This window comes from Arachis hypogaea, chromosome 18 (assembly GCF_003086295.3).
Source record: "Arachis hypogaea cultivar Tifrunner chromosome 18, arahy.Tifrunner.gnm2.J5K5, whole genome shotgun sequence".
Taxonomy (NCBI): domain Eukaryota; kingdom Viridiplantae; phylum Streptophyta; class Magnoliopsida; order Fabales; family Fabaceae; genus Arachis; species Arachis hypogaea.
In genome coordinates this window covers 50,652,571-50,724,659 of record NC_092053.1, presented here as the reverse complement: position 1 = coordinate 50,724,659, position 72,089 = coordinate 50,652,571, and the positions used below count along the sequence as shown (strand labels likewise).

The following is a 72,089-nucleotide window of genomic DNA, read 5'->3' as shown; positions in this document are numbered from 1 at the left end:
ATTATTTGAACGTCATGTTCCAAATGTGAACGTTGCTCCTTGTGCTTCCTTGGCTCGTTGGTGGCTCTCTCTCTTCGAAAACGTTCACTCTAGTGAACGTCACATTCATTTTTCCAAACGCTGCTTGCTTGGTGCGTGCCTTTCCTCTTCGAGCAACATAAAGTTCACAAAAGTGAACGTGGCGTTCAAACTTTTGAACGCTGCTCCTTGGCATGCGCCTTGGTGCGCGAGTTCCCTTCATGGGTGCTCTCCTTTGATGAGTGCTCCATTTACAATTTTGAGAGCTACCTAGTGCGTGCTTCCTTTCCCTTGGCTTGGCCAGCGTTGCCTTAGTGAACTTCACGTTCACTTCCTTGAATTTTCATGCGCCAACGTTAGCCTCCAAGTTAGGGGTCTAACGTTGGCGCAAACGTTGGATGGCCAGGGAGGAATTCATGTGCCAACGTTAGCCTCCAAGTTAGGGGGCTAACGTTGGCGCAAACGTTGGATGGCCACGGAGGAATTCATGTGCCAACGTTAGCCTCCAAGTTAGGGGTCTAACTTTGAGGCTAACTTTTCACCCAAAAGATTTTGCTTCCTGGTTCAACTTATTCCATTGTCCTCTCTTTACTCCTAGCCATTCCTTCTTGCTTCACCCTTTCTCCAAGCCTTCTTCACCTATCATTAATCAACCAAACACATCAAAGCTATGCTCAAAATCATGAGATATTCATTCTCTCATAATATGTGACAATTTTAGCATAAAACCTCATGAAATAGCATGAATTCATACATGGTTGATTAAATCAAAGGAAGCATGAGAATCTACCCACTTGGCTTGCTTATGGCTAAAGAAAGTGCATAAAACCTATTGAAAACAAAGGAAAAAGGCATAGAAAAACATGACATGATGACATGTCATCACAACACCAAACTTAAACCTTGCTTGTCCCCAAGCAAGAAAAGAATCATGCAATAAAGATTGACAATCCAAGGTAAGAAGAATATCAACTCAATGTTCATGGTAAGCTAGTTTTCTAAGCATGCTACAATCACAAAAGAAATGTAAATGATTGATGCTTCCATCTAGCTCAATTTATGAAATCTTTCTTTTATATTTCTTCCTTGAAACAAGCTTTTGATTTTTTTTATTTAGCTTCTCCTTTTGGGTGCTTTGCCCCATGAGTTGATAACAAAGCTACGACTTCTAAATGCTTTGTTTTCAAGTATTACCACTTGATACATAAGCACCACAAGCATTTGATTAGAGGACTTCATTAAGCTCATTTTTCTTTTCTTTTCTTAACTCTCTAATCATTGATGCTCAGAGCCTTGAGCTTTGAGGGAGTGCTTTTGCACTTTGAGCCTAGCCTTGACTTCTAAGTGTTTTGTTTTCAAGCATTTGGCTTGATACATAAACACCACAAGCACTTAACAAATAAATTGCCATTGGTACTCAGAGCCTTCAGCTTTCTCATTCTTTCCCTTTTTCTTTTCTTGCTTTATTTTGCATTTGCTTTCAAGGTTTTCATGCTTTTAAAAGATTTCACAAAACGTGCTAGATGAAAACTTCAATTAAATAAAATCTAATGCAATTAAGCAACAATCAAACATACTAGCTTCCCAATACTTTTATGCACATGCTAAAATCTTCTTTAATGCCTTGTTTGTTTATGATCATGATACTTTGTTGCTTTTGAATTCACAAAACTCAAGTTGGTAATCATAATGACATAGCACCATGTTGCAATTTAGAAATCAAACTATGCCTTTTCATACACACATGCATACAGAGAAGGTACAGACAATCATGCAGTTTATAGTGCTTGAAACAAATGAGAGGAAAAGGAACTTTACAACCTTGTAGTTCATCTTCTCTATTGTTGTCATTTTCCTCCCATTCTCTTCCTTCCCATACCAAACTCAGAATGCTCGTTCATCCTCAAGAAACTATTAGAACCGTGGCTATGGGGCTAAGATGGATCATGAATGTCTTACACAAGGAATGTTAGTAGTACATGTGTTTCAAGCAAGAAAAATTAAAGATAATAATCAAGGCACAAGAGACAGAGACATTGTGATTGCATACTTAAGAAGGTGAGCATAATACTTTGCATAGAAGATAAGTGGCACACCAAACTTAGTGTGACACTTTCACTTGGAATTAATGCAAGTATCTTGTAAGAATTGGAACTAAATTTTGTTGCATAGCAACACCAAACTTAGAATGCAACCATATGTCAATTTATTTGAACTAAAACTAAACAAAAGAAACTGTTATATGTTAAATACAATCACCAAATGAAGAGTCTGTTATGAATAAGGATGTCTTGGTGATGTATTAACAAAAACAGTTAATGAAGGAAAGCATTAAAAACAAGTAAATAAATGAAACAAAGAGAAAACAAAAATTATCCAACTAAGAAGAAAAATAACACTGTAAAAGGCAATATGATTATACAGACAAGAGATGTTGCTGGATTGATTTGCATAGAAAAATAGGTGGCACACCAAACTTAGAATCTTGGTGTGTCACTTTCATGTAAAATTGATGCAATCATCCATGAAGATGGAAAACAGTTTGTTGCAGGGCAACACCAAACTTATAATGTGATCATATGCCAATTTATTGAAATTTAAACAAAGCAAGGAGAAGATATGTACCTACTGTCTACCTGTTCTTTACTTTCTTCCTCTTCTTCCAATTTGTTAAGAGAAATGACTTCAAAGAAGGAGAAGTTTCAGCTACTGTCCCTTGCCTTGGCTTTTCCTCAGCAAGCTTCCTTTTGCAAATGGCTTGATTGATCTTGCTTACTGGATTAGGGACAGGATTGGTGCTTTTGTTAGTTGCCTTCACTTCTTTGAATCCAAGTCTTGGTTGCTGTGTGATTATTGGAGTTTTGCATTCATCCAGAGTTTTTTGTATTTGTGGTTCTATGAACTCCTCCTTTATGTACTTCTCTGCCTCACTTGAGTTTGGAATGACTTCTTCACTTTCTTGTTCCTCCACTTCCTCTTTTACACCCAACATTTGTTTTAATAGCTCTATCATGGGGGAGGTTTGTGAAAGTTGTGAGTCTTCATGTTCTCTTGTCATCTCAAGTGTAGTTTCAGGTTCAACCACCTCATTCTTCATTGAAAGTTCACTTGATGCAGTGGCCTCCTTATCTTGCTCTTCCACTTTATCCTTCACATCCATCAATTGGTCTTCATTTTCCTTGCTTAGTAGTTCTAAGCGTTTATCTGTGTCCTCCAATTGCTTATCTGTCTCTTGAGAAAGGATTTCTAGTTCCCTCCGGGATTGTTGATATTCCTCCGCCATTCTGTTGAACCTAGACTCAAATTCTGAAAACCATGAGTGGTTCATGGAAGTTTGTATGGGTGGTGAGTTTTGAAAGGGGCTTTCGGTTGAAGTATGGTCAAGTGATGATATCTCTGGATGAATATCATATGGAGCACTAGAATTCCCTTCCCAGCCACTATTAGAATCATGACTTGCATTATTTTGTGGTGGAGAGAAATATCCCATATGATTTTCTTTCTCATCTTGTGGTTCTGAAGCATAGCTCCATGAATTGGAGTGCCCAGAATTTGAGGTTTCTTGGTGATATCCCCAGCCATCATTAGAGATTGGTGATGGTGGGTGATATCCCATAGAATTTGTTTGATCATAAGATGAGTTGAACTCCATTTGAGTTTTGTAAAACACACAACCAAGGAAAATTGAAATTACTCATATCAGAGATGAGAATTTCTTAGTGAGGCAAAAACTCAAACACCTTGGTTTCACTTTGAAACAGAAAACAAAAATAAAGAAAATGCTTGATCTAGACTTCTCACCCACATAATCATTGTTGATCTAATCAATCCCCGGCAACGGCGCCAAAAACTTGATGAGTATTTTGGTGAAAAATAATTTTCTCCCAAAACACACAAATCTAACCGGCAAGTGCACCGGGTCGCATCAAGTAATAATAACTCACGGGAGTGAGGTCGATCCCACAGGGATTGATGGGTCAAGCAATTTTAGTGGGTGATTAGTTTAGTCAAGCTAACATTGAGTGATTTGAGTGACCATTGAAGCCAACAGAATGTAAATGACAAGGAAAATTAAAGTGCAGAAAGTAAATTGCATTGAAACTTAAAGAGCAAGAAATGTAAATTGCATGAAAGTAAAGGGAATTGGGTGCAGGGAAATTAAATGAAAGCAGTAAATCAAAGCTTTGAACAATTGCAAGAGAAATTAAAGAAAAGTAAATTGCAGAAGCCAAGAGAAGGTGAAGTAGTAAACAGGAATGGAAATTCAATTGTGCAGAGAAAGTAAACAAGAAAATTTTCAAGGTGAGATTGAAACAGAATTTCTTCAATTCTCAACCTAAGATTCAAAACGAAATTGAAAACTAAGAGAGAGCTCTCAAATCTTAATGCTCCCTCGTGGAGCCAGCCTCCTCACAAATATGAAAATGATGCCTTATATAGGCTTTACAAAATGGAAATGAAAATGAAATTAAAAACAAATTACAATTAAATGAAATTCCTATTTTATCTATTTCTTGTGCCTTTGAGTGATGATCATTTGGGCCCTTGCTCTTGATGGAATTGGGTTGATAAAGGCCTTGGTTGATTGCTCTTGGAGTTTGAAGAGGAACCAAATTGAACCGGGTTGAGTTTGCAAAAGTTGGACCAAAAGTTGGAGCTAAAGTTAGGGGTCTAACTTTGGCTCCAACTTTTCATAGCAGCCCACAAAACTTGCTGGTATGAACGTTGGTGCCAACGTTAGGGGTCTAACTTTGACCCTAACGTTGGCCTCCCTTATGCACATTTATGGCGCCAACTTTGTCCTCTTGTCATGTTGCCAATTTTATGCCCAATATAGACTATCATATATGGTTGGAAAGCTCTGAATGTCAGCTTTCTAACCCACTTGGAATCACTTCAATTGGACAACTCTTCATAACTTGAGTTGTAGATGTCCAATTGAAGTGATTCTAAGTGGGTTAGAAAGCTGACATTCAGAGCTTTCCAACCATATATGATAGTCTATATTGGGCATAAAATTGGCAACATGACAAGAGGACAAAGTTGGCGCCATAAATGTGCATAAGGGAGGCCAACGTTAGGGTCAAAGTTAGACCCCTAACGTTGGCACCAACGTTCATACCAGCAAGTTTTGTGGGCTGCTATGAAAAGTTGGAGCCAAAGTTAGACCCCTAACTTTAGCTCCAACTTTTGGTCCAACTTTTGCAAACTCAACCCGGTTCAATTCGGTTCCTCTTCAAACTCCAAGAGCAATCAACCAAGGCCTTTATCAACCCAATTCCATCAAGAGCAAGGGCCCAAATGATCATCACTCAAACGCACAAGAAATAGATAAAATAGGAATTTCATTTAATTGTAATTTGTTTTTAATTTCATTTTCATTTCCATTTTGTAAAGCCTATATAAGGCATCATTTTCATATTTGTGAGGAGGCTGGCTCCACGAGGGAGCATTAGGATTTGAGAGCTCTCTCTTAGTTTTCAATTTCGTTTTGAATCTTAGGTTGAGAATTGAAGAAATTCTGTTTCAATCTCACCTTGAAAATTTTCTTGTTTACTTTCTCTGCACAATTGAATTTCCATTCCTGTTTACTACTTCACCTTCTCTTGGCTTCTGCAATTTACTTTTCTTTAATTTCTCTTGCAATTGTTCAAAGCTTTGATTTACTGCTTTCATTTAATTTCCCTGCACCCAATTCCCTTTACTTTCATGCAATTTACATTTCTTGCTCTTTAAGTTTCAATGCAATTTACTTTCTGCACTTTAATTTTCCTTGTCATTTACATTCTGTTGGCTTCAATGGTCACTCAAATCACTCAATGTTAGCTTGACTAAACTAATCACCCACTAAAATTGCTTGACCCATCAATCCCTGTGGGATCGACCTCACTCCCGTGAGTTATTATTACTTGATGCGACCCGGTGTACTTGCCGGTTAGATTTGTGTGTTTTGGGAGAAAATTATTTTTCCTCCAAAATACTCATCAAGTTTTTGGTGCCGTTGCCGGGGATTGATTAGATCAACAATGATTATGTGGGTGAGAAGTCTAGATCAAGCATTTTCTTTATTTTTGTTTTCTGTTTCAAAGTGAAACCAAGGTGTTTGAGTTTTTGCCTCACTAAGAAATTCTCATCTCTGATATGAGTAATTTCAATTTTCCTTGGTTGTGTGTTTTACAAAAATCAAATGGAGTTCAACTCATCTTATGATCAAACAAATTCTATGGGATATCAACCACCATCACCAATCTCTGATGATGGCTGGGGATATCACCAAGAAACTTCAAATTCTGGGCACTCCAATTCATGGAGCTATGCTTCAGAACCACAAGATGAGAAAGAAAATCATATGGGATATTTCTCTCCACCACAAAATAATGCAAGTCATGATTCTAATGGTGGCTGGGAAGGGAATTCTAGTGCTCCATATGATATTCATCCAGAGATATCATCACTTGACCATACTTCAACCGAAAGCCCCTTTCAAAACTCACCACCCACACAAACTTCCATGAACCACTCATGGTTTTCAGAATTTGAGTCTAGGTTCAACAGAATGGCGGAGGAATATCAACAATCCCGGAGGGAACTAGAAATCCTTTCTCAGGAGACAGATAAGCAATTGGAGGACACAGATAAACGCTTAGAACTACTAAGCAAGGAAAATGAAGACCAATTGATGGATGTGAAGGATAAAGTGGAAGAGCAAGATAAGGAGGCCACTGCATCAAGTGAACTTTCAATGAAGAATGAGGTGGTTGAACCTGAAACTACACTTGAGATGACAAGAGAACATGAAGACTCACAACTTTCACAAACCCCCCTGGACCAAAACGCCTCAACACTTGAATCCATGATTGAAAGGTATGACGAAGAGATGAAGAAATGTTGGGAAGATAAACAAACCTCCCCCATGATAGAGCTATTAAAACAAATGTTGGGTGTAAAAGAGGAAGTGGAGGAGCAAGAAAGTGAAGAAGTCATTCCAAACTCAAGTGAGGCAGAGAAGTACATAAAGGAAGAGTTCATGGAATCACCAATACAAAAGGCTCTGGATGAATACAAAACTCCAACAATCACACAACCACCAAGACTTGGATTCAAAGAAGTGAAGGCAATTGACAAAAGCACCAAGAAGAGGATTGTGACCAAACTACCAAGGACAACATTCAAGAGGAGGTCAACCACAAGCAATCCAACCCCTGGACCAATTGCAAGCAAGCTCAATCAAATTGGAAGAAGAGGAAGAAAGTAAAGAACAGGTAGACAGTATGTATATTTCTTCTCCTTGCTTTGTTAAATTTCAATAAAATGGCATATGATCACATTCTAAGTTTGGTGTTGCCTTGCAACAAATTGTTTTCAATCCCGTTTGGATGATTGCATCAATTCTACATGAAGTGTCATGCTAAGATTCTAAGTTTGGTGTGACACTTAATTTGCTATGCAATGAATCCAGCAACATCACTTGTCTGCATAATCATATTGCCTTTTACAGTGTTATTTTTTCTTTTTAGTTGGATAATTTTTGTTTTCTCTTTGTTTCATTTATTTACTTGTTTTTAATGCTTTCCTTCAGTAACTGTTTTTGTTAATACATCACCAAGACATCCTTATTCATAACAGACTCATCATTTGGTGATTATATTTAACAAATAACAGTTTCACTTACTTAGTTTTAATTCAAATAAATTGACATACGATTACATTCTAAGTTTGGTGTTGCTATGCAACAAAATTTGGTTCCAATTCTTACAAGATACTTGCATTCATTCCAAATGAAAGTGTCACACTAAGTTTGGTGTGCCACTTATATCTTTATGCAATGTATCATGCACACCTTCTTATCTATGCAATCATAATGTCTCTGTCTCTTATGCCTTGATTACTATCTTTAGTTTTGCTTGTTTGAAACACATGTACTACTAACATTTCATTGTGTGAGACATTCATGATCCATCTTAGCCCCATAGCCATTGTTCTAATTGTTGCTTGAGGATGAGCAAGCATTCTGAGTTTGGCAAGGGAAAGAGGAAGAATAGAGGAAAAAGGACAACAATAATGACGAAAGATTAACTACAAGGTTGTAGAGTTCTTTCTCCTCTCATTTATTTCCAACACTTAAATTGCATGATTGTCTTTATCCTTTCTGTTTACATGTGTGTATGAATAAAGCATAGCTTGAATCTCTAATTTGCAACATGGTGCTGTGTCATTATGATTACCAACTTGAGTTTTGTGAATTCAAAAGAAACAAAGTATCATGATCATAAACAAACAAGGCATTAAAGAAGATTTTAGCATGTGCATAAAAGTATTGGGAAGCTAGTATGTTTGATTGTTGCTTAATTGCATTAGATTTTATTTAATTGAAGTTTTCATCTAGCACGTTTTGTGAAATCTTTTAAAATCATGAAAACCTTGAGAGCAAATGCAAAATAAAGCAAGAAAAGAAAAAGGGAAAAAAATGAGAAAGCTGAAGGCTCTGAGTACCAATGGCAATCTATTTGCTAAGTACTTGTGGTGTTTATGTATCAAGCCAAATGCTTGAAAACAAAACACTTAGAAGTCAAGGTTAGGCTCAAAGTGCAAAAGCACTCCCTCAAAGTTCAAGGCTCTGAGCATCAATGATTAGAGAGTCAAGAAAAGAAAAGAAAAATGAGCTTAATGAAGTTCTCTAATCAAATGCTTGTGGTGCTTATGTATCAAGTGGTAATACTTGAAAACAAAGCATTTAGAAGTCGTAGCTTTGTTATCAACCCATGGGGCAAAGCACCCAAAAGGAGAAGCTAAATAAGAAAATCAAAAGTTTGTTTCAAGGAAGAAATATAAAAGAAAGATTTCATAAATTGAGCTAGATGGAAGCATCAATCATTTACATTTCTATTGTGATTATAGCATGCTTAGAAAACTAGCTTACGATGAACATTGAGTTGCTATCCTTCTTGCCTTGGATTGTCAATCTTTATTGCATGATTCTTTTCTTGCTTGGGGACAAGCAAGGTTTAAGTTTGGTGTTGTGATGACATGTCACCATGTCATGTTTTTCTATGCTTTTTCATTTGTTTTCAATAGGTTTTATGCACTTTCTTGAGCCATAAGCAAGCCAATTGGGTAGATTTTCATGTTTCCTTTGATTTAATCAACCATGTGTGAATTCATGCTATTTCATGAGGTTTTATGCTATAATTATCACATATTATGAAAGAATGAATATCTCATGATTTTGAGCATAGCTTTGATGTGTTTGGTTGATTAATGATAGGTGAAGAAAGCTTGGAGAAAGGTTGAAGCAAGAAGGAATAGCTAGGAGTAAAGAGAGGACAATGGAATAAGTGAAATTGAACCAGGAAGCAAAAAGCTAGACCTAAAGTTAGCATCAAACTTTTGCACAAACTTTTGGTTGAAAAGTTAGCCCCAACGTTAGACCCCTAACTTGGAGGCTAACGTTGGCACATGAAATTCACCCCTGGGCACCAAAAGTTTGCGCCAACGTTAGCCCCCTAACTTTGAGGCTAACGTTGGCATGAAGAGAACCTCCCTGGGCACCAAAAGTTTGCGCCAACGTTAGCCCCCTAACTTGGTGGCTAACGTTGGCACATGAAATTCACAAGGGGAGGAGCAAAAGTTTGCGCCAACGTTAGCCCCCTAACTTTGAGGCTAACATTGGCGCCACACACCACAACAGCTTGAAGGGGGTATACTTCCAACAAGAATAACTTGAGCTACAGAGCTCCAAATGAGGTGATTCAAGAAGCATTGGAAAGTAGGAATCAAGAGCTTTCCAAGCATATATGGCACTGCATGGTGGATACTAAAATTGAGGGAGAAAACTGCCCCGCAATGTGCATAAACGAACATGGTGGCAACCTGCAGTGAGGCCAACTGACCTCTGCACCTTCAACGGAGTATAACTCGAGCTGTAGAGCTCCATATAATGTGCTCTCAACGGCATTGGAAAGTAGACATCCAGGGCTTTCCAACAATGTACAATAGTATGGGGTGGACAACACGTTTGAGCCTCCAGAACTGGCGTTTTCGCCAACATTTGAGGCAAACGTTACCTCAAACGCTGCACACCAAAGCCAGCGACTATGCCCTCTTCAAATGATCATAACTTGAGTTGTAGATGTCCAATTGAAGTGATTCCAAGTGGGTTAGAAAGCTGACATTCAGAGCTTTCCAACCATATATGATAGTATATATTGGGCATAAAATTGGCAACATGACAAGAGGATAAAGTTGGCACCATAAATGTGCATAAGGGAGGCCAACGTTAGGGTCAAAGTTAGACCCCTAACGTTGGCACCAACGTTCATACCAGCAAGTTTTGTGGGCTGCTATGAAAAGTTGGAGCCAAAGTTAGACCCCTAACTTTAGCTCCAACTTTTGGTCCAACTTTTGCAAACTCAACCCGGTTCAATTCGGTTCCTCTTCAAACTCCAAGAGCAATCAACCAAGGCCTTTATCAACCCAATTCCATCAAGAGCAAGGGCCCAAATGATCATCACTCAAACGCACAAGAAATAGATAAAATAGGAATTTCATTTAATTGTAATTTGTTTTTAATTTCATTTTCATTTCCATTTTGTAAAGCCTATATAAGGCATCATTTTCATATTTGTGAGGAGGCTGGCTCCACGAGGGAGCATTAGGATTTGAGAGCTCTCTCTTAGTTTTCAATTTCGTTTTGAATCTTAGGTTGAGAATTGAAGAAATTCTGTTTCAATCTCACCTTGAAAATTTTCTTGTTTACTTTCTCTGCACAATTGAATTTCCATTCCTGTTTACTACTTCACCTTCTCTTGGCTTCTGCAATTTACTTTTCTTTAATTTCTCTTGCAATTGTTCAAAGCTTTGATTTACTGCTTTCATTTAATTTCCCTGCACCCAATTCCCTTTACTTTCATGCAATTTACATTTCTTGCTCTTTAAGTTTCAATGCAATTTACTTTCTGCACTTTAATTTTCCTTGTCATTTACATTCTGTTGGCTTCAATGGTCACTCAAATCACTCAATGTTAGCTTGACTAAACTAATCACCCACTAAAATTGCTTGACCCATCAATCCCTGTGGGATCGACCTCACTCCCGTGAGTTATTATTACTTGATGCGACCCGGTGTACTTGCCGGTTAGATTTGTGTGTTTTGGGAGAAAATTATTTTTCCTCCAAAATACTCATCAAGTTTTTGGCGCCGTTGCCGGGGATTGATTAGATCAACAATGATTATGTGGGTGAGAAGTCTAGATCAAGCATTTTCTTTATTTTTGTTTTCTGTTTCAAAGTGAAACCAAGGTGTTTGAGTTTTTGCCTCACTAAGAAATTCTCATCTCTGATATGAGTAATTTCAATTTTCCTTGGTTGTGTGTTTTACAAAAATCAAATGGAGTTCAACTCATCTTATGATCAAACAAATTCTATGGGATATCAACCACCATCACCAATCTCTGATGATGGCTGGGGATATCACCAAGAAACTTCAAATTCTGGGCACTCCAATTCATGGAGCTATGCTTCAGAACCACAAGATGAGAAAGAAAATCATATGGGATATTTCTCTCCACCACAAAATAATGCAAGTCATGATTCTAATGGTGGCTGGGAAGGGAATTCTAGTGCTCCATATGATATTCATCCAGAGATATCATCACTTGACCATACTTCAACCGAAAGCCCCTTTCAAAACTCACCACCCACACAAACTTCCATGAACCACTCATGGTTTTCAGAATTTGAGTCTAGGTTCAACAGAATGGCGGAGGAATATCAACAATCCCGGAGGGAACTAGAAATCCTTTCTCAGGAGACAGATAAGCAATTGGAGGACACAGATAAACGCTTAGAACTACTAAGCAAGGAAAATGAAGACCAATTGATGGATGTGAAGGATAAAGTGGAAGAGCAAGATAAGGAGGCCACTGCATCAAGTGAACTTTCAATGAAGAATGAGGTGGTTGAACCTGAAACTGCACTTGAGATGACAAGAGAACATGAAGACTCACAACTTTCACAAACCCCCCTGGACCAAAACGCCTCAACACTTGAATCCATGATTGAAAGGTATGACGAAGAGATGAAGAAATGTTGGGAAGATAAACAAACCTCCCCCATGATAGAGCTATTAAAACAAATGTTGGGTGTAAAAGAGGAAGTGGAGGAGCAAGAAAGTGAAGAAGTCATTCCAAACTCAAGTGAGGCAGAGAAGTACATAAAGGAAGAGTTCATGGAATCACCAATACAAAAGGCTCTGGATGAATACAAAACTCCAACAATCACACAACCACCAAGACTTGGATTCAAAGAAGTGAAGGCAATTGACAAAAGCACCAAGAAGAGGATTGTGACCAAACTACCAAGGACAACATTCAAGAGGAGGTCAACCACAAGCAATCCAACCCCTGGACCAATTGCAAGCAAGCTCAATCAAATTGGAAGAAGAGGAAGAAAGTAAAGAACAGGTAGACAGTATGTATATTTCTTCTCCTTGCTTTGTTAAATTTCAATAAAATGGCATATGATCACATTCTAAGTTTGGTGTTGCCTTGCAACAAATTGTTTTCAATCCCGTTTGGATGATTGCATCAATTCTACATGAAGTGTCATGCTAAGATTCTAAGTTTGGTGTGACACTTAATTTGCTATGCAATGAATCCAGCAACATCACTTGTCTGCATAATCATATTGCCTTTTACAGTGTTATTTTTTCTTTTTAGTTGGATAATTTTTGTTTTCTCTTTGTTTCATTTATTTACTTGTTTTTAATGCTTTCCTTCAGTAACTGTTTTTGTTAATACATCACCAAGACATCCTTATTCATAACAGACTCATCATTTGGTGATTATATTTAACAAATAACAGTTTCACTTACTTAGTTTTAATTCAAATAAATTGACATACGATTACATTCTAAGTTTGGTGTTGCTATGCAACAAAATTTGGTTCCAATTCTTACAAGATACTTGCATTCATTCCAAATGAAAGTGTCACACTAAGTTTGGTGTGCCACTTATATCTTTATGCAATGTATCATGCACACCTTCTTATCTATGCAATCATAATGTCTCTGTCTCTTATGCCTTGATTACTATCTTTAGTTTTGCTTGTTTGAAACACATGTACTACTAACATTTCATTGTGTGAGACATTCATGATCCATCTTAGCCCCATAGCCATTGTTCTAATTGTTGCTTGAGGATGAGCAAGCATTCTGAGTTTGGCAAGGGAAAGAGGAAGAATAGAGGAAAAAGGACAACAATAATGACGAAAGATTAACTACAAGGTTGTAGAGTTCTTTCTCCTCTCATTTATTTCCAACACTTAAATTGCATGATTGTCTTTATCCTTTCTGTTTACATGTGTGTATGAATAAAGCATAGCTTGAATCTCTAATTTGCAACATGGTGCTGTGTCATTATGATTACCAACTTGAGTTTTGTGAATTCAAAAGAAACAAAGTATCATGATCATAAACAAACAAGGCATTAAAGAAGATTTTAGCATGTGCATAAAAGTATTGGGAAGCTAGTATGTTTGATTGTTGCTTAATTGCATTAGATTTTATTTAATTGAAGTTTTCATCTAGCACGTTTTGTGAAATCTTTTAAAATCATGAAAACCTTGAGAGCAAATGCAAAATAAAGCAAGAAAAGAAAAAGGGAAAAAAATGAGAAAGCTGAAGGCTCTGAGTACCAATGGCAATCTATTTGCTAAGTACTTGTGGTGTTTATGTATCAAGCCAAATGCTTGAAAACAAAACACTTAGAAGTCAAGGTTAGGCTCAAAGTGCAAAAGCACTCCCTCAAAGTTCAAGGCTCTGAGCATCAATGATTAGAGAGTCAAGAAAAGAAAAGAAAAATGAGCTTAATGAAGTTCTCTAATCAAATGCTTGTGGTGCTTATGTATCAAGTGGTAATACTTGAAAACAAAGCATTTAGAAGTCGTAGCTTTGTTATCAACCCATGGGGCAAAGCACCCAAAAGGAGAAGCTAAATAAGAAAATCAAAAGTTTGTTTCAAGGAAGAAATATAAAAGAAAGATTTCATAAATTGAGCTAGATGGAAGCATCAATCATTTACATTTCTATTGTGATTATAGCATGCTTAGAAAACTAGCTTACCATGAACATTGAGTTGCTATCCTTCTTGCCTTGGATTGTCAATCTTTATTGCATGATTCTTTTCTTGCTTGGGGACAAGCAAGGTTTAAGTTTGGTGTTGTGATGACATGTCACCATGTCATGTTTTTCTATGCTTTTTCATTTGTTTTCAATAGGTTTTATGCACTTTCTTGAGCCATAAGCAAGCCAATTGGGTAGATTTTCATGTTTCCTTTGATTTAATCAACCATGTGTGAATTCATGCTATTTCATGAGGTTTTATGCTATAATTATCACATATTATGAAAGAATGAATATCTCATGATTTTGAGCATAGCTTTGATGTGTTTGGTTGATTAATGATAGGTGAAGAAAGCTTGGAGAAAGGTTGAAGCAAGAAGGAATAGCTAGGAGTAAAGAGAGGACAATGGAATAAGTGAAATTGAACCAGGAAGCAAAAAGCTAGACCTAAAGTTAGCATCAAACTTTTGCACAAACTTTTGGTTGAAAAGTTAGCCCCAACGTTAGACCCCTAACTTGGAGGCTAACGTTGGCACATGAAATTCACCCCTGGGCACCAAAAGTTTGCGCCAACGTTAGCCCCCTAACTTTGAGGCTAACGTTGGCATGAAGAGAACCTCCCTGGGCACCAAAAGTTTGCGCCAACGTTAGCCCCCTAACTTGGTGGCTAACGTTGGCACATGAAATTCACAAGGGGAGGAGCAAAAGTTTGCGCCAACGTTAGCCCCCTAACTTTGAGGCTAACATTGGCGCCACACACCACAACAGCTTGAAGGGGGTATACTTCCAACAAGAATAACTTGAGCTACAGAGCTCCAAATGAGGTGATTCAAGAAGCATTGGAAAGTAGGAATCAAGAGCTTTCCAAGCATATATGGCACTGCATGGTGGATACTAAAATTGAGGGAGAAAACTGCCCCGCAATGTGCATAAACGAACATGGTGGCAACCTGCAGTGAGGCCAACTGACCTCTGCACCTTCAACGGAGTATAACTCGAGCTGTAGAGCTCCATATAATGTGCTCTCAACGGCATTGGAAAGTAGACATCCAGGGCTTTCCAACAATGTACAATAGTATGGGGTGGACAACACGTTTGAGCCTCCAGAACTGGCGTTTTCGCCAACATTTGAGGCAAACGTTACCTCAAACGCTGCACACCAAAGCCAGCGACTATGCCCTCTTCAAATGATCATAACTTGAGTTGTAGATGTCCAATTGAAGTGATTCCAAGTGGGTTAGAAAGCTGACATTCAGAGCTTTCCAACCATATATGATAGTATATATTGGGCATAAAATTGGCAACATGACAAGAGGATAAAGTTGGCACCATAAATGTGCATAAGGGAGGCCAACGTTAGGGTCAAAGTTAGACCCCTAACGTTGGCACCAACGTTCATACCAGCAAGTTTTGTGGGCTGCTATGAAAAGTTGGAGCCAAAGTTAGACCCCTAACTTTAGCTCCAACTTTTGGTCCAACTTTTGCAAACTCAACCCGGTTCAATTCGGTTCCTCTTCAAACTCCAAGAGCAATCAACCAAGGCCTTTATCAACCCAATTCCATCAAGAGCAAGGGCCCAAATGATCATCACTCAAACGCACAAGAAATAGATAAAATAGGAATTTCATTTAATTGTAATTTGTTTTTAATTTCATTTTCATTTCCATTTTGTAAAGCCTATATAAGGCATCATTTTCATATTTGTGAGGAGGCTGGCTCCACGAGGGAGCATTAGGATTTGAGAGCTCTCTCTTAGTTTTCAATTTCGTTTTGAATCTTAGGTTGAGAATTGAAGAAATTCTGTTTCAATCTCACCTTGAAAATTTTCTTGTTTACTTTCTCTGCACAATTGAATTTCCATTCCTGTTTACTACTTCACCTTCTCTTGGCTTCTGCAATTTACTTTTCTTTAATTTCTCTTGCAATTGTTCAAAGCTTTGATTTACTGCTTTCATTTAATTTCCCTGCACCCAATTCCCTTTACTTTCATGCAATTTACATTTCTTGCTCTTTAAGTTTCAATGCAATTTACTCTCTGCACTTTAATTTTCCTTGTCATTTACATTCTGTTGGCTTCAATGGTCACTCAAATCACTCAATGTTAGCTTGACTAAACTAATCACCCACTAAAATTGCTTGACCCATCAATCCCTGTAGGGATCGACCTCACTCCCGTGAGTTATTATTACTTGATGCGACCCGGTGCACTTGCCGGTTAGATTTGTGTGTTTTGGGAGAAAATTATTTTTCACCAAAATACTCATCACTTGCCTAGCGTTGCCTTAATGAACGCCACATTTGGTAATGTAACGCTTTTCTGGTTCTTTCCTTTCTTCATCATTTCTTCACCTACAAGCAACCAAACAACTAATCAAAGTCCCACTAAAATCACTAGATCTTTGCATCATTTATAAAATCAATTAATTCTAGCATAAAACCTATGATTTTGTGTAAAATAAATGATGTTTGATTGATTCAACATAATTATGAAAATCCACTCCAATTACTTACTTATTGTGCAAGAAAGTGCATAAAACCTAATAAAACAAATGAAAAATACTTGTAAAACTAGCATAAGATGACTTGTCATCACAACACCTAACTTAAATCTTGCTTGTCCCCAAGCAAGCACTAAACATGAGAAGAAATGAAATGAAACAGAGAAGCATATATCCTTATTTAGCAGGTAATTGAATTAAGACCATGGGATTTTATGCAGACAAGATGCAGCTCACTTATTCTTTGCTGATAGATAAGAGATGTTTCTTTGAGGATTCACTAGAGTTGCTGTTATAATTCCTTGCTCTTTGATTGATCCCTTTTTTTTTATTTTTTCCTTCTTTCTTTTGCTTAGAAAGCTTATTTCTCAATGATAACTCAGTGTCAAGTGTTGCAGCAGCCTTTTGGCTCAATTTTGCTCAACACTTCTTCACTACACACACTTGGCTCACATTTCCTCTTAGAAACATTGATGCCCAGCACCTCTTTGGGTCATTAAATACTTTGTAACTAGGTTGCTCTTGATAATGGACTTTCGGTTGGTAATCCCAGATTAGTTAATCCAAGTTACCAAGTTTTAAAAGACTCCTCAGAACCTAATTGTCCAAGCATATCCTAGTATAAGAAGCATCACAGACATATGTCCTAAGGTTTAAGCTATTGGTGTCTAGCCTTATTATTTGTTTCTTTCTTTCTTGTTGCCAATCCTTGGCTTTTCTTTTCTTTTTCTTTCTTACTTTTCTTTGTTTTCCAAGGGATGATTATTAATGACAAGTTTTATAACAGTAGCTAAGTTCATACTACAAAGAGCATTCTATTATGTAGCTTTTATTATTGAGCTTTCCATCCAATCAAGCAATTACCACCACAAAACTTCATTCTAATTCCTAACACATGGGATAGTTACTTTCTATTTCAAACATTTTCTCTTACTGATGCAAAAGGGAGACAAGACATGAATTTAAGTAGATGAAGATGAAAGCAAGCATTTACACTAGTGCAGACATCAAAGTTTGCATTATTTGAACTAACATCAAAGTAAACAGCAACTTCTCATTCAGACTATTTCAAAGCAGAATGAATTTTGTGACAATATAACCTCTTAGGAGTGTCTTGTAGCTTTCCTTTTGTCATCATCATCTTTTATTTGTGCATTTCCCTTTATGATGATTCTTTTAAGATGCTGAGTGTCTTTTCTGCACAATTATCAAAAGTTGCTTGTTTTTCCAAGCACTTAGGCAAATGGTTAGCATGAATGAACTATTATAATTTCTTGAACTTACTTTGGTGAGGAAACACCAAACTTAGTCCCTTGCTACTGTTTATGATGCATCAGTTACATGAAACAATGTGCTTTTGCTAAAGGTAATAAAACTAACGACTAGAAGACAGACAATGGTTTAGTGATTTCCCTGATTGCTTGGAGCTAGTAACCATCTATACTGAGGGTTAAAATGTGTTTTTAAATGAGATTTTTGGTGGAACACCAAACTTAGCATCCTTCATTCACCCTTGAATCATTTTAGTGTGCAACACCAAACTTAGCTCCTTGCAATACAGATAAATCTACTTAACCTTTTTATTGAAATAGTTTAGGAGAAGAAAACTACCTTTGGTTGGGTTGCCTCCCAACAAGCGCTTTTTTAATGTCACTAGCTTGACATCATTCATTCTTGCTCAGCTTAATTTCTGAATCTCCTTCTCTTTCTCCCAATGGCCTCCCAAGTAATGCTTTGCCCTGTGACCATTTGCTGTGAAATTATTTTTTGTTGCTTCATCTAGCAATTCAAGGCTTCTATAAGGAAGAACCTTTGTCACCAAGTAGGGACCAGTCCATTTAGACTTGAGTTTTCTAGGGAAAACTTTGAGTCTGGAGTTATACAAGAGTACTTGCTACCCTGGTTTGAACTCCTTCTTTGAGATCCTTTTGTCATGCCATCTCTTAGCTTTTTCCTTATATATCTTAGCATTTTCATAGGCTTCCAGTCTAAACTCATCCAACTCATTTAATTGCAATAACCTCTTCTCTCCTGCTGCTTGAGAATCAAGGTTGAGGAGTTTAGTGGCCTAGAAAGCTTTGTGCTCAAGCTCTACAGGAAGGTGACAAGACTTGCCATACAACAACTGAAAAGGAGACTTTCCAATAGGAGTTTTGAATGCTGTTCTATACGCCCAGAGAGCATCTTCTAATTTTCTGGCCCAATCCTTTCTTGTGTTCCCCACTGTTTTCTCCAAAATCCTCTTCAACTCCCTATTTGCAAGCTCTGCTTGGCCATTGGTTTGTGGGTGATATGGTGTAGCTACTTTATGCATCACCCTATATTTGTGAAGTAGTTTCTCCATATGTTTGTTGCAGAAATGACTACCACCATCACTGACAAGATCCTTAGGCACTCCATATCTAGTAAAAATGTGCTTCTTAAGGAATTGAAGGACAATTTGTGCATCATATGTGGTTGTTGCTATGGCTTCCACCCACTTTGAGACATACTCTACTGCTACAAGTATGTACTTGAAGGAATATGAGGGTAGAAAAAGGGCCCATAAAATCTTTGTCCCAAATATCAAATAGTTCTACCTCCAGGATGTAGTTATGAGGCATCTCATTCCTTCTTGTTAATCCTCCAGCTCTTTGGCACTCATTGCATTGATGAACAAACTCTCTAGCATCCTTGAATATGGTTGGCCAATAAAATCCGCTTTAAAGTACTTTGGCTGCTGTTCTTTCTGGCCCAAAATGTCCACCATAAGTTGAGTGATAAACCACTATTTTATGGTTTATCTTGTGCTCAATTGAGTGGATTTTATCAACTCTTTACCCACTTATTCATACTATTTGCATGGTTTTACATTTGCCTTCCTAATTATGTGCTATGATTGAAAACATGCTTCTTTGATCTTATATTTGCTTATTATTAATCCTCTCTTATCACCATTAGATACCTTGATATGTGTGTTAAGTGATTTCAGAGATTACAGGGCAGGAATGGCTCAGAGGATGGAAAGGAAGCATGCAAAAGTGGAAGAAATACAAGAAGCTGGAGAAATTGCTAAGCTGTCCAGCCTGACCTCTTCGCACTCAAACAGCTATAACTTTAGCTACAGAGGTCCAAATGACGCGGTTCCAGTTGCGTTGGAAAGCTAACATCCGGGGCTTCGATTTGATATATAATATGCTATAGTTCCCTTGACGCTAGGTGACGCGACCGTGTGATCCATGCGGCCGCATCGCAATGACGGAAATCAGCGTGTTTGAATTCTTCTCCAGCGATTTCCGGGCTGTTTTCGACCCAGTTCGCGTCCCAGAAAACACAGATTAGAGGCTATAAAGTGGAGGATTGCATCCATTCATAAGAAGGCTCTCATAATTCACAATTTTAGGAGTAGATGTAGTTTTTAGAGAGAGAGAGGTTCTCTCCTCTCTCTTAGGATTAGGATTTAGGACTTCTCTTAGTTTTAGGAGTGACTCTCAATCCTAGGTTCTTTATTTTTATTTAATTTATGAACTCTTCCATGTTACATATAATTTTCTTAATTAATGTTATTTGAGGTATTTCAATTCATGATTGCTTTCTTTTATTTACATGATTACTGCTTCCCATCTGAAGACATTTTTATTCCAGTAGATTTACTTTTCCCCTTTTGGTTTTGGTTAAGAAATCAGTAACTCAGGAGTTATCCAATTCAACAGCATAATTGTTAATTGTTATCTTGCCAATTGAGTTGAATTTCAATAATCCCAACTTTTTATTAGGAAATAAATAGGATTCGAAGATTAAACTAAATTGTCCCTTGACTTTCCTTTGCTTTAGTAAAGGTTAACTAAGTGGAATTAAGATTCAACTTTCATTGTTGTTGATAAGGATAACTTGGTCTGGACTTCCAATTTCTAATACCTTGCCAAGAGTTTATGTTTATTGTTATTATTTTATTCCCTCTGCCACTGCTTTTCTAACTTTTTACCTTGATCCAAAAACCCCAAAACATACCTTTGCATAACCAATAATAAGAACATACTTCCCTGTAATTCCTTGAGAAGACGACCCGAGGTTTAAATACTCGGTTATCAATTTTAAAGGGGTTTGCTACTTGTGACAACCAAAACGTTTGTAAGAAAGGTTGATTGCTTGGTTTAGTAACTATACTTACAACCAGAGTTTGCTATAACCTCTAAACCATCAATCTTCAGTTCTTCACTGAGCCATGACGGTGCCACAATATGTATCTCATCTCATTTTCAGGGATGCATATTCTAATCATCCCATCTGGACACCTGATAAACCCCGTATTTAGGGTTTATCTTGTATTGATTTTAGGGGGTTTTATGACTTTTTACCCACATTTATTCAACGAAATAGCATGGTTTCATGATTGTCTCCTAATCTGTGCTTAAGTGTGAAAACATGCTTTCTAGGTCTTTAATTAGCTAAATTTAAATCACCTTTGATTCTACTAGATGCCTTGATGTGTGTGTTAGTGATTTTAGGTTGAAAAGGCTAGGAATGGGTCAAAGGAATGGAGAGAAAAGCATGCAAATTGGAGAAATCATAAAAAGCCAAAGATTTGGAGAAAAGTCCATGGATGCGCGCGCACACTATGCCCCTACGCGCAGATTGCAGAATGCTTCAGGGACACGTAACCGTACCGTGTGTGTACGTGCCGAAGGTTGCATGTGATTTTTTAATAGAAAATGTGTCCAGTGATTTCTGAGAAGCTATGGGGCCCAGTTGCAACCAACTTTGGCGCCATAAATGCATAAAAGGACCAAGGATTGAAGGGAATCAAGACTTTTGAATCTTTAGCTCATTTTTACACATGAGGATTAGGATTAGTTAGTTTTAGAGAGAGAAACTCTCTCTTCTGTCTAGGATTAGGATTAGGTTTAGTTCTTAGATCTAGGTTTCAATTCATGCTTTCATCTCCTTTTACTTCTCAATTCTTTGTTGTTGCAATCATCATTCTTCCATTCTTTTGTTGTAATTTCCTTTATGTTGTTCCTATATTTTGTTGTAAATCTACTCTTGTTTCTTCTATTTTCTTTCAATTCAATATGAGGTAATTCACAATAATTATGTTTCCTTTTATTGTTGTTGTTGATTTCTTACATTCAATTGTTGTTAGATTTCATTCTAGTTATCAATTTACTATGCTTTTCTCTTTTGCCTTCCAAGTGTTTGATGAAATTCTTGGTTGAATTTTAGTATATATTTTGTTCCTCTTGGCTTAGGTAGAGTAATTAGTGACTCATGAATTATCTAATTCCTTTGTTGATTGACAATTAGAAGTTGCTAATTAATTTGGATACCACTAAAGCTAGTCTTTCCCTTGGGAGTTGGCTAGGACTTGTGGAATCAAGTTGATTCATCCACTTGACTTTCCTCCAAGGTTAGAGGTTAACTAAGTGGTAGCAATGGACAATTGTGGTCACAATTGAGGAGGATAATGAGGATATGACTTCCAATTCTCGTAACCTTGCCCAGAGTTTTCATAGTTATTAGTTTATTTTTATTGCATTTTACATTTTACATTTCTTGTCTCCTATCTCAAAAACCCCCAAAGATAACTCATAACCAATAATAAGACACTTTATCGCAATTCCTAGGGAGAACGACCCGGGGTTTAAATACTTCGGTTTATAGATTTTAGGGGTTTGTACTTGTGACAACCGAATTTTTGTATGAAAGGATTATTGTTGGTTTAGAAACTATACTTGCAACAAGAATTCATTTGTGAATTCTAAACCATCAAAAATCCGTTCATCAAAATGGCGCCGTTGCCGGGGAGTTGCAATGGTGTTGTGTTATTGGTTGTATATATGTGAATATTGTGAGTACGTTTGCCTTTTGCTTCCTTGTTAGTACTTGCTAATTTTAGGATTTAATTTTCTTGCTTCTTATTTGATTTTTTGTTTTCATTTTCTCTTGCTATCATGAATTCTCATTTTGGCTATGAGTTTAGTTCTAATTGTGTTGTAGGAAATGTGAACATCAATGATGACACTCATTATAGATGGGACCAACAAAGATGGGAGGAGTCTCAAGGAATTGATTATTCTTATTGGCAACAACCTCCGGATACTTATAGGTATAATCACCATCCTAATGCATGTCAATTCAATGGCTATGGTGAATCTTTTTATGAAAATCAATTACCACCATCATAGGCCTATGAATCTTATCCTCAACATGAACCTCAACCATTCTCACAAGCGTTTCATTACCAAACATCTTCCTATCATCCATATCCATCATATGACCAATAACCCATACCATACTCTTATGACCCTTCTGAGAAAGAACCTCTAGAACCACCACAACCCTATCATGATTATTACCAAGAACCACCTCAATACACATCATCTCCATACCGTTACCAAGAAGAATCACCTTCCTACTATGAACCCTTTCTCCAAAATAATGAACCCTCTTATCCACCCCAAGCCCCAATAGATGATTCTCTTACCTTGCTACTTCAAGGACAAGCGGATATGCAAAGGAACACCCTAGATTTTGTGACTAACTTGACCAAGGTAGTGCATACTTTAGCCTACCAATGCTTGAACACTCAAGGTGCTTCCATAGCCACATGTGAAGAGTCAATTGAAGAGCATAGCATGAAGGAGAGATTGAAAACTCCGGTGAGAAATGAAGGATGTTATTTTGTATTGGAGCAACTAGAGAAAGCCATGATTGTTGAAGAAAAGGAAGAAGTGGTTGAAGATTTAGGAGATGTTGAAAGTCCATGGGAATGTAGCATCATGGAGCACTCTTCCAAGGAGCTTGATATGGCTATTGATGAGGGTGTGATAAACCACTATTTTATGGTTTATATTGTGTTTAATTGTGTGGTTTTATCATGATCCTTACCCACTTATTCATTAAATTAGCATGAAATTATAATTCCTTCCTGAATTTATAACATGTTTGAAAACTGCTTCCTAGAGACTTTAATTATGTATTTTTAATTCTCCTTTATTCCATTCGATGCCGTGATCTGTGTGTTGAGTGTTTCAGACTTTATAGGGCATGAATGAGTTGGAGATTGGAAAGGAAGCTAGCAAAAATGGAAGGAACACAAGAATTTGAGGAGATAACCAGCGAGAAGTGACGCGGTCGCATGGCTCACGCGACCGTGCGAAGGAGAGCAAATCGCAGTGACGCGGCCGCATGGCTCACGCGGCCACGCGGATTGGAAAAGCTCAAGTGATGCGGTAGCGTGGACGACACAAACGCGTGGCAAGGAAAAGCGCGAATGACGCGTCCGCATGGATGACGCGATCGCGTGACATGTGCGATCTGCATAATCTGTAGAATTCGCTGGGGGCGAATTTGGACCTTATTTCGACCCAGTTTTTGGCCCGGAACAGCAGACTAGAGCCAGAGAATATGCAGAAACAAAAGACAACATTCATTCTACACAGTTTTCAGTTTTAGATCTAGTTTTACTCCTTTAGGTTTTTCTCTCTAGGTTTCAGAATTTCAATTTTTAATTGGTCTTAGCATTGGAACATTGAGAAGAGTTATTTTCTCATCAAGACTTCGTCATTCTAGTTCGTTCTCTTAACTTGGTTTTATTCTTCCATGTTCTTTGCTTTGTTCAATTTTGTCATTTGAATACTTTCATGATTATTTAATACAAGGATTATTTCTTCCATTTTAATTTATTTTCCATTCCAATAATCATGTCTTCTTTTAATTCTCTTTCATATGTTATGGATTTATTATTTACAATGAGCGAGTAGTTTCTTCACTTGATGGGGAGTTAATTGAAAGGAACTCTTGAGTTGGAAGGATTGAAAGAGAATTTGTAATTGGGTTAACTATTGGATTGCTATCCAGTCACTAACACCAATCCCTTTGAACTAAGTGGGTTGTAACTCGTGAATAGATCTAGCATTCTAACATGTTTGACTTTCCTTTACCTAGTAAAGGATAACTAAACAGAACAACCATTAATTATAAATTAATCTTGAAATCATCCCATCAATAATAGAGATTCCAACTAATCAACTCCCAGTCAAGGCTTTTATTCATATTATTTAAATTTTTTCAGTTTAATTTTCCATCTACTTAACTCAACCTTTTGGAACATCTGATTAATAAAATAGCACACTTTTCTACAACTCGTTAGGAGACGACCTGGGACTCCAACTCCCAGTAATTTTTAAATTTAAACTCTCTATGACATATTTCTAAATTGATAGGCAGATTTTCGGTGAGTTAAGAACTATACTTGCAACGTAACTATTTTAATAATTTTTAATTCACCAACTTCTGTCCCTCATCAATTTTTGGCACCGTTGCTAGGGAGTTGCAATAGAGTGCTAAAGTTATTAATTAGAATTTATTTATTTGCATTTTATTTTATTTTGCTACTATGAGCTGCATGTTTCTTTCGTCAAATGACGCGTTCACTTCCTGATCTGCGCTTGCTAATATTCGATCCTGAAATTGAAAGGACTATTTCACGAATAAGGTGAGAACAGCGTCGGTTAGTCCGCTCTGAGGGCGGATCTGAAAGTGAACTTGAGGAAGAAACCAGCTAGGAAAGTTACCATCCAGGAGGAAGGAGCCCCTGATTTTACAATGCAACCGTTTCAAGCGCATCATCCAGCGGTAGCTACAGATTTTGAAATAAAGACCGCACTGCTAAATTTGATGCCCAAGTTTCATGGCCTACCTGCTCAAGAGCCTATCAAGCACTTGAGAGATTTCCAGGCAGCCTGTTCTACTGTCAGGCGTGATGGTACTGATGAAACTTCAATTTTGCTGAAATCTTTCCCATTTTCTCTCGAGGGAAAAGCAAGAGAGTGGTACTACACTCAACCTCTAGCAAATGTATCCAACTGGGATACACTCAGAAAGGAGTTTTTGGAGAAATTCTTCCATCTGAAGTTATTGATAAACTGAGGAAGGATATTTCCACAATTGTTCAGGATGACAATGAGACTCTCTTTAAATACTGGGAGCGCTTCAATAATCTTCTGGAAGCATGCCCCCACCACATGATTGACAAGATAGTGTTACTTAGCTATATCACACAGGGCATGAGGCCCCAAGATAAGACCACATTGGAAAGTGCCAGCAATGGGTCTATGAAGAAGTACAAGACCACTGATGAGGCTTGGCAATTGATCAGTGATTTAGCTGAATCTACTAGGAACCACAGGCAAAAGTAAGGCCGTTCAAAAGCCGTTGCAGAAGTATCCTCTAACAGAGAGACTGCGGCTCTAGCTCAGAGTATATGTGAGATGACCAACTTGTTGAAGCAGATGCAATTGAATCAACAACAAGCTTAGCAAGCTCAACCTCCCTCGCCACAGTAAAACCAACAATTAGTCCCGCAAAGAATTTATGGAATCTGTGCTGATTATAAGCATTACACTGATGAATGCCCGCAGCTCCAACAAGAAGACAACATGGTGGCATCCACTCATAACTTCTATGACCGCCCCAACCAAGGGTACAATCAAAGTGAAAATAATAACCATGGATGGCAGGACAATTCTTACCAGAATTGGAGGGACAACAATAACAGAGGAGGCCGAGATAATCAGGGAAATCAAAGGTGGAAAAATAACAACAACAGGCAGCAGAATCAACCTTACAAAGCACCTCACCTGAGGCAAAACCAAGGACCACAGAATAATCAACAGCAGACCTCTCAATTTACTCATTCTTCTTTATCTCCTAATGAAGAGCTACTACAATCTTTTGAGCGAAGACAACAGACCATGGAAAATAACATGATGAATAGTATTAATGCCAGTCTGAATGGTCTCACCTCTACTTTGCAAGCTCTTATGTCACAGATTGGATCAACGCAAAATTCCAGTAACCAACCTTCAAGCTCCACTAGAATCCCCTCTCAACCATTACCCAATCCAAAGGGAAGCATTAATGCCATCACCCTAAGGTCTGGAACCACACTGCAGGAGAGGAATCAGGAGGAACCAAGCCCACCAGAACACACCTCAGCTGAAGAGGTAGTAGAAATAGAAGATGTTGAAGAGGAAGAGGACATACAGGACATAGCTGAAGAAGAAATAGCTCAACCACAGGAGGAAGCACCAAAAGGTGCAAACACCACAGAAAACACTACTCCTATTCCATTTCCACAACTTGCAAGGAAGCCCAGGAAGCAGCTGAAACCCGACCCCAAAATGGTAGAAATATTCAAAAAGGTTGAGGTAACTGTTCCTCTTTTTGATGTTATTCAGCAGGTACCTAAATATGCAAAGTTTCTAAAAGACTTATGTATCCATAAAGACAAAATTAATGAATTAGAAACTATTCCTTTAGGTAGTTCTATATCTGCTTTAATGGGAGGATTACCTGAAAAATGTAGTAATCCAGGTCCTTGTATAGTTAGCTGTACTATTGGTGGTGTAGTAATTTATGATTGCATGTGTGATTTAGGAGCATGTGTCAGTATAATGCCTTTGTCTATATATGATATTTTGAGGCTCCCTCCCTTAAAAAGGTCGGCAGCTCGTTTTGTGTTAGCAGATAAAAGCATTATTACAGTGGCTGGAGTTGCTGAAGATGTTTTGGTGAACATTAAAGGGCTTACATTTCCCACTGATTTTTATATCTTGGAGATGCCCCATAATGATTCAGATAAGCCATCATCAATCCTACTTGGAAGACCATTCCTGAAGACATCAAAATTCAAATTGGATGCTTTTTCAGGAATATACTCCTTTGAAATAGATGGCCACATAGTAATCTTCAATCTGAATGGAGTCATTGACAACCCCCAGAAGATTGTTCTATCTTCCAGTGTGATGTCATAGATGAAAGTTTAGCTGAAGTTCACAAGGAAGAGTTTGAAGAGAGGCACACTGGACAAGGTCCAAGTGTGGGGACCCTTTTAACTGACAATGAGGGCACTTCGCCATTTTCACAAGCCCCAGATAATCCAGAGCCTGCTCATGATCAGAAGTTAGAATTGAAACCCCTCCCTCCACATCTCAAATATGCTTATCTCGAAGATGAGCAGAGGTTTCCAGTTATCATTGCAAGGGAACTTACTTCTCAACAAGAAGAGCAGTTACTTGATGTATTGAGGAAGCATAAGAAGGCAATTGAGTGGAGCTTGGCAGACATAGTAGGCATCAACCCTCAAGTATGTGAGCACATAATATTTTTAGAAGAGGGAGCAAGACCTGTCCGTCAACCCCAAAGAAGATTGAATCCCACCATCTTGGAAGTTGTCAAAAAGGAAGTGACCAGACTATTGGAAGCAGGTATCATATATCCCATTTCAGACAGTGAATGGGTAAGCCCAGTACAAGTGGTGCCCAAGAAGTCTGGAGTCACTACAGTGAAGAATGAGCATGGAGAGCTCATAGCAACTAGAGTTCAGAATGCTTGGAGAGTCTGCATTGATTACAGGTGTCTCAACCAAGCTACCCGTAAGGATCACTACCCACTTCCATTCATTGATCAAATGCTGGATCGCCTGTCAGGTAAATCACATTATTTCTTTTTAGATGGTTACACAGGTTATTTCCAGATTCATATAGCTCCTGAGGATCAAGAAAAGACTACTTTTACATGTCCTTTTGGGACTTATGCTTACAAGAGAATGCCCTTTGGCTTGTGCAATGCACCAGCTACTTTCCAAAGGTGCATGATGAGTCTTTTCTCTGATCTTATTGAGGACTGTATGGAAGTTTTTATGGACGATTTTAGCGTTTATGGTGATTCTTTTAGCCTTTGCTTAGATGGATTATCTAGAGTATTAGATAGATGTGTTAATACAAACCTTGTATTAAATTTCAAAAAATGTCACTTTATGGTAAAACAAGGAATTGTATTAGGACATGTGGTATCTAATAATGGCATTTCTGTAGACCCAGCAAAGGTGAATGTTATTTCTAGTTTACCTTACCCCTCTTCTGTGAGGGAAGTCCGTTCGTTCCTTGGCCATGCAGGTTTTTATAGGAGATTTATTAAGGACTTTAGTAAGGTCGCACTTCCCTTATCCAGATTACTGCAGAAGGATATTGAGTTTGAGTTCAGTGAGGATTGCAAACAAGCAATTGATAAGCTGAAGACTACTTTGACTCAAGCTCCAATTGTGAGAAGACCAGACTGGAGCCAGCCATTTGAAATCATGTGCGATGCTTCCAACCATGCAGTAGGAGCAGCGCTGGCTCAGCGTGAAGGTAAGGATCCTTTCATTATTGCTTATGCATCTAAGACTTTAGACAATGCCCAGTCCAACTATACTACTACTGAAAAAGAGCTTTTTGCTATTGTTTTTGCTCTGGATAAATTCCGAGCTTATTTACTTGGTACTAGAGTAGTAGTGTATTCGGACCATACAGCTTTAAAGTATCTATTAGCTAAAAAGGAGTCCAAACCAAGACTTATACGTTGGATACTGCTGTTACAAGAATTTGATTTAGAAATAAAGGATAGGAGTGGTAATCAGAATTTAGTGGCAGACCACTTGAGTCGCCTTGAGGATATTAAGGATGATTCTACTCCTATAGATGATAATTTTTCTTTTGATAACCTGCAAACAATATCTGAGGTAGTCCCTTGGTATGCACCTGTTGCTAATTATTTAGTTAGCCGCACATTTCCTCCAAATTTTTCTAAGCATCAAAGAGACAAGCTGAAAAGCGAGTCTAAATATTATATATGGGATGACCCATATTTATGGAGATGTGGCGCTGATCAAGTAATTAGACGTTGTGTGCCTCAATCAGAATTCCAGTCCATTTTAGAGGCCTGTCACTCATCTGAGAGTGGAGGACATTTTGGCCCTCAAAGAACAGCTAGAAAGATCTTAGACTATGGATTCTGGTGGCCTACTCTTTTTAGAGACGCTGTTGAGTTTTGTAAATCTTGTCTCCCATGCCAGAAATTTGGCAACATATCTAGGAGAGATGAGATGCCTCAACAAATTATGTTTTTCTGTGAAATTTTTAATGTTTGGGGCATTGACTTCATGGGTCCATTTCCAAATTCTAATGGATATTTTTATATATTGTTAGCTGTGGATTATGTTTTCAAATGAGTGGAAGCAATTCCTACCCGCACTGATGATGCTAACACTGTTGTTTCCTTTGTGAAAAACCATATTATATGTCGCTTCGGATCACCACGAGCAATCGTGAGTGATCAAGGCACCCATTTTTGTAACGGGAGACTGACAGGATTAATGAAGAAGCATGGGATAATTCATAAAGTTGCAACAGCTTACCATCCCCAAACTAATGGGCAAGCCGAGGTGTCAAACAGAGAAATTAAGCGTATCTTGCAAAAGATAGTAAAGCCTCATAGAAAAGACTAGAGCACCAGGCTACAAGATGCACTCTGGGCATATAGAACAGCATACAAGACACCCATTGGGATGATTCCTTTCCGCTTGGTTTATGGAAAAGCTTGTCATCTTCCAGTTGAAGTAGAACACAAAGCTTTTTAGGCAGTTAAGGAGTGCAACATGGGAATTGAGAAAGCCAGAGCTGAAAGGAAGTTGCAACTGCAGGAACTGGAGAGCCTTCGCCTAGAAGCTTATGAAAACTCCAGAATATACAAGGAAAAGATGAAGGTTGTACATGATCAAAACATCAAGAAGAAAGAGTTCCAACCTGGGGATTTAGTCGTCCTTTACAAATCTCAACTACGGCTCATGCCAGGTAAGTTGAGATCAAGATGGGAAGGTCCATACAGAGTAGAGAAGGCCGAACCGTACGGAGTTTATCACCTAAGCCATCCTTCAAGCTCTAAACTTATTAAGGTTAATGGACAACGCCTGAAGCTATACCATGGCGAGAAGATGTAGAGAAACAAGGAGCTTGAGATCTTCCTCTTGGAAGATCCCCACATAGCAGAAGATTGAGCTAGTGGAGCATCCAACTTACGGACGTTAAAGCAAAGTGCTAGGTGGGAGACAACCTACCATGGTATGATCGTTCCTTTCTTTATTTTTAGTTTTTCCTATTCAATAACTCTTCTCTTTCTTAGTACTTTTGTGCATCTGCATTTACATGTTTTTATTTTCCAAAAAAAAAAAATTTTCGCTACGCGACGCGATCGCATCAGCGACGCGTCCGTGTCGTAAGGAGAGTAAAGACAAAAATAAAGATGAACAGAAAGTCACGCTGGAGCGTGGCTGGAGGCGTGCCAATGGCACAAATCAACCCACGCGACCGCGTCGCTGACGTGTTCGCATCGCATGGGAATCATGGCCTCCCACGCGACTGCATGCCCCAAGCAGCCGCGTGCCCTGAGTTTTCGACGTAAAAGGGTGCACAATAAAATATTGTGCGAGAGTGATGCTGGGTTGGTGCTGGAAGCACAATTCTTATCACGCGACCGCGTCACCGACGCAGTCGCGTCATCCATTTTCTGACGCACACTCACGTGTTCACGTGACCCACGCGATCGCGCCGTCCCAATTTTGGCAAATAAATTAATTTGAACAGAGAGTTGTGCTGGTGCGAGGCTGCACTCGCGCCAGAAGCATAACATGGGTCACGCGACCGCGTGACCGACGCGATCGCGTCACCATACTTGAAGCGCATCCACGGGAACGCGTGTCCCATGCGGCCGCGTCGCATGCGCCGCACAACTCAACCCAAAATTGCCACATATCTTATCTTTCTCTCCTCCAAATCCTAATTTTTCTTTTCCCTCCTTATTTCTTCCTTCTCCCTTCTTCCTTCTATCTCGCCTATCACTCTCTCTCTCTCTCTCACCTCCATTACCAAGGTTCTATTTTCTTCTTCCTTCTTCTCTTTTCTATCATTCTTATTATTTTATATATTATTTTCTTTTTCTTTTTCTTTTTCTTTTTATTATTCATATTTTCCTTCTTCTTCTTTTCCCTTTTACATGGTATTAGAAATTTATTTGAGCCATTATTCCTCATTATATGCTTATGGATTGTTGCAATTTGTTTGACAATTATTATTTTTAAGGGATTGCTTGCATGTTCACCTTCATACTTTCTATATCTTATTTACCATGCATGCCATGTGTTTGTGAAAAAGCCCATATAGCATTATGCACTTTTCTACATTACTTTACTCTACTATTCAATGCTTGTTTTTCACAAATTTTCTTTACTATTATTTTAACTGAATTTAATTGTCAATACAAACATTTTGGCTTGTTACAACTGATGCTTGGTCAATGCTACTCATGCCCTTTTTCGGCATGCCAATAAACACCTTGCATCTACTTATCTTTCGGTGCACTGACTATTTTTCATTGTTGGATTTTCACATGTACTCGAGAGCCTGTGCTAATGTCATCTACATCCTAATGTGCATCCATCACCACTCTTCCATTCTCTTCCTTGCTATATATCTATTTGAATTTAATTTACTTTCTCCTCTCTTTTTAGGATGGCCACCAAGAAAGGAAAGGAGAAAGCAACTCCTAAACCCCTAGCAAGAAGAGGCACTAAAAGAGCATCAGTGGCAGAGCCGTCTTCAACCGCGGTCAAGCCCTCAACAAAAAGAGTTAAGAGGATAATAAAGGTTGATGACAAAGAAAAAGCCTTTCCAGCAAAGGAAACTGCGCGATTTCCCAATCGCTACTGTGAGCAGATGTTTCCTATCCTGGCAGAAAGGAACTATAACAATGAATACCTTATTGTCCTCCCGTCCAATATTGCTACCTTTGTTGAGCCGCAAATTGAACGAAGACAATGGGGTTTCCTACGGAGATAGCCAAGGCAGGTCAATCTTTCTTGGGTAGTTGAGTTCTACTCTAACTTCTACATGCCAACCCTGCAGTCTGTTTATATCCGGCAAAAGCAAGTCCCCATTACAGAAACGGCTATTCAGCAAGCTCTGAGTCTTCCCCCTATTCCAGAAGGAATGGACGCCTTCCAAGAAGTCGCACTTAAGTGCCAGAGGTACCAATTTGACTGGGACTCCGTTCTCGGAGTTATCGCATTACCTGGCAGCCGTTGGATCTACGGATACCACCATACCCGCCCTAAGGGAATCTTGGCTTCAGCACTTACCTTGGAGGCTCGTGTATGGGCACAGATCATGTCCCATTACGTCTTTCCGAGCACTCATGAGTCCTCCTTCACTGCGGACATGGCTGTTCTACTATGGTGCATCCTTACAGACCAACCCCTGAATCTCTCAAGACATATTCAGAATGCTATGGGACACGTATAAATTGCGGGCAACTTACCTTTCCCTGCCTTGGTCTCAGATCTTGTCTCAGTAGCCGGAGTCTCCTACAGAGCTGGGGACACCAAAGCCGTGCTTCCACGGGATAATCAGTATGTCCCTAACGGGAAATACCTCAGACTTCCAGCAGCCACTACAAATCTTCCTACTGCTCCAGTTGAAGATAATCCTTCTTCAACACCACAAGCACCTACAACTGATGAATTGCTCCAGCAGATAATCACAAGGTTGGATCGGCAAAAACACAAAGCTAAGTTGAGAGAGCGCCGTAACAACCGAAGATTCAAACACCTCAAGGAGCTACTTAGAGGAGATCGCAGAGACTCAGACACCCCGGAATCCACTTCTTTTACTAGCATAGGAAGCCATGATGGTTCCGATTGTGGAGATACTGCTACCAGCCCACCCCTGCTCCTGACAGACGGCACCGAGGACGGTGCAAAGCCTTAAGTGTAGGGAGGTCGGTTAGTACCTGACTTCCGGAGGTAATTTCTCTTCTCTAGCACCAATAATTAGGATATTTTAGTTAGATTTTCTTTCTTCTATAGAGTAGAATAAATTGCATAGGTTAGGATAGTTGCATGCATGTTCTACTTGATTGAAAAGACAATAAGTTTTTTTTAAGACTCTATCTTTGGAACAAAATTTCACTAATTTTTCAAAATTTTTATGATAAATTTGCTTGAGTTGTATTTGGAACATGATATTGAGCTAAAGAACACACAACCTGTGAAAGATTTGAGCCTTTATGTATGGTTACATTATTTAACCATAATTATTTCATCCTTGTGTGTTTACTTCTCTATGATTGTAATCCATATTTTGTTTTATCTTATATGTCCAATATTTATTATATTTGCATGCTTGCACATGATTGAGGCCATTATTTGTTTAAACTCACTTATCCAAATTAAGCCTACCCTTTTCAATTACCTTTGTTAACCACTTTGAGCCTTTAAATCCCATTTGTTCTATATTTTACCACATTACTAACCTTAAGCTGAAAAACAATTGTATATCCCAAATTGAATCTTTGGTTAGCTTAAGATAGAATTGTGTGTGCTAGTTAAGTATGGAAAATTGTGGGAACAAAAGTTGTTAAGGGAACGTGTCATGAGAATTTAATGGAAATTTGGATACCTACTCATGTGAAACTATAAGAATTAAAAATCTATGTGCATTAATAAGCTATATTTATTTTAATGCCAATATATATATATATATATATAAGGGGACAAAATTATCCCAATGTTAAATTCAGAATTCAAAGATCAATGCACATATGATAGAATCAAATACAAAGTTGATACATGAGTATGGATTGAAAAAGAGAATTCTGGGTAGCTAGGTATGAACTTTAAGATTACATTAAAAATATACAAGTTGGGTTGGAGCTTGGGTTAATTAAAGATTCAATTTATTAGCTCACTTGACCAAATGTATACCCCTACCTGTACCTTAGCCCCATTACAACCTTGAAAAGACCTCATGATGTTTGCATTGGTATATTAACTGTTGTTGATTGGTTAGGAGAATAACAAAAGTTAGAAAGCATGATTAGAGAAGGATAGAGTGATTACCCTATACACTAGAGATTAGAGCATACATACATTATCAGTGAGGGTTCAATGCTTGAATTTTCATGTTCCCTGCTTTCATGAGCTATCTTCTTGCACTTTTATCTGTTTTATCGTATAATGATAGAATTAGTGGAATTTGATTTGTAATTGTTTTGAAGAGCTTATTTACTTTTGATCAAGTGGAGCAAGAATCATATAGTTGCATTTATTTATATATATATATATATATAGGCTTGCATTGCATTTCATGAGTTTCTACATGTTCATACTTATTTCCTTATCTCCTTCAATTAAGCATGAGGACATACTAATGTTTAAGTGTGGGGAGGTTAATAAACCACTATTTTATGGTTTATATTGTGTTTAATTGTGTGATTTTATCATGATCCTTACCCACTTATTCATTAAATTAGCATGAAATTATAATTCCTTCCTGAATTTATAACATGTTTGAAAACTGCTTCCTAGAGACTTTAATTATGTATTTTTAATTCTCCTTTATTCCATTTGATGCCGTGATCTGTGTGTTGAGTGTTTCAGACTTTATAGGGCATGAATGAGTTGGAAATAGAAAAGGAAGCTAGCAAAAATGGAAGGAACACAAGAATTTGAGGAGATAACCAGCGAGAAGTGATGCGGTCGCATGGCTCACGCGACCGCGCGAAGGAGAGCAAATCGCAGTAACGCGGCCGCCTGGCACACGCGGCCGCGCGGATTGGAAAAGCTCAAGCGACGCGGTAGTGTGGACGACGCAAATGCGTGGCAAGGAAAAGCGCGAATGACGCGTCCGCATGGATGACACGATCGCGTGATATGTGCGATCTGCATAATCTGCAGAATTCGCTGGGGTGATTTTGGACCTTATTTCGACCTAGTTTTCGGCCCGAAACAGCAGACTAGAGCCAGAGAATATGCAGAAACAAAAGACAACATTCATTCTACACAGTTTTCAGTTTTGGATCTAGTTTTACTCCTTTAAGTTTTTCTCTCTAGGTTTTAGAATTTCAATTTTTAATTGGTCTTAGCATTGGAATATTGAGAAGATTTATTTCCTCATCAAGACTTCGTCATTCTAGTTCGTTCTCTTAACTTGGTTTTATTCTTCCATGTTCTTTGCTTTGTTCAATTTTGTCATTTGAATACTTTCATGATTATTTAATACAAGAATTATTTCTTCCATTTTAATTTATTTTCCATTCCAATAATCATGTCTTCTTTTAATTCTCTTTCATATGTTATGGATTTATTATTTACAATGAGTGAGTAGTTTCTTCACTTGATGGGGAGTTGATTGAAAGGAACTCTTGAGTTGGAAGGATTGAAAGAGAATTTGTAATTGGGTTAACTGTTGGATTGCTATCCAGTCACTAACACCAATCCCTTTGAACTAAGTGGGTTGCAACTCGTGAATAGATCTAGCATTCCAACTTGTTTGACTTTCTTTTACCTAGTGGTATGCGGAATTGTTACTCTGAGGTTGTAAAATTTGTTGTTCATTCTCTCCCTGGCAATGGTGCCAATAACTGGTGCACAATACCATGGTCCAAACATAACTTCACAACTTTGCACAACTAACCAGCAAGTTGATGCCAAGGCATCTTAGGCTAGTTTCACTAGCATTTTTCTGTTAGTTTTAGTTGTTTTATGCATTTTTTGAGCTTAAAGTAACCAAGAATGGTTAAATGAATAACAAAACAATGAACCATCCAAACAGTATGATTTTGATGCAAATTCCATGAGTTTTACTTATATTACTTGAATGCTATGAATGGAAGAATTCTCATGAAATTTTGCAAGACTTTGATGCAATTGTTTGGATGATTTCATGAAAGAAGAGGCTAGGCAAGGAGGCAACAAAATCAATAAAGGAAGCTTGAATATTACATGTGGAGTTTAAGTTCCAGTTTAAGCTTAAACTGGAGCTTAAACGCCAGAATCATGAAGGCTAAGAAATGCTGAAACTGAAGTTTAACCTCCAGTTTAACCTTAAACTGGAGGTTAAACGCCAGAATGAGAATTCCACTCAGGAAGCATTTCCACGTTTAATCTCCAGTTTAACCTTAAACTGGAGGTTAAACGCCAGAAATGGGAAATGCACCAGGGAGCCATTTCCACGTTTAAGCTCCAGTTTAACCTTAAACTGGAGCTTAAACGTGTTCGACCAAGTTTTCTCCTCCAGGGTTGCTTTCTCCATTTCCACGTTTAAGCTCCAGTTTAACCTTAAACTGGAGCTTAAACGTGTTCGATACCTCCAGGGCTACCTTTCTCAGCTTCCACGTTTAAGCTCCAGTTTAACCTTAAACTGGAGCTTAAACGTGTTCGACCTCCCAGATACCTTTCTCTATTTCCACGTTTAAGCTCCAGTTTAACCTTAAACTGGAGCTTAAACGTGTTCGACCTCCAGGATGGCTTTCTCTATTTCCACGTTTAAGCTCCAGTTTAACCTTAAACTGGAGCTTAAACGTGTTCGACCTCCAGGGCTGCCTTTTCTATCTCCACGTTTAAGCTTCAGTTTAACCTTAAACTGAAGCTTAAACGTGTTCGACTAAGTTACCCTCTAGGGCTGCCTTCTTCCATTTCCACGTTTAAGCTTCAGTTTAACCTTAAACTGAAGCTTAAACGTGCTTCCACAAAAGGCATCACTGGAAGTGTCTGGCGTTTAAGCTGCAGTTTAAGCTTAAACTGCAACTTAAGCGCCACTCTTGGAAAAGGTTTCTGGGCCAAAAATATTGCGGTTTAAGTTAGTATTTGAGCACAAACATTAACTTAAACTTACTCTGGTATGAAACCCAATTGAATATCATGGTTTATGGGATTGGGCCTGAAGGATTGATGAGTCTGAAATTTCAATTTATTGAGTCATGTGTCATTATTTGATTATCACTAAGTTGGCTCAATGAATGTTACAGAATTTGGATCAACAGCCTCATCAAGATTATGGATCATAAACCCAAGGCAAAAGGAAAGCAGGGAGAGGCCTCAAAGCCCAAGAAACACAACAGAAGCTCAATATAGAAAGTGTATACATAGGATAGAATTTAAGTTAGGAAGGACTTTTACCTTTTCATTTTGCTAGTTTTCATATCTTTGTAATTGAATTCAGAGCTATGACTCACTAAACCCCCTTTCATTGGGTTAGGGAGCTCTATTGTAATTCAATGAATCAATAATAGTTTATCTTCTTCTTCAATCTTTTCTCTTGAATTTTGTTAGAAAGCTTCTCGATCTAATTCCATTGGGTAGTTGTCTTGGGAAAGAAACTACCCATAATTGGAATCCTTCGGAACCTTGGGAAAGGAATGGAGGATTCATGCTAGAGAAGCTTTCTCACAGTGAATTGGATTGGGGTTTGGATGGATATTGTGACATGTAATCCTACCAAATTGTGGTTCATGAAACTGTGTGGTGTAATCAGTGATCGAGCATCATCTCTTCTTATGAACATTTAAACCAAGGGATTGGGAATTTGTTTGTTTTTAGAGAGAATTGGTGAGCCAAGGGATTGGGATCCAATCATATAAGATTGCCAAGCAAAATTCAATGAACGCATTGGTTGAGGAAGAGATAAACATGTTTTGATTCGGAGATCTCAATATCTCCTATAACCCAATGAATTCCCATTTCTGATTTCCACTTTCTCTTTACATTCTGCAACTCAATTCATGCAATCACCCCCATTCCCTTTTAATTTCAGCAATTTAGCTTCTGCTCTTTAATTCATGCAATTTAAGATTCTGCCATTTCAATTTCTTGTCATTTACGTTTCCCGCCAATTTTACATTCCGCAATTCTCATCTAAATCTTGATTCCGCTCAACTAGAACACACTTCTAATCCAAATTGCTCACTCAACCAATCCTTGTGGGATTCGACCTCACTCTATTGTGAGTTTTTACTTGACGATAACCGGTGCACTTGCCGGAAGGAATTTTGCCGATCGTGCAATTTCCTAAATCGTGGCATAACAAGTTTATGCGCATCAAGTTTATGGCGCCGTTGCCGGGGATTGGTTTTCAATTGACAATTCTCAAAATTGGAAGTTAACTAGATTGAGCACATTTTTTTTTTTGTTTTGATTAATTCAGTACAAGTTACTTGTTGAATTTTAATTTCTGCACTCTGTTATATGCTTTCTTTCTTTATGCTTTTAAATTCAAGCAACTAACTCACTGACTCACTAACTGTTTGAATTAATTCCTCAACTGCTCTAACCATACTCTTCCATTAACCAAGAGTATTTCACTTGTTTGTTGCCTGTGCTGTGTTCTTGTATGACAGGTAGGAGAGGAGAGACATCAACTCCTCCATATACCGAACCAGAGAGGACCCTTCATAGACTTAGAAGGGAAGCAAGAGGGAAGAGAATACTGGGAGAAGAAGAATCTGAAGGAGAATCTGAGGACAATTTTGAGGAAGCTTTAGATCTCAACATGGATAGAGAAATTCACAACCATGAGAGAGCTGATGGAAACAATGCCATTCCTGAGAGGAGGGTTCTTAGTTCATACATAAACCCAACCTCTGGGAATTGTGGTAGCAGCATCCAGAAACCACCCATTCAGGCCAACAATTTTGAGCTCAAACCACAGCTAATATCACTTGTGGAGAATCATTGTTCATTTGGTGGAAGTGCTAATGAAGACCCAAACCAACATCTCACAAAATTCCTGAGAATTTGCGACACTGTGAAGTCCAATGGAGTCCAGGAAGATGCCTATAAATTGCTTTTGTTCCCATTTTCACTTAGGGACAAGGCAGCTAAGTGGCTGGAATCATTCCCAAGGGGGAGCCTAACAACATGGGACGAGGTGGAAAGCAAGTTTTTGGCACGTTTCTACCCCCCACAAAAGGTCAATAGGCTTCGATCTGAGGTTTAGACTTTTAGACAACAAGATGGTGAAACTCTCTACGAGGCATGGGAGAGATTCAAGGATTTGACAAGGAAATGCCCACCAGACATGTTCCATGACTGGGTGCAATTGCATATTTTCTATGATGGACTGTCTTATGAATCAAGGAAGGCTGTAGACCATTCATCAGGAGGTTCATTGAACAGGAAAAAGACTGTGGAAGAAGCCATTGAAGTGATTGAGACAGTGGCTGAGAATGAGTACTACTATGCATCAGAGAGACACAACACTAAGGGAGTCATGGAGCTGAACCATGTTGATACAATTCTAGCACAAAACAAGGTGTTTGCCAAGCAACTAGTAGAGCTCACCAGGAAATTAGAAACAAAACAAGTGGCGGCAATACACACACAAGATCAAGAGGAAGAAAACACTGAAGGAGGTGATCGGGAAGAGGCCAACTATGTGGGAAACCAACAAAGGCAATCATATGATCCACATTCCAATACTTACAACCCAGGATGGAAAAACCACCCAAACTTTGGGTGGGGAAACCAACAAACCCAACCACAAAACCACAAACCTTACAACCACAACCAACATAATGATTCCACATACCAAAAATCTAACCAAAGATCATACCAAGCCACACAAAACACTTACTCTCAACCACCATATCATGGCCAAAATAATCAACCTGCCCAACCTAACCCGAACCAACAATTTCAAGATCAATTAAACAGGATAGAAGGAATGCTTGCAACCATGAGTCAAGACATAACCGAATTGAAAGCTTTTAAGGAAGAAGTAAATTCTAACCTGCAAAACCAAGGAGCTGCCATCCAGAAGCTAGAAAATCAAATTGTGTATTTGTCTAAGCAAACCCCTGGGACAAGCGTTTCTCATGCTGCCAAGGCTATTGCAAGGGAAGAATGTAAGGCCATAACCCTCAGAAGTGGGAAAAATCTAAAGGAGATCTCAAAGGAAACCACAGAGGATGAAGCAAAGGAAAATGTGAGAGATAAGGAACAAGGACAATCTTTTACATCGTCTGCAGCAAAAGAAAAAGAAAAAGAGGTCCTGAAGCCTTATACACCTAAAGCACCATATCCTCAACGTTTGATGAAAAGTGAAAAGGATGGCCAATTCTCCAGGTTCTTGGAGATTTTCAAGAAGCTTCAAATCAACATTCCCTTTGCTGAGGCAATAGAGCAAATGCCACTATATGCAAAATTCTTAAAGGAATTGATGACCAAGAAGAGAAGCTGGAGAAATGAGGAAACTGTGTTGTTAACTGAAGAATGCAGTGCCATCATTCAGCACAAATTGCCTCAGAAATTGAAGGATCCAGGCAGTTTCCAAATCCCCTGCATCATAGGAGAAGTCATGGTGGAGAAGGCCTTGTGTGACTTAGGGGCCAGTATCAATTTGATGTCTCTAACAATGATGAGAAGAATGAAGATTGAGGAAGCCAAACCAACAAGAATGGCCCTCCAATTGGCAGATCGAACTTTTAAATTCCCTCATGTATAGTTGAGGATTTGTTGGTGAAAGTGGGAGATTTTATATTTCCTGCTGATTTTGTGGTGTTAGATATGGAGGAAGAAGCCAAAGCTTCAATAATTCTGGGAAGACCTTTCCTGGCTACTGCTGGAGCCATCATAGATGTACAAAAGGGTGAACTCACTCTTAGACTACATGATGAGAAATTGGTGTTTAACGTATTCAAGACAATGAGCTATCCATCAGAATCACTAAGGGAATGCATGAGGGTGGATGTAGTGGACATTGCAGTACAAGAAACCTTTGAGGAAACAACAAAGGAAGTGGCAGAGGAGGAGTTCACCAAGGACATAGAAGTTAGTGACATCAAGGCTGCTGAAACAACCATGCCAAGCATGCCAGAGATAGTGAAAGAACAGAAGGAAGCACCAAAACCTGAGCTCAAAGCATTGCCCCCTAATCTCAAGTATGCATACTTGGGTAGTGATGAGAGTCATCCTGTTATCATTAGCTCTGCCCTGAGTCAAGAACAGGAAGAAGAATTGATCAAGGTGCTACAAACTCATCAAGATGCCATTGGATGGACCCTAGCTGATTTGAAGGGGATAAGTTCATCCATATGCATGCATAAAATCTTGTTAGAAGAGGATGCTAGACCCTCCATCCAATCTCAGAGACGATTGAATCCCGTCATGAAAGAAGTGGTACAAAAGGAGGTCATGAAGTTATGGCAGGCAGGGGTAATCTACCCCATTTCTGATAGCCCATGGGTTAGTCCCATCCATGTAGTTCCCAAGAAAGGTGGCATAACTGTGGTGCCAAATGAGAGGAACGAACTCATACCCACAAGAACTGTCACTGGGTGGAGGATGTGCATAGACTACAGGAAGCTCAATGAAGCCACCAGAAAAGATCATTTTCCACTCCCATTCATGGATCAGATGCTTGAAAGGCTTGCAGGACATGCTTACTATTGCTTTTTGGATGGATACTCAGGCTATAATCAGATAGTAGTTGATCCTAGAGATCAAGAGAAAACATCATTTGTTTGTCCATATGGAGTTTTTGCTTATAGACGCATGCCCTTTGGATTGTGCAATGCACCTGCCACTTTCCAAAGATGCATGTTGTCCATCTTTTCGGACATGATTGAAAAATTTATTGAGGTCTTCATGGATGATTTTTCTGTGTTTGGAGATTCTTTTCCTAGCTGCCTACACCACCTTGCCTTGGTGCTTAAGAGGTGCCAAGAGACTAACCTAGTATTAAACTGGGAAAAGTGTCATTTCATGGTCACAGAAGGAATAGTCCTTGGCCACAAAATCTCTAATAGAGGCATTGAGGTGGACAGAGCTAAGGTGGAACTCATTGAAAAACTACCTCCACCAAGTAATGTCAAGGCAGTTAGGAGTTTTTTGGGACACGCTGGTTTTTACAGAAGGTTTATTAGAGACTTTTCTAAAATAGCCAAACCTTTGAGTAACTTGCTTGTCTCTGATACACCCTTTGTATTTGATAAAAATTGCATGCTAGCCTATGAACTTTTGAAGCAAAAACATTCCTCTGCACCTATCATTGCCCCACCTGATTGGAACTTACCTTTTGAACTGATGTGTGATGTATCAGACCTTGCTATTGGGGCAGTGTTAGGACAAAGGAAAGACAATTTGGTACATGTAATTTATTATGCCAGTAAAGTCTTGAATGATAACCAAAGGAATTACACAACCACTGAAAAAGAACTCTTGACAATAGTCTTTGCATTTGACAAATTTAGATCCTATCTCATTGGATCTAAAGTCATTGTCTTCACTGATCATTCAGCTTTAAAGTACTTACTTGCTAAACAAGAATCCAAACCAAGACTTATTAGATGGGTTCTTTTGTTGCAGGAATTTGACATTGAAATCAAAGACAAGAAGGGTGTAGAGAACAAGGTGGCAGACCATTTATCAAGGATACCATGTGAAGAAGGAAGCGCACAAAGCACACATATAAATGAGTGCTTTCCTGATGAACAACTCATGGTAATTCACAAAGCACCCTGGTTTGCAGACATAGCAAACTTCAAGGCCACTGGGAGTTTGCCGTTGGAATTTAACAAGCATCAAAGGAAGAAATTGGTAAATGATGCCAAATACTTCATCTGGGACGAACCATACTTGTTCAAAAAATGTTCAGATGGCATACTTAGAAGATGCATATCAGAGGAAGAAGGAAGGGAAGTCTTATGGGACTGCCATGGCTCCACTTATGGAGGACATTTTGCAGGAGAAAGAACAGCAGCTAAGGTGTTGCAGTGTGGTTTTTATTGGCCCACTATCTTCAAAGATGCAAAGGAACTAGTGAAGCACTGCCATGAATGCCAGAAAGCGGGGAACCTGCCAAGAAGAAATGAAATGCCACAACAATTCATTCTGGAACTTGAATTGTTTGATGTATGGGGGATAGATTTCATGGGACCCTTTCCCTCCTCATACTCAAATAATTACATTCTTGTGGCAGTAGACTATGTCTCCAAATGGGTTGAAGCAATAGCAACTCCAACCAATGATAATAAGGTAGTCATGAACTTCCTCAGAAAACACATTTTCTGCCGTTTTGGGGTTCCAAGAGCAATCATCAGTGATGGAGGAAGCCACTTCTGCAACAAACCATTAGAGTCATTGCTTCTAAAATATGGAGTCAAACACAAGGTAGCCACACCATACCATCCACAGACAAGTGGGCAAGCCGAAATATCTAACAGAGAACTCAAAAGAATCCTGGAAAAGACTGTGGGAACTTCAAGGAAGGACTGGTCGATTAAGCTAGATGATGCTCTTTGGGCATATAGGACAGCTTTCAAAACACCAATTGGAATGTCTCCTTTCCAACTAGTATATGGAAAAGCTTGCCATTTGCCACTGGAGTTGGAGCACAAGGCATACTGGGCCTTGAAACTTTTGAACTTGGACAGCAAAGCTGCTGGAGAAAGAAGGATGTTGCAAATCCAAGAGTTGGAAGAATTCAGAGCTGAAGCTTATGAGAATGCCAAAATTTATAAAGAAAGAGCAAAGAAGAAGCATGACAGCAACATAGCCCCAAGGAAATTTGAAGAAGGACAAAAAGTATTGCTTTACAATTCTAGGCTGAAGCTATTTCCAGGGAAGCTAAAATCAAGGTGGTCTGGACCATTCCTTGTCACCAGGGTCTCCCAATATGGACAAGTAGAAATCATGGAAGAAAAGTCACAACGAACCTTCATTGTGAACGGTCAAAGACTCAAACATTACTTGGGAGATGTGGAGGAGAAGGACAAGGTTAAATATCACCTCAACTGAGGAAGTTGACCGTCAAGCTAATGACATTAAAGAAGCGCTTGTTGGGAGGCAACCCAACCTGAGGTAATACCCTTTTGCTGTTTCTTTTATTTGTTTCAATAAAAAGGGTGAAGTAGTTTCTGTGCATTGCAAAGAATTAAGTTTGGTGTTTCACACCAAACAATGAATTCGTGGATCAATAATTCAAAGGGGAATGTGTGACTCTAAGTTTGGTGTTCCACCATAAAGATCAACTGTACACAACAACCTTTGAATTATATGAAAGGAACAACCATTCTAAGCAGTCACAAAAATGCTTAAAACCCTTAGCAGCAACTTCATTCCAAAGAGAATTCAAGGATTCAAAGAACAGAGAAGTAAGTGGGAGACTAAGTTTGGTGTTCACACACCAACTTAAGACTCAGAGACTTACCCACACATAGTTGAGCTAACCACTCAAGTGCTTGAGAAGCAAGCAACTTCATCACTCTTTGCAGGAAAGGAAACAAGGATCTTAAAGCATGAAGCAACAATTAGGAGAAGAAAGAGAAATCAAAGTGTTTCCTGGCAACAAAGAGAAAACAAGAAATTTCACAAGGTGGTGTTGTTCCTTGATAATTCTTTAAAAAGGGCAAACAAAAGCATGCTTGTTCTGGTTTAAACTGTAAATGTTGAATCTTTCTGGAATGTGAAGTCTCTAGTATGTTTGTCTGTTTATTGCTTTGAATAAAGTGAATGCCTTGATGTTTGGATATAACTTCACCTTCTTAATCAAATGCTTGCCATGCTTGTTCTGTTTCCAAAAATAAAAGAAAGGTTTGAACAAAAGTAACTTGGCTCAATTAGTGACAAATCAAGTAGAATTAAGTGGTGGTATGCATGCTTGATTGTTTAAGTCAGATCACTGGAAATAGAGTGTAGAATTATCATTTTTTGTGTAGAAATTGAAAACTGTCTATGGATCTTGATGAATAAATGTCTTTGGCCATGAAAAAGAAAGAAAAAGAAGAAGAAAAAGCCACTGAAAAAGGGCAACCAAAAAGCAAAAAAATTGAGAAAATAAGCTAGGCACCAATGGTTTGAACTTCTGAGACAAATGCCTGTGGTGTTTATGTATTAAGGATATGCTTGGATGAATAGGTTCTGAGGAGTGTTTCAACACTTGGTAACTTGGGTTAACTAACCCGGGATTATCAACCAAAAGTCCATTATCAAGAGCAACCTAAATACAAAACATTTAGTCACACAAAGAGGTGCTGGGCACCAATGTCTCAAGAAGAAATGTGAACTAAAATGCCTAAAGTGGATATGTGTAGTGCACTGATAAGAAAAAGAAAATGCCAAAGGCTTGTGCAACACATGACACTAAGCAAACAAGGAGCAAAGGAGCTCTAAGAAAAAGAAAAGAAAAACAAAGAAGAGAAAAGTGCCAAGGACATAAGAATAACAAGAGGCCATAGCAGTGTTTGATGGATGCAATGAAAAAGTGATAATCTTACCTGATAAGAATGAAAAAGTGATGCTGCAACTTTCTGCATAAAACCCTTCTGATGAACTTCAAATGCTTGCTAATATAGCCAATGTAATTGCTTTCTGTTTCATACTTTCTTCTCAAATAACTCAGGACTTGCTTAGGGACAAGCAAGTATTAAGTTTGGTGTTGTGATGCCAAGGCATCTTAGGCTAGTTTCACTAGCATTTTTCTGTTAGTTTTAGTTGTTTTATGCATTTTCTTGAGCTTAAAGTAACCAAGAATGGTTAAATGAATAACAAAACAATGAACCATCCAAACAGTATGATTTTGATGCAAATTCCATGAGTTTTAGTTATATTACTTGAATGCTATGAATGGAAGAATTCTCATGAAATTTTGCAAGACTTTGATGCAATTGTTTGGATGATTTCAGGAAAGAAGAGGCTAGGCAAGGAAGCAACAAAATCAATAAAGGAAGCTTGAATATTACATGTGGAGTTTAAGTTCCAGTTTAAGCTTAAACTGGAGCTTAAACGCCAGAATCATGAAGGCTAAGAAATGCTGAAACTGAAGTTTAACCTCCAGTTTAACCTTAAACTGGAGGTTAAACGCCAGAATGAGAATTCCACTCAGGAAGCATTTCCACGTTTAACCTCCAGTTTAACCTTAAACTGGAGGTTAAACGCCAGAAATGGGAAATGCACCAGGGAGCCATTTCCACGTTTAAGCTCCAGTTTAACCTTAAACTGGAGCTTAAACGTGTTCGACCAAGTTTTCTCCTCCAGGGTTGCTTTCTCCATTTCCACGTTTAAGCTCCAGTTTAACCTTAAACTGGAGCTTAAACGTGTTCAATACCTCCAGGGCTACCTTTCTCAGCTTCCACGTTTAAGCTCCAGTTTAACCTTAAACTGGAGCTTAAACGTGTTCGACCTCCCAGATACCTTTCTCTATTTCCACGTTTAAGCTCCAGTTTAACCTTAAACTGGAGCTTAAACGTGTTCGACCTCCAGGATGGCTTTCTCTATTTCCACGTTTAAGCTCCAGTTTAACCTTAAACTGGAGCTTAAACGTGTTCGACCTCCAGGGCTGCCTTTTCTATCTCCACGTTTAAGCTTCAGTTTAACCTTAAACTGAAGCTTAAACGTGTTCGACTAAGTTACCCTCCAGGGCTGCCTTCTTCCATTTCCACGTTTAAGCTTCAGTTTAACCTTAAACTGAAGCTTAAACGTGCTTCCACAAAAGGCATCACTGGAAGTGTCTGGCGTTTAAGCTGCAGTTTAAGCTTAAACTGCAACTTAAACGCCACTCTTGGAAAAGGTTTCTGGGCCAAAAATATTGCGGTTTAAGTTAGTATTTGAGCACAAACATTAACTTAAACTTACTCTGGTATGAAACCCAATTGAATATCATGGTTTATGGGATTGGGCCTGAAGGATTGATGAGTCTGAAATTTCAATTTATTGAGTCATGTGTCATTATTTGATTATCACTAAGTTGGCTCAATGAATGTTACAGAATTTGGATCAACAGCCTCATCAAGATTATGGATCATAAACCCAAGGCAAAAGGAAAGCAGGGAGAGGCCTCAAAGCCCAAGAAACACAACAGAAGCTCAATATAGAAAGTGTATAAATAGGATAGAATTTAAGTTAGGAAGGACTTTTACCTTTTCATTTTGCTAGTTTTCATATCTTTGTAATTGAATTCAGAGCTATCACTCACTAAACCCCCTTTCATTGGGTTAGGGAGCTCTATTGTAATTCAATGAATCAATAATAGTTTATCTTCTTCTTCAATCTTTTCTCTTGAATTTTGTTAGAAAGCTTCTCGATCTAATTCCATTGGGTAGTTGTCTTGGGAAAGAAACTACCCATAATTGGAATCCTTCGGAACCTTGGGAAAGGAATGGAGGATTCATGCTAGAGAAGCTTTCTCACAGTGAATTGGATTGGGGTTTGGATGGATATTGTGACATGTAATCCTACCAAATTGTGGTTCATGAAACTGTGTGGTGTAATCAGTGATCGAGCATCATCTCTTCTTATGAACATTTAAACCAAGGGATTGGGAATTTGTTTGTTTTTAGAGAGAATTGGTGAGCCAAGGGATTGGGATCCAATCATATAAGATTGCCAAGCAAAATTCAATGAACGCATTGGTTGAGGAAGAGATAAACATGTTTTGATTCGGAGATGTCAATATCTCCTATAACCCAATGAATTCCCATTTCTGATTTCCACTTTCTCTTTACATTCTGCAACTCAATTCATGCAATCACCCCCATTCCCTTTTAATTTCAGCAATTTAGCTTCTGCTCTTTAATTCATGCAATTTAAGATTCCGCCATTTCAATTTCTTGTCATTTACGTTTCCCGCCAATTTTACATTCCGCAATTCTCATCTAAATCTTGATTCCGCTCAACTAGAACACACTTCTAATCCGAATTGCTCACTCAACCAATCCTTGTGGGATTCGACCTCACTCTATTGTGAGTTTTTACTTGACGATAACCGGTGCACTTGCCGGAAGGAATTTTGCCGATCGTGCAATTTCCTAAATCGTGGCATAACAAGTTTATGCGCATCACAAGTGCACTGGGTCGTCCAAGTAATAAAACCTTACGTGAGTAAGGGTCGATCCCACAGAGATTGTTGGTATGAAGCAAGCTATGGTCACCTTGTAAATCTCAGTCAGGCGGATATCAAATAGTTATGGATTTTTCGAAAATAATAATAGATAATCAAAAAATAAAGATATAAATACTTATGTAATTCATTGGTGAGAATTTCAGATAAGCGCATTGAGATGCTTTCGTTCCTCTGAACCTCTGCTTTCCTGCTGTCTTCATCCAATCAGTTTTACTCCTTTCTATGGCAAGCTTTAAGTAAGGGCATCACCGTTGTCAATGGCTACATCCCATCCTCTCTGTGAAAATGGTCCAATGCGCTGTCACTGTATGGCTAATCATCTGGAGGTTCCCGATCATACTGGAATAGGATTTATCATCCTTTTGCGTCTGTCACTACGCCCAGCACTCGCGAGTTTGAAGCTCATCACAGTCATTCAATCCCTGAATCCTACTCAGAATACCACAGACAAGGTTTAGACTTTCCGGATTCTCATGAATGCCGCCATCAATCTAGCTTATACCACGAAGATTCTTATTAAGAGATCCAAGAGATAATCATTCAATCTAAGGTGGAACGGAAGTGGTTGTCAGGCACGTGTTCGTGGGGGGATGATGATGATTGCCATGTTCATCACATTCATATTGAAGTACGAATGAATATCTTAGAAGCGGAATAAGTTGAATTGAATAGAAAAACAGTAGTACTTTGCATTAATTCACGAGGAACAGCAGAGCTCCACACCTTAATCTATGGAGTGTAGAAACTCTACCGTTGAAAAATACATAAGTGAAAGGTTTAGGCATGGCCGAATGGCCAGCCTCCAATGTCTAAGGACTAAACGTTCCAAAGATTAAACATTCCAAATACAATAGTAAAAAGTCCTATTTATACTAAATTAGTTACTAGGGTTTACAGGAGTAAGTAATTGATACATAAATCCACTTCCGGGGCCCACTTGGTGTGTGCTTGGGCTGAGCTTGAAGTTTACACGTGCAGAGGCTTCTTCTGGAGTTGAACGCCAAGTTGTAACGTGTTTTTGGCGTTTAACTCTGGTTCGTGACGTGTTTCTGGCGTTTAACTCCAGACTGCAGCGTAGAACTGGCGTTCAACGCCATTTTGCATCGTCTAAACTCGGCCAAAGTATGGACTATTATATATTGCTGGAAAGCCCTGGATGTCTACTTTCCAACGCAATTGGAAGAGCGCCATTTTGAGTTCGGTAGCTCCAGAATATCCACTTTGACTTCAGGGAGGTCAGAATCCAACAGCATCAGCAGTCCTTCTTCAACCTCTGAATCTGATTTTTGCTCAAGTCCCTCAATTTCAGCCAGAAAATACCTGAAATCACAGAAAAACACACAAACTCATAGTAAAGTCCAGAAATGTGAATTTAACATAAAAACTAATAAAAACATCCCTAAAAGTAACTAGATTGTACTAAAAACATACTAAAAATAATGCCAAAAAGCGTATAAATTATCCGCTCATCACAACACCAAACTTAAATTGTTGCTTGTCCCAAGCAACTGAAAATCAAATAGGATAAAAAGAAGAGAATATACTATAAATTCCAAACCATCAATGAAACATAGCTCCAGTCAGATGAGCGGGACTTGTAGCCTTTTGCCTCTTGAATAGTTTTGGCATCTCACTTTATCCATTGAAGTTCAGAATGATTGGCATCTATAGGAACTCAGAGTTCAGATAGTGTTATTGATTCTCCTAGTTCAATATGTTGATTCTTGAACACAGCTACTTTATGAGTCTTGGCCGTGGCCCTAAGCACTTTGTTTTCCAGTATTACCACCGGATACATAAATGCCACAGACACATAATTGGGTGAATCTTTTCAGATTGTGACTCATCTTTGCTAAAGTCCCCAATTAGAGGTGTCCAGGGTTCTTAAGCACACTCTTCTTTTGTTTTGGACCTTGACTTTAACCGCTCAGTCTCAAGTTTTCGCTTGACACCTTCACGCCACAAGCACATGGTTAGGGATAGCTTGGTTTAGCCGCTTAGGCCAGGATTTTATTCCTTTAGGCCCTCCTATCCACTGATGCTCAAAGCCTTGGGGTCCTTTTTATTTACCCTTGCCTTTTGGTTTTAAGGGTTATTGGCTTTTTGCTCTTGCCTCTTGGTTTTAAGAGCTTTTAGCTTTTTCTGCTTGCTTTTTTTTTTTCTGCGCTTTTGTATTCACTGCTTTTTCTTGCTTCAAGAATCATTTTTATGATTTTTCAGATTATCAAATAACATGTCTCCTTGTCATCATTTTTTCAAGAGCCAACATATTTAACATTCTTAAACATCAAATTCAAAAAACATATGCACTGTTCAAGCATTCATTCATAAAACAAAAAGTATTGTCACCACATCAATATAATTAAACTAAGTTCAAGGATAAATTCAAAACTCATGTACTTCTTGTTCTTTTGAATTAAAACATTTTTCATTTAAGAGAGGTGATGGATTCATATTCACTACTTTAAGGCATAGACACTTAGACATTAATGATCATGTAATAAAGACACAAACATAGATAAACATTTAGCATAAGAAAACAAAAAATAGAAAATTTAAGAGCAAGGAATGAGTCCACCTTAGTGATGGTGGCGTTTTCTTCTTGAGAAACCAATGATGTCCTTGAGCTCTTCTATGTCTCTTCCTTGTCTTTGTTGCTCCTTCCTCATTGCTTTTTGATCTTTTCTAATTTCATGGAGGATGATGGAGTGCTCTTGATGTTCCACCCTTAGTTGCTCCCAATAATTGTGTGGGGGAAAATGTATCCCCTGAGGTATCTCAGGGATCTCTTGATTTGCAGTCAAATGTTCTACCACTGAGCTATAGACCTTTGAGATGAATCTTTCCATCTCCCATGACTCAGAGGTGGAAGCTTTTGTCTTCCCTTTCCTCTTTCTAAAGGTTTCTCTGGCCTTAGGTGCCATCAATGGTTATGGAAAAACAAAAAAGAACTTATGCTTTTACCACACCAAACTTAGAATGTTGCTCACCCTTGAGCAAAAGAAGAAAGAATAGTAGAAGAAGAAGAAGATATGGAGGAGATGGAGGGATGTGTGTATTCGGCTATATGGGTGGGAAAAAGATTTTGAATTTTGAAGGTAGGTGGGGTGTATGGATGTGAGTGGTGAATGGAGAACAAAAGGGATGATTATGAATGGAGAGAGAGGGTGATATAGGATTATGAGGAGGTAAGGTGAGTGGAGGTATGTGGGGATCCTGTGGGGTCCACAGATCCTGAGGTGTCAAAGATTTACATCCCTGCACCAATTAGGCATGTGAAATGCCTTTGCATGCAATTCTGGCGTTTAAACGCCGAACTGATGCTTGTTCTGGGCGTTCAGCGCCCAGATGCAGCATGTTTCTGGCGTTGAACGCCAGCTTCATGCTTGTTTCTGGCGTTCAGCGCCAGCCAGATGCTCCTTACAGGCGTTTGAACGCCAGTGAACTCCTCCTCCAGGGTGTGCTATTTTTTTATTCTATTTTTGATTTTTCTATTTATTTTGTGACTCCACATGATCATGAACCTAATAAAACATGAAAGAACAATAAAATAAAATTAGATAAATAAAAATTGGGTTGCCTCCCAACAAGCGCTTCTTTAATGTCAATAGCTTGACAGTGGGCTCTCATGGAGCCTCACAGATGTTCAGAGCATTGTTGAGACTCCCCAACACCAAATTTAGAGTTTGGATATGGGAGTTCAACACCAAACTTAGAGTTTGGTTGTGGCCTCCCAACACCAAACTTAGAGTTTGACTGTGGGGGCTCTGGTTGACTCTGCAGTGGGAGAAGCTTACTGTGCCTCTTTTCCATGTTTACAGAAGGATGTCCTTGAGTTTTAAACTCAAGGGAGTCCCCATTCAATTGAAGGACTAGTTCACCTCTGTTAACATCAATCACAACTCTTGTTGTGGCTAGGAAGGGTCTTCCAAGGATGATGGATTCATCCTCATCCTTCCCAGTATCCAGGATTATGAAATCAGCAGGGATGTAAAGGTCTTTAACCTTTACTAACATGTCCTCTACTTGTCCATAAGCTATTTTCATGGATTTGTCTTCCATTTCTAATGAGAAATTGGCTTCATGTACCTCAAGGGTTCTTAGTTTCTCCATTACAGAGAGTGGCATGAGGTTTATTCCTGACCCAAGGTCACACAGAGCCTTCTCAAAGGTCATGGTGCCTATGGTACAAGGTATTAAGAACTTTCCAGGATCCTGTTTCTTCTGAGGCAATGTCAGTTGATCCAGTGCATTTATTTCATTGGTGAACAGGGGAGGTTCATCTCCCCTAGTCTCATTACCAAATAAATTGGCATTCAGCTTCATGATTGTACCAACAAACTTGGCAACTTGCTCTTCAGTAACATCTTCATTCTCTTCAGAAGAATACTCATCAGAGCTCATGAATGGCATAAGGAGGTTCAATGGAATCTCTACGGTCTCTAGATGAGTCTCAGATTCCTTTGGTTCCTCAGAGAGAAACTCCTTATTGATCACTGGACGTCCCAGGAGGTCTTCCTCCTTGGGATTCATGTCCTTTTCCTCTCTTGTGGGTTCGGCCATGATGGTAAATTCAATGGCCTTGCACTCTCCTTTTGGATTTTCTTCTGTATTGCTTGGGAGAGTACTGGGAGGGATTTCAGTGATCTTTTTACTCAGCTGGCCCACTTGTGCTTCCAAATTTCTAATGGAGGACCTTGTTTCATTCATGAAACTCACAGTGGCCTTTGATAGATCAGAGAATAAATTTGCTAAGCTAGATGGATTCTGCTCAGAATTCTCGGTCTGTTGCAGAGTGGATGATGGAAAAGGCTTGCTATTATTAAACCTGTTTCTTCCACCATTATTAAAGCCTTGTTGAGGCTTTTGTTGATCCTTTCATGAGAGATTTGGATGATTTCTCCATGAAGGGTTATAGGTGTTTGGTGCACAAAATTGTGATCTCAGGCAACGGCACCAAAAACTCTGTACGCACGTCTTAATAAATCGTTTTTCATTCACAACTTCGATACAACTAACCAGCAAGTGCACTGGGTCGTCCAAGTAATAAAACCTTACGTGAGTAAAGGTCGATCCCACGGAGATTATTGGTATGAAGCAAGCTATGGTCACCTTGTAAATCTCAGTCAGGCGGATATAAAATAGTTATGGAGTTTTCGAAAATAAATAAGAAATAGACAGAAAATAAAGATAGAAATACTTATGTATTTCATTGGTGAGAATTTTAGATAAAGGTATAGAGATGCTTTCGTCCCTCTGAACTTCTGCTTTCCTGCTGTCTTCATCCAATCAATCCTACTCATTTCCATGGCTGGCTTTATGTAAGGACATCACTATTGTCAATGGCTACTTTTCATCCTCTCTGTAAAAATGGTCCAATGCGCTGTCACTGCATGGCTAATCATCTGGAGGCATTACCGTGGTCAATGGCTGCATCCTATCCTCTTGTGAAAATGGTCCAAATGCTCTGTCACAGCACGGCTAATCATCTGAGGTTCTCGATCATACTGGAATAGGATTCACCCTCCTTTTGCGTCTGTCACTACGCCCAGCACTCGCGAGTTTGAAGTTCGTCACAGTCATTTAATCCTAGAATCCTACTCGGAATACCACAGACAAGGTTTCGACTTTCCGGATTCTCATGAATGCCGCCATCAATCTAGCTTATACCACGAAGATTCTGATTAAGAGATCCAAGAGATAATCATCCAATCTAAGATGGAACAGAAGTGGTTGTCAGGCACGCGTTCGTGGGGGAATGATGATGATTGTCACGTTCATCACATTCATGTTGAAGTGCGAATGAATATCTTAGAAGCGGAATAAGTTGAGTTGAATAGAAAAATAGTAGTACTTTGCATTAATTCATGAGGAACAGCAGAGCTCCACACCTTAATCTATGGAGTGTAGAAACTCTACCGTTGAAAATACATAAGTGAAAGGTCCAGGCATGGCCGAATGGCCAGCCCCCAAAACGTGATCACTGGATCAAAAATACAATCCAGGATGTCTAATTCAATAGTAAAAAGTTCTATTTATAATAAACTAGCTACTAGGGTTTATAGAAGTAAGTAATTGATGCATAAATCCACTTCCGGGGCCCACTTGGTGTGTGCTTGGACTGAGCTTTAGCTTTCCACGTGCAGAGGTTTCTTTTGGAGTTGAACGCCAGGTTGTAACGTGTTTCTGGCGTTCAACTCTGGTTTGTGACGTGTTTCTGGCGTTTAACTCCAGACAGCAGCGTAGAACTGGAGTTTAACGCCCTTTTACGTCATCTAAACTCAGCCAAAGTATGGACTATTATATATTGCTGGAAAGCCCTGGATTTCCACTTTCCAACGCAATTGGAAGCGCGCAATTTTGAATTCTGTAGCTCTAGAAAATCCACTTTGAGTGCAGGGAGGTCAGAATCCAACAGCATCAGCAGTCCTTCTTCTACCTCTGAATCTGATTTTTGCTCAAGTCCCTCAATTTCAGCCAGAAAATACCTGAAATCATAGAAAAACACACAAACTCATAGTAAAGTCCAGAAATGTGAATTTAACATAAAAACTAATGAAAACATCCCTAAAAGTAGCTAGATCCTACTAAAAACATACTAAAAACAATGCCAAAAAGCATATAAATTATCCGCTCATCACAACAACAAACTTAAATTGTTGCTTGTCCCCAAGCAACTGAAAATCAAATAGGATAAAAAGAAGAAAATATACTATAAATTCCAAACCATCAATGAAACATAGCTCCAATCAGATGAGCGGGACTTGTAGCTTTTTGCCTCTTGAATAGTTTTAGCATCTCACTTCATCCATAGAAGTTCAGAATGATTGGCATCTATAGGAACTCAGAGTTCAGATAGTGTTATTGATTCTCCTAGTTCAGTATGTTGATTCTTGAACACAGCTACTTTATGAGTCTTGGCCGTGGCCCTAAGCACTTTGTTTTCTAGTATTACCACCGGATACATAAATGCCACAGACACATAATTGGGTGAACCTTTTCAGATTGTGACTCAGCTTTGCTAAAGTCCCCAATTAGAGGTGTCCAGGGTTCTTAAGCACACTCTTCTTTTGCTTTGGACCTTGACTTTAACCGCTCAGTCTCAAGTTTTCACTTGACACCTTCACGCCACAAGCACATGGTTAGGGACAGCTTGGTTTAGCCGCTTAGGCCAGGATTTTATTCTTTTAGGCCCTCCTATCCACTGATGCTCAAAGCCTTGGGATCCTTTTTATTACCCTTGCCTTTTGGTTTTAAGGGCTATTGGCTTTTTGCTCTTGCCTTTTAGTTTTAAGAGCTTTTGGCTTTTTCTGCTTGCTTTTTCTTTTTCTTTTTTTTTTGCTATTTTTCTTTTTCTGCAAGCTATGTATTCACTGCTTTTTCTTGCTTCAAGAATCATTTTTATGATTTTTCAGATTATCAAATAACATGCCTCCTTGTCATCATTCTTTCAAGAGCCAATATATTTAACATTCTTAAACAACAACTTCAAAAGACATATGCACTGTTCAAGCATTCATTCAGAAAACAAGAAGCATTGTCACCACATCAATATAATTAGACTAAGTTCAAGGATAAATTCAAAACTCATGTACTTCTTGTTCTTTTGAATTAAAACAGTTTTCATTTAAGGGAGGTGATGGATTCATAGGACATTCATAACTTTAAGACAAAGTTACTAAATACTAATGATCATGTAATGAGACACAAACATGGACAAGCACTTAACATAAAGAAAACTAAAAACAAATAATGTAAGAACAAGGAATGAGTCCACCTTAGTGATGGTGGCGTTTCCTTCTTGAGGAACCAATGATGTCCTTGAGCTCTTCTATGTCTCTTCCTTGTCTTTGTTGCTCCTCCCTCATTGCTTTTTATCTTCTCTAATTTCATGAAGGATGATGGAGTGCTCTTGATGTTCCACCCTTAATTTTCCCATGTTGGAACTTAATTCTCCTAGGGAGGTGTTGATTTGCTCCCAATAGTTTTGTGGAGAAAATGCATTTGAGGCATCTCTGGGATCTCATGGTGATGAGCTTCATGCGTCTCTTGAGCTCCATGAATGGGCTCTCTTATTTGCTCCATTCTTTTCTTAGTGATGGGCTTCTCTTCCTCAATGGGAATGTCTCCTTCTATGTCAATCCCAGCCGAATTGCATAGATGGCAAATGAGGTGAGGAAAAGCTAACCTTGCCATAGTGGAGGACTTGTCAGCCACCTTGTAGAGTTCTTGAGGTATAATCTCATGAACCTCCACCTCTTTTCCAATCATGATGCTATGGATCATGATGGCCCGGTCTATAGTAACTTCAGACCGGTTGCTAGTGGGAATGATTGAGCGTTGAATGAATTCCAACCATCCTCTAGCTACAGGCTTAAGGTTCAGTCTTCTCAGTTGAACTGGTTTGCCTTTTGAGTCAATCTTCCATTGAGCTCCTTCCACACATATGTCCATGAGGACTTGGTCCAACCTTTGATCAAAGTTGACTCTCCTTGTGTAGGGGCGTGCGTTCTCTTCCATCATTGGCAAGTTGAATGCCAACCTTACATTTTTCGAACTAAAATCTAAGTAATTCCCCCGAACCATGGTGAGATAATTCTTTGGGTTTGGGTTCTTACTTTGATCATGGTTCCTTGTGATCCATGCATTAGCATAGAACTCTTGAACCATTAGAGTTCCGACTTGTTGGATGGGGTTTGTTAGAACTTCCCAACCTCTTCTATGGATCTGATGTTGGATCTCCGGATACTCATTTCTCTTGAGTTTGAAAGGGACCTCGGGGATCACCTTCTTCTTGGCCACAACATCATAGAAGTGGTCTTGATGAGCTTTGGAGATGAATCTTTCCATCTCCCATGACTCGGAGGTGGAAGCTTTTGTCTTCCCTTTCCCTTTTCAAGAGGATTCTCCGGTCTTAGGTGCCATCAATGGTAATGGAAAAACAAAAAGCTTATGCTTTTACCACACCAAACATAGAATTTTGCTCGCCCTCGAGCAAGAGAAGAAAGAATAGATGAAAAAGAAGAAGAAAATATGGAGGAGAGGAGGGAGAGGTGTATTCGGCCAAGAAGGGAAAGAGAGGGTTGTGTTGTGTGAAAATGAAGGAGAATGGAGGGCTATATATAGGGAAGGGAGGGGGGGTAAGGTTCGGCCATAAGGGTGGGTTTTGGGTAGGAAATTGATTTTGAATTTTGAAGGTAGGTGGAGTTTATGAGGTAGGTTTATGGGGAAGAGTGGATGATGTGAGTGGTGAAGTGGTGATAGGGAAGAGAGATTGAGGTGATTGGTGAAGGGTTTTGGGGAAGAGTGTTTATTGGGAAGAGAGGATGAACATTGAGAAGAGGAAAGAGAGTGAGTGGTGGTAGGTGGGGATCCTGTGGGGTCCACAGATGCTGAGTTGATCCTGTGGGGTCCACAGATCCTGAGGTGTCAAGGATTTGCATCCCTGCACCCATTAGGCATGTAAAATGCCTTTGCATGCAATTCTGGCGTTTAAACGCCGAACTGATGGTTGTTCTGGGCGTTCAACGCCCAGATGCAGCATATTTCTGGCGTTGAACGCCAGCCAGATGCTTGTTTCGGGCGTTCAGCGCCAGCTCTTCTTCACTGTGCATTTCTGGCGTCTGAACGCCAGGATGCTGCTTGTTTCTGGCGTTCAACGCCAGAAATATGCTCTGTTCTGGCATTGAACGCCAGACAGATGCTCCTTACTGGCGTTTAAACGCCAGTGAGATCCTCCTCCAGGGTGTGATTTTTCTTCTGCTGTTTTTGATTCCGTTTTCAATTTTTATATTTATTTTGTGACTCCACATGATCATGAACCTAATAAAACATGAAATAACAATAAAAATAAATTAAAATTAGATAAATAAAAATTGGGTTGCCTCCCAACAAGCGCTTCTTTAATGTCAATAGCTTGACAATGGGCTCTCATGGAGCCTCACAGATGTTCAGAGCATTGTTGAGACTCCCCAACACCAAACTTAGAGTTTGACTGTGGGGGCTCTGGTTGACTCTGTTTTGAAAGAAGCTTACTGTGCCTCTTTTCCATGTTTACAGAAGGATGTCCTTGAGTTTTAAACTCAAGGGAGTCCTCATTCAATTGAAGGACTAATTCGCCTCTGTCAACATCAATCACAGCTCTTGCTGTGGCTAGGAAGGGTCTTTCAAGGATGATGGATTCATCCTCATCCTTCCCAGTATCTAGGACTATGAAATCAGCAGGGATGTAAAGGCCTTCAACCTTTACTAACACGTCCTCTACTTGTCCATAAGCCTGTTTTCTTGAATTGTCTGCCATCTCTAATGAGATTTTAGCAGCTTGCACCCCAAAGATTCTCAGTTTCTCTATTACAGAGAGGGGCATGAGGTTTATCCCTGAACCAAGGTCACATAGAGCCTTTTCAAAGATCATGGTGCCTATGGTACAAGGTATTAGGAACTTTCTAGGATCCTGTTTCTTCTGGGGCAATGTCAGTTGATCCAGATCACTTAGTTCATTGGTGAACAAGGGAGGTTCATCTTCCCAAGTCTCAATACCAAATAATTTGGCATTCAGCTTCATGATTGCACCAAGGTACTTGGTAACTTGCTCCTTAGTAACATCCTCATTCTCTTCAGAAGAGGAATACTCATCAGAGCTCATGAATGGCATAAGGAGGTTTAATAGAATCTCTATGGTCTCTAGTTGAGTCTCAGATTCCTTTGGTTCCTCAGAGGGAAACTCCTTATTGATCACTGGATGCCCCAGGAGGTCTTCCTCCTTGGGATTCACGTCCTCCCCTTCTTCCTTGGATTCGGCCATGATGGTCATTTCAATGGCCTTGCACTCTCCTTTTGGATTTTCTTCTGTATTGCTTGGGAGAGTACTAGGAGGGATTTCAGTGACTCTTTTACTCAGCTGGCCCACTTGTGCTTCCAAATTTCTAATGGAGGACCTTGTTTCATTCATGAAACTCATAGTGGCCTTAGATAGATCAGAGACTAAGTTTGCTAAATTAGAAGTATTTTGTTCAGAATTCTCTGTCTGTTGCTAAGTGGATGATGGAAAAGGCTTGCTATTGCTAAACCTGTTTCTTCCACCATTATTAAAGCCTTGTTGAGGCATTTGTTGATCCTTCCATGAGATATTTGGGTGATTTCTCCATGAGGGATTATAGGTGTTTCCATATGGTTCACCCATGTAATTCACCTCTGCTATTGCAGGGTTTTCAGGATCATAGGCCTCTTCTTCAGAAGGCGCCTCTTGAGTACTGTTGGATGCAGCGTGCATTCCATTCAGACTCTGAAAAAATCATATTGACTTGCTGAGTCAATATTTTGTTATGAGCCAATATGGCATTCAGAGTATCAATTTCAAGAACTCCCTTCTTCTGAGGCGTCCCATTGCTCACAGGATTCCTCTCAGAAGTGTACATGAACTGGTTATAGCAACCATGTCAATGAGTTCTTGAGCTTCTGCAGGCGTTTTCTTTAGGTGAATGGATCCACCTGCAGAAGTATCCAATGACATCTTAGCTAATTCAGACAGACCATCATAGAATATATCCAGGATGGTCCATTCTGAAAGCATGTCAGAAGGACACTTTTTGGTTAGTTGCTTGTATCTCTCCCAAGCTTCATAGAGGGATTCACCTTCTTTCTGTTTGAAGGTTTGAACATCCACTCTAAGCTTTCTAAGCTTTTGAGGAGGAAATAACTTGGCTAAGAAACCCGTGACCAGCTTATCCCAAGAGTTCAGGCTATCTTTGGGTTGAGAGTCCAACCACATTCTAGCTCTGTCTCTTACAGCAAAAGGGAAAAGCATGAGCCTGTAGACTTCAGGATCTACTCTATTAGTCTTAACAGTATCACAAATCTACAAAAATTCAGTTAAGAACTGAAAAGGATCTTCAGATGGAAGTCCATGGAACTTGCAGTTCTGCTGCATCAAAGAAACTAATTGAGGTTTCAGCTCAAAATTGTTTGCTCCAATGGTGGGGATGGAGATGCTTCTTCCATGTAAATTGGAATTAGGTGCAGTAAAGTCACCAAGCATCCTCCTTGCATTATTATTATTTTCGGCTGCCATCTCCTCTTCCTGTTCGAAAATTTCTGAAAGGTGCTTGCTGGATTGTTGTAATTTAGCTTCTCTTAGTTTCCTCTTCAGAGTCCTTTCAGGTTCTAGATCTTCTTCAACAAGAATGTTCTTGTCCTTGCTCCTGCTCATATGAAAAAGAGGGAACAGAAAAATAATAATAATAGGGATCCTTTTTGCCCAGGTATAGAGGTTCCCTTATGTAAGTAGAAGAAGAAAAGAAGAAGAGAAAATCTGAACTCAGAGAGAGAGAGGGGGTTCGGATTTTTGGTGAGTGAGGAAGAGATGTTAGTAAATAAATAAATAAATAAATAGAAGAGGATGAGAGGGGGAGGTTTTCGAAAATAATTTTTGAAAAAGATTTAGTGATTTTCGAAAATTAGAGAGAGAGTTAGTTAGGTAGTTTTGAAAAAGATAAGAAACAAACAAAAAGTTAGTTAGTTAATTGAAACAAATTTTGAAAATCAATTTTGAAAAGATAAGAAGATAAAAAGTTAGAAAAGATATTTTAAAATCAAATTTTTGAAAAAGATATGATTTTGAAAAAGATAAGATAAAAAGATATTTTTGAAAAGATATGATTGAAATTAGTTTTGAAAAAGATTTGATTTTTAAAATCACAATTAATGACTTGATTCACAAAAAATCACAAAATATGATTCTAGAACTTAAAGTTTGAATCTTTCTTAACAAGTAACAAACTTGAAATTTTTGAATCAAAACATTAATTGATGATGTTATTTTTGAAAATTATGTGATAAAGATAAGAAAAAGATTTTTGAAAAAGATTTTTAAAATTTTCGAAAATGACTAAGAAAAATGAAAAAGATTTGATTTTTGAAAAAGATTTTGAAAAAGATAAGATTTTTAAATTGAAAATTTGATTTGACTCATAAGAAATAAGTAGATTTTAAAAATTTTTGAAAAAGTCAATTCAAATTTTCGAAATTTATGAGTGAAAAAGTGAAAGATATTTTTTTTTATTTTTTTGAATTTTTATGATGAGAGAGAAAAACATGAAAATGATGCAATGCATGAAAATTTTTAGATCAAAACAATGAATGCATGCAAGAATGCTATGAATGTCAAGATGAACACCAAGAACACTTTGAAGATCATGATGAACATCAAGAACATATTTTTGAAAATTTTTGTATGCAAAGAAAACATGCAAGACACCAAACTTAGAAATCTTTCATGTTCAGACACTATGAATGCAAAAATGCACATGAAAAACAAGAAAAGACACAAAACAAGAAAACATCAAGATCAAACAAGAAGACTTACCAAGAACAACTTGAAGATCATGAAGAACACTATGAATGCATGAATTTTCGAAAAATGCATACAATTTTTAGAAAAAATGCAATTGACACCAAACTTGAAATTGACTCAAGACTCAAACAAGAAACACAAAATATTTTTGATTTTTTTTATGATTTTCTGATTTTTTTTTTTTGTATTTTTATCTTATATTTTTCGGAAATTAGTGTGAAAAAGAAAAATAAGGATTCCAAAATGTTTAATATGAATTCCAGGAATCTTGCACTCTTATTCTAAAGCTCCAATCTGAGGGTTAGACATGGCTTAATAGCCAGTCAAGCTTTAGCATGTAAATCTTTTGGATCTGGAACAGCAGCAGGTGGATTAGCAACAACTAGCTTGCTCTTGATAATGTTGGGTTGAAAGCCCCAGTCCAAATGAATTTAGACATGGCTTTACAGCCAGTCAAACTTCAACATGCTTCATGAAACACTAGAATTCATTCTTAAAAATTTTAGAATAATTTTCGAAAACAGATGAGAAATTTTTGAAGATTTTTTTTTGAAAACTTTTTTTTTTGAAAATAAGAAGAAAATTACCCAATCTAAGCAACAAGATGAACCGTCAGTTGTCCAAACTCGAACAATCCCCGGCAATGGCGCCAAAAACTTGGTGCACGAAATTGTGATCTCAGGCAACGGTGCCAAAAACTCTGTACGCACGTCTTAATAAATCATTTTTCATTCACAACTTCGATACAACTAACCAGCAAGTGCACTGGGTCGTCCAAGTAATAAAACCTTACGTGAGTAAGGGTCGATCCCACGGAGATTGTTGGTATGAAGCAAGCTATGGTCACCTTGTAAATCTCAGTCAGGCGGATATAAAATAGTTATGGAGTTTTCGAAAATAAATAAGAAATAGACAGAAAATAAAGATAGAAATACTTATGTATATCATTGGTGAGAATTTCAGATATAGGTATAAAGATGCTTTTGTCCCTCTGAACTTCTGCTTTCCTGCTGTCTTCATCCAATCAATCATACTCATTTCCATGGCTGGCTTTATGTAAGGACATCACCATTGTCAATGGCTACTTTTCATCCTCTCTGTGAAAATGGTCTAATGCGCTGTCACTGCATGGCTAATCATCTGGAGGCATCACCATGGTCAATGGTTGTATCCTATCCTCTTGTGAAAATGGTCCAAATGCTCTATCACAGCACGGCTATTCATCTGAGGTTCTCGATCATACTAGAATAGTATTCACCCTCTTTTTGCGTCTGTCACTACGCCCTGCACTCGCGAGTTTAAAGTTCGTCACAGTCATTCAATCCCAGAATCCTACTCGGAATACCACAGACAAGGTTTAGACTTTCCGGATTCTCATGAATGCCCCCATCAATCTAGCTTATACCACGAAGATTCTGATTAAGAGATCCAAGAGATAATCATCCAATCTAAGATGGAACGGAAGTGGTTGTCAGGCACGCGTTCATGGGGGAATGATGATGATTGTCACGTTCATCACATTCATGTTGAAGTGCGAATGAATATCTTAGAAGCGGAATAAGTTGAGTTGAATAGAAAAACAGTAGTACTTTGCATTAATTCATGAGGAACAACAGAGCTCCACACCTTAATCTATGGAGTGTAGAAACTCTACCGTTGAAAATACATAAGTAAAAGGTCCAGGCATGGCCGAATGGCCAGCCCCCAAAACGTGATCACAGGATCAAAAATACAATCCAGGATGTCTAATACAATAGTAAAAAGTTCTATTTATAATAAACTAGCTACTAGGGTTTACAGAAGTAAGTAATTGATGCATAAATCCACTTCCGGGGCCCACTTGGTGTGTGCTTGGGCTGAGCTTTAGCTTTCCACGTGCAGAGGATTCTTTTGGAGTTGAACGCCAGGTTGTAACGTGTTTCTGGCGTTCAACTCTGGTTTGTGACGTGTTTCTGGCGTTTAACTCTAGACAGCAGCGTAGAACTGGAGTTCAACGCCCTTTTACGTCATCTAAACTTGGCCAAAGTATGGACTATTATATATTGCTGGAAAGCCCTGGATGTCTACTTTCCAACGCAATTGGAAGCGCGCCATGTTGAGTTTTGTAGCTCCAGGAAATCCACTTTGAGTGCAGGGAGATCAGAATCCAACAGCATTAGCAGTCCTTGATGAGAGAACTTTTGCGTGGTCTAGAAATTCGCGGATAAATCCTCGTTGCAAGTATAGTTTCTAAACCTTCAAAAGTCCTTTCATACAAATGTTTTGGGTGTCACAAGTAACAAACCCCTTTAGAAATTGTTAACCGAGTATTCAAACCTCGGGTCGTCTTCTCAAGGAACTGCGAGGAAGTATGTTCTTATTATTGGCTATAAAGGTTGTAAGCGGGGTTTAAAAGATGAGAAGCAAGTAATTTGAATGACAGGTAAAATAAATGGCAATTAAAATAAATAGATACTGTAAAGCAGACTTTTGGCGAGGTAAGAGAAGTTGGAGGTCCAACGTAGTTATCTCTCTCAACTATGATGAAAGTTGAATCTAAACTCCCCTTGGTCAACCTTTACTAGGGCAAAGGAAAGTCAAGGGACTAATTAAATTGACCTTTGAATCGTATTTATTTCCTAAGAAAAGGTTGAGATTACTTAAGTTCAGCTCAATTAGCAAGATAACGATTATCAATTATGTTGAGTTTAATAACTGTTGAGTTACTGAATTCTTAACCAGGACCAAAAGGAGAAAAAGTAAAATTACTGGAATAATAAAAATGTCCTTATATCAAAGAGAAGAATCATAAATTGAAAATACCTCAATTATCATTAATTCAAATAACAGTCTGCAATATGGAAGAATTCATAGATCCAATGATTAAGGTAAATAGCCAACTCAGATACTGGAATAAATAAATAAAGTGAACGGGAAGTTTAAAACAAAGAAATATAAAACCTGGATTGAGAGTCACTCTTAAAACAAGAAGAAATCCTAAATCCTACGAGAGAGAGAGAGAAGATCTCCCTCTCAACTAAATCTAAATCATTGAAAAAAATAAAATATGCGAGCTCTCTTTGAATGGGTGCATTCCCACACTTTATAACCTCTGGTCTATGCTGTCTGTACTTGGATCTGAGCCAAAAAGAGCTTCAAAATTCGCTAGGGGCGTATTCTGTAAATTCTGATACGTGGCCTTTGTCACGCGTCCGCGTGGGTCACGCGGTCGCGTCATTCGGAGCTTTTCCTTGCCACGCAATCGTGTCAGTCATGCGACCGCATCATGTGCGTTCTGCTTAAGGCGCGCGGTCGCGTTAGTCATGCGGCCGCGTCGCTGCTAATTCGTGCTTGGCATGCGATCGCGTCGTCCATGCGATTGCGTGAATACCAGTTTCCTTCAAAGCTCCGTTTTGCTTTCTCCTTCCATTTTTGTATGTTTCCTTTTCCATCCTTTAAGTCATTCTGCCTTAGAAAATCTGAAACTACTCAACACACTAATCACGGCATCGAATGGAAATAAAGGTAATTAAAATAATTAATTTTTAGAGCTTAGGAAACATGTTTTTCACAATATGACATAATAAGGAAGGGAAAGTAAAACCATGCAATTAATGTGAATAAGTAGGTGAAGGATTGTATAAATCACTCAAATTAAGCACAAAAGAACTCATGAAATATGGGTTTATCAACCTCCCCACACTTAAACACTAGCATGTCCTCATGCTAAATCCAAGGTAAATAATTAAAGTTAAAGTGATGGAATGTCATGTAATGCAACCTAATTTAAATGCAACTACCTAAATGAATGATGCATCATGCAACTCTAAATTATTCGCTTATATATAAAGCTTATATGTAGTCAAGTTAATTCACATTCTCAAGGAGTCATGTATATATATATAGTCAACCCTTAAATAATAAAGCATTTTAGCAAATGAGATGGGAAAGAAAATATTGTACAAACTTGCAAAACAATTAGTAAATATAAGCACAGATATATGTTGATGAGTTATAGAACCCTCACTGGATTTTGTGTTTACTCTCTAGTCACTCAGTGTTTATTGGGTTTATTCACTCTATTTTTCTTTTTATTCTTGCTTTCTATAGCTTTGTTCTTCATCTAACCAATCAACAATTATAGAATATAGTCATACCAAAAAGTCATGAGGTCTTTAATTGAGGTTGTAATGGGGTCAAGGTAAAGGTGAGGATTTATGTATAGGGTTAAGTGAGCTAATAAGTGAATCCTTAATTAGACTAGGATTTCACCTAACATACATTTTTTGCAAGATAAAACTTCTTTACCTATTCTCCCATATTATCCCACTTATTGTTACAAGCTCATGTTTCACTTTTTATTTTTATCCCATGTGCATTGTTTTTATTTTGCATTGGGGAATTTCTTTTGTATCCCCTTTTATTTAAATGCTGAAAAATAACTCTCTCTCTCTCTTTTTTTTTTTTAATGCACATGGTAATTGAATCACTTAGATTTTCTCATGAGCATGCTTCCCAAATTTTATTTTATTCCTTTTAACTTTTCTACCTTTTGTTTCTATTATCCATGTTCCCAAAAGGTTTCCCACATTTAACTCTATTCATAATTTTCTATCTTAAGCTAACCAAGGATTCACTTGGGATTTTCTTTTGTTTTTCTGCTTAAGGCTAGTAATTTGGCTAAATAGAATAAAGGGGTTTTAAAAGGCTAAAGGGGGCTAACAAGGGTGATGTAAAAGGTAGCTAATTTGGGGCAAGTGAGCTGAAATCAAATGATGGCCTCAATCATTCTCTTGGTATGTATCTACATTTTATATTCTATAATTGGACATATAGATTAAAGCAAAGTGAAGAACATCAGAATAAAAAGAAATGAAACACACAGAAATGAAATTATAGTTTGAATGCAACCATACAATTAAGCTCAAGACTCACAGGCTGTATGTTCTCTAACTCAAGCATCATATATCATTTATATATTGTATGCAAGTTTAGTTAAAAATTCCCATTATTCTCATAAAAAAATTATTTAGGGTGGCTTTAAAGTTTTAATGTTCCTCCTTGATGAAATGTTGTCAGCTTAACTACATCATGTAATGCTATATATAAGGCTTGTGGATTTAAATCTGTTATGTTCAATTTCCTAGCTTACTTCCTTTTTATATTTTTCAATTTAAACTATACTATCTTATGCTAAAAAGGGTAAACTATACTAATTAATCCACTAATAAATAAGAATTGCAAACTAAACTAATAACTAAGATAAACTAAATGGCTAAAATATGAACTAAAGATGCAAAATGCAGAAAATAGAGTAAAAATACATAAAAGCAATGTATAAGTACTCAGAAAATAACAGTAAAAAGAAAAATACAGAAAAATATCCAAAATAAAATAAAAGAAAAAGTATGTAGTGGTTCACCAAAATAAACGCCAGAGATGGCGACCTCCCCACACTTAAAAGGAAGCATCGTCCCCGATGCTCAATCAAGCCGGGTGTGAAGGAGTGTCATCACTGGGAGGGATGGTAGCTAGAGTCTCAGTGGTGGTGGTGGGCTGAGGGTCTGGCTGCTGTGAAGGAGGTGCTGACTGGATCGGGATCTCAAGATCCGCAGCCTCAATCTGATGTGGGACCGCTGCCTGTGGTGCGGCTGGTGCTGCCTCCTGGGGATGGGTCTCTACCTCGGGCGTATCCGCCTCCTCCTCAGATGCCTCGGACGGTGTGTCGGGCTCGGAGGGGATGTCACCGGATCGTATCATCAGCTTTAGGTGCTCATAGCGCCGCTTGTTGCGACGCTCCATCTGGTCAAGTCGTCGGAACAAGCGGTGCACCAGATGATAGACGGGCTCTGTGGCAGGTGGAGGTGCAGTGGTGGTAGCAGGGGTAGGTGGTGCAGCAGTGGAGGAAGAGGGTCCAGCAGACGGTGGGGCTGACTCATCAGTAGCAGTGAATGGTGGTGGTCTGTGGCCCAAGGCTAAGAAGTTCCGGCTGTGCGGGAAAGGGGATAGGGTCTTAGGGTTAGGGATAGAGGAAGGGAGGGGGGTTGCGGGTGGGTGGCGGAGAGGGCGGCGCGGCTGGATGGCCGGCGGTGGTGGGCGGTGGTCGCGGAGGGCAGTGGTGGAGAGGGGAGGTGATGCGGGTGGAAACTTGTCTCTCAACAAATCTCCCTTCGGCAAGTGTACCGAATTGTCGTCAAGTGAAACTCACAATAGAGTGAGGTCGAATCCCACAGAGATTAACAGATTAAGCAATCAATGGTTAATTGATTATCCTAGTTAGACGAATCATAATGGAGTGATAAGTAACAAGGAAATGTAAATTGACAGAAAAGTAAAGAAAGCAATAAAGTGCAGAGAAGTAAAATGACAAGAAAAGTAAATGTAAGAACTAAAAATAAAATGAACATTGGGATCAAGAGATATTGCAACCCTCCGGATCATGTTCATTCTCATCTCTTCCTCAATCAATGCACTCATTGATCTCCTTGGCAATCTTAAGTGATTGAATTATAATTTCTTGTAATTCAATCTCTCAAATCTTGATCAATAGCCAATTCCTTGGTCAATTGCTCATGAGAAGAGATAAAGTATGGTCACTGATTATACCACATGCATTTCCCAAATCAAGTGTTGAGAGGATTATAGTCACATATCCATCCAAACCCAATTTGGTCCAGCAAGAGAAAGCATTTCTAGCTTGATCTCTTCATTCTTCTTTCAAGGTTCAGAAGAGATCCAAGTATTAATAGCTTCTTTTCCAAGATAACTACCCAATTGGATGAAGACCGAAAGCTTTCAAGTAAAATCAAGAGAAAAGAAAGAAGAAGAAGAATAAGAACTACAATTGATCCATTGAATCACAATAGAGCTCTCTAACCCTAATGTAAAGAGTTAGTTGATCATTGCTCTACAAAAATAGAAAAGAAAGAAAGTGCAGAAAAGTAAAGATGAAGATAAAAACTGAAAATAAAACTTCCAAATTCATAAATGAAAAGTACAAAGAAAGAAAAGGAAAAGTGTGTGAGGGAAGGGAGTCCGAAGACCCCTCTTCAATCCCCTAATTCCCCAATTCTCAGAATTTCCAGCCTCCCTTGAATGTAAAAACTAAGGCCTTTATATAGGCTCTCCTAAATTACAAAAATGAAATTAAAATCAAATTACAATAAAATTAAAATTCCTATTCTAGATGCTTCTTGTGGCCTTGATTGGTTGACACTTGTGGGCTTGCTTTCTTGAGCTTTGAAGTGGACTTGAGAGAGAAGTGAGTTAAGTTGAGGTCCAGGGGCTAAAGTTAGTGCTAAAGTTAGCCACACTAACACTACAAGTGTGGCGTTAGTGCTAAAGTTATTGTGGCTAACGTTGCACTTGCTGCCCAGTTGGTGTTTTTGGGGCTTAAAAGATGCCTCTTGTTTGTGCTCAAATTTCATACCCACTATAGAGTATTATATATCGTTGCAAAGCTCTGATTGTCAGCTTTCTAACGCAATTGAAATCATCTCAATTGGACCTCGGTAGCTCAAGTTATGCTCCTTTGAAGTGGACATGGTCGCTGGCATATATGCCAACGTTACTGGAAATGTTGATTGCCAATAACGCTAGCGATCAGGGCTTCATTATTTCCAGTTTCTGAAGCTCAAACTTAGTTTCCACCCCATACTATTATATATTGTTGGAAATCTCTAGATGTCTACTTTCCAATGCCTTTGGAAGCGCATCATTTGGAGCTCTACAACTCGAGTTACACTTCTTGGAAGGTGAAGAGGTCAGTTGGCCTTAATACAGGTTGACACCATGTTCATCATTGCACTTTCGGGGCAGGTTTTCTCCCTCAAATTTAGTGTCAACCATATAGTGCCATATATGCTTGGAAAGCTCTGGAATTCTAATTTCCAATGCCACTGGAATCACCTCATTTGGAGCTTTGTGGCTCATGTTATGCATGTTTGAAGAAGGCATGGTCAGGCTGCCAGGTGCCACGTTAACTAAGTTAACGTGGGAGTTAACGTGGCTCATAGTGGCTTGTGTTGGCAACGTTAGTGACAATGTTTGGTGTCACTAACGTTGTCGACAACTTCTCTTCTTCATGTTAACTTCCACGTTAACTAGGTTAACGTGGGAGTTAACGTGGCTTCTTGGTGATAGTGTGTGTTCATCCCAACGTTAGTGACAATGTTTGGTGTCACTAACGTTGTCGACCACCTAGTTTCTTCACGTTAGCTTCCACGTTAACTAGGTTAACGTGGCTTCTTGTGACTTGGCCAACGTTAGTGAGAAAGTTGAATGACACTAACGTTGGCTTCCCCTTTTCTTCTTAACGTTAGAGGCCACGTTAACTAAGTTAACGTGGCAACTAACGTGGCCACTTATGAGCTTGGTCCAACGTTAGTGATAATGTTAAGTGTCACTAACGTTGGCTCCATTTTCTTTCTTCAAAGTTAATGCCACTAACTTTTCTTACTAACGTTGTGGCTTTCCTTCCTTCCACGTTAGTGCCCACGTTAGTGTAACTAACGTAGCCACTATCGTGGCTCTTCTCTTCTTCTTTTGGCCTGAAATCAATCAAACAAAGTGCATCAAAGTCTTGCTCTTAATCATGGGATCATGCATCATCCAATTTATCATATAATTCATGCAAAATTCTCATGAAATCATGTAAAGTGCACAATGTATGCTTGAATCAAGATGTAAGTGAATATCTACCCAAAACTAGCTTATTTCCTAAGAAAATGCATGAAACTACCCTAAAAACAGTAAAGAAAAGGTCAGTGAAACTGGCCAAAATGTCCTGGCATCACAACACCAAACTTAAAGCTTGCTTGTCCCTAAGCAAGTACTGGAACAAGAGAATGATGAATGGAATGCCAAGAGAAATGAGTCATTCTTGTGGAAGTCATGTCCCTGGTTTTATGGTGGTTTCATGCATAGCAACTTAGGTTCATTCCTGGCTTTCAGACCTTTATCATGTCCTAGAATACTCACTGTGATTGCATCCCATGAGACTTTTATTCATTGATCCTTTTGTTGTCATTTCAGGGCTTATTTGTGTTCTTTAAGCTAAGTGTTCTGTAAGGGGGCAACTCTTTAAAATAAGCTTTCAGCCAACACTCCCGAACCAGTTGGTTCAAGGTGCTAGGTGTTGAAGCACCCCTAAGGACTTACTTGCTCAAGTCTCTCCCCCATATATACACACCACAGGCATATGGTTTATTTATTTTCTTTTCTTGAGACCTTGGTGTCTAGCACCTCTTTGGGTTACTAAATGCTCTGTATTGAGGGTTACTCTTGATAGTAGACTTTCAGCTGATAATCCCGAGTTAGTTAACCCAAGTTACCAAGTGATAAGGCACCCCTAAGAGCTTATTCATCCGAGTAAATCCCTCACACAGGAACACCACAGACACATGCTTCAAGATTAAAACCATTGGTGCCTAGCATTATTGCTTACTCTTTTTCTTTTATTTTTCCACTTTCATTTTTCTTTTCCCCTTTTTCTTATTAGGATCTTGTTATTTAGTTAGTCTCATGGGGTGTGTTCAAAGCATATGATTCAGGACAGATAGTTGTCTTCCCACCTTGTGGTTGAACCAACTTAGCTAACTTATGATCACACCACAAACTCAGGAACTTACTCCATAGTATGAACTCTACTCTGGTCTTTTATAAAACACCCATTATCTTTTCATTTGATTCAAAAGGGACAAGCATACAAGTAAGCAAAGTAAGGATGCAGTAATGACATTCAGACTAGAAAACACAGCCTTAATCAATAAAAAAAGTTTAAAAGACAGATTTGACATGCTTATTCACAAGGAGAAAGCACACATACATACAAAGAACATAGAAGACAATCATGCAAATTAAAGTGCTGGAAATAAGTAAGAGGAGAAAGGAACTTTACCACCTTGTATTTTATCTTCATTGTTGTTGCCCTTTTCCTCCTATTCTTCCCCTTCCCACACCAGACAAAGAATGATTGCTTATACTCAAGCAACAATTAAAACAGTGGTGACGGGGTTTATGATGGATCATGAATGTCTTAAAATAAAGTGTGAGTATGCATGTGTTTCAGCAAGCAAGATTATGGATCACAACAAAAGCACAAGAAGTAAAACAGAGACAATTTTGATGCATTAATAAGTGGTGTTGGCATGGTACTTTGCATGAAAGTTAAGTGGCAACACCAAACTTAGTGTGCCACTGTCAATCTAGAATGTTGCAAGTACCCAGTGAAGATTGAAATTCAAATTGTTGCATGGCAACACCAAACTTAGAGTGCAATCATATGTCAAATTATTGAAAGTAAACTAAGCAAAGCAAGAAAATGTTACCTACAGTTGGGTTGCCTCCCAACAAGCGCTCTTTTAATGTCATTAGCTTGACATGTTGTTCACGACTTTCTTCCTCTTCTTCCAGTTTGTTAAGAGGAATGGCCTCAAGAGGAAAGAGGAGCCAGTTAATGCCCCTTGTTTTGAGTGCCTCTCCCCAGCAAGCCTTCTTCTGTTGTTAGCTTGAGTAAACTTGCTTGTTGGGGTAGGGGTGGGATGGCTTTTGGTTGACCTTTTCTTCTTCATGAATATTGTCCTTCTTCTCTTGGT

The 72,089-nt window shown here is 38.7% G+C and overlaps 2 non-coding genes across 2 annotated transcripts; one reads left to right on the top strand and one right to left on the bottom strand.

Annotated features, from left to right (window-relative positions):
* Positions 1-39,242: 39,242 nt before the first annotated feature.
* Positions 39,243-39,346, bottom strand: LOC112774905 (small nucleolar RNA R71). The gene has a single exon (XR_003189359.1). It is a non-coding gene; the product is annotated as a small nucleolar RNA R71 (small nucleolar RNA).
* Positions 39,347-59,730: 20,384 nt separating this feature from the next.
* On the top strand, positions 59,731-59,838 carry LOC112773346 (small nucleolar RNA R71). Its single transcript, XR_003187901.1, has one exon. It is a non-coding gene; the product is annotated as a small nucleolar RNA R71 (small nucleolar RNA).
* The last annotated feature ends 12,251 nt before the right edge of the window (positions 59,839-72,089 follow it).